The 71,767-nt window shown below is 44.3% G+C and overlaps 4 long non-coding RNA genes across 7 annotated transcripts; 1 reads left to right on the top strand and 3 right to left on the bottom strand.

The window, feature by feature from the left end:
• Window positions 1–14,654: 14,654 nt before the first annotated feature.
• On the bottom strand, window positions 14,655–20,088 carry LOC134479559 (uncharacterized). Its single transcript, XR_015626179.1, has 3 exons — window positions 19,904–20,088; window positions 15,872–16,159; window positions 14,655–14,835 (listed from the first exon to the last, which is right to left on the bottom strand). It is a non-coding gene; the product is annotated as an uncharacterized LOC134479559 (long non-coding RNA).
• Window positions 20,089–30,640: 10,552 nt separating this feature from the next.
• LOC102549313 (uncharacterized) lies at window positions 30,641–42,826 on the bottom strand. Of its 3 annotated transcripts, none has more exons than XR_015625930.1 (2): window positions 42,710–42,826; window positions 30,641–31,936 (listed from the first exon to the last, which is right to left on the bottom strand). It is a non-coding gene; the product is annotated as an uncharacterized LOC102549313 (long non-coding RNA). The 3 variants fall into 3 exon arrangements; XR_015625928.1 differs by lacking the exon at window positions 30,641–31,936 and adding an exon at window positions 35,779–37,464 and having other exon boundaries at window positions 42,710–42,798; XR_015625929.1 differs by lacking the exon at window positions 30,641–31,936 and adding an exon at window positions 35,779–36,239 and having other exon boundaries at window positions 42,710–42,798.
• Window positions 39,657–44,290, top strand: LOC102549406 (uncharacterized). 2 transcript variants are annotated; one of them, XR_015625932.1, is made up of 5 exons: window positions 39,657–39,788; window positions 39,872–39,983; window positions 42,074–42,146; window positions 42,600–42,829; window positions 44,053–44,290. It is a non-coding gene; the product is annotated as an uncharacterized LOC102549406 (long non-coding RNA). The 2 variants fall into 2 exon arrangements; XR_015625931.1 differs by having other exon boundaries at window positions 39,786–39,983.
• Window positions 44,291–67,059: 22,769 nt separating this feature from the next.
• On the bottom strand, window positions 67,060–70,922 carry LOC148004952 (uncharacterized). Its single transcript, XR_015625926.1, has 4 exons — window positions 70,719–70,922; window positions 69,764–70,496; window positions 68,973–69,099; window positions 67,060–68,192 (listed from the first exon to the last, which is right to left on the bottom strand). It is a non-coding gene; the product is annotated as an uncharacterized LOC148004952 (long non-coding RNA).
• Between the last annotated feature and the right edge of the window lie 845 nt (window positions 70,923–71,767).

The following is a 71,767-nucleotide window of genomic DNA, read 5'->3' as shown; positions in this document are numbered from 1 at the left end:
CTAGAGAGGCGAGAGCTAATTGCAAGGCTATTTATTTGAAAACGCTGCTTGTTGAACAGGACTGTTCTTTGAGCCACAGAACTGCCATCTTGGAGTATAGCTGTGCCCATCCAGAAAAACTACTATACCAGCTGGACTTGTTGACTGGTTAGGGGAGGGACACCCTCTGCCCTGTAAGCCCTCACTTATGCTTTCTAAGGAAACTCAATAAACTCATTGGTTCCTCAGAGAGATCTTTGGCAGAATCAAGCCTCAGTTTGTCATTAGGCCTTAGGCTAATGTTCCCCAGGAAAGAATTTTAGCAGCTCTTCTACATGGGTAGAAGAAGGAAATACTTTGCTTTGCTTATTACCATAAAGACTTATCACAGTCATTTGCTTAACTCATTTGCCTGAGAGGAGTGGCAGGTGCTCCTGTGAGTGCTCCCTATTTCCTCCTCTTCCTCCTCCTCCTCCTCCCCTCCCCTTTTATCTTTCATGGCACTCCAATGGCTGCTCATAGAGTATTAATGGCTGAAAGGAAATTTGTGTTTTGTGATTTTTTTTTCTATTTTAAAGTCTGAACTTACTTCAAACACTGGCTTGTCAACAATATGGTGATCATAACAGGTGGTATTTATTGGGCATTATATATTATTCTAAGTGATAGATGTATGTTAAATCATTTCATACTGCAGCAATTCCTGGAGGTGTCATTACTATGACTTACAGATGAGGGCTGTATGCTGCAGAAAGAAAGTACCCAAAACTTCTCAGCTATGAGCCCGGCGGTTGTTTCTAGTCTTGCCTCTCTTGAAGAAGCCTTTACAGGGGTTGGGGATTTAGCTCAGCGGTAGAGCGCTTGCCTAGCGAGCGCAAGGCCCTGGGTTCGGTCCCCAGCTCCGAAAAAAAGAAAAAAGAAAAAAAAAAAAAAGAAGCCTTTACACCTGTGGTTCAAGTTGACATTTTTATATGCCAAATACAGAGAAAAGAGTGTGTACTGTGAAGACTGTAGAAACAATTTCTATCATACACATACTATTTTTAAGGTTTTAAACAATTAGGGTTTTAGAGGGCAAACAGACACCGGAAAGCACAAATGAGACCTTGTGTCTGGAAGGCTGTCTACAGCATTTATGGTTGAAGTAGTAAGAGGCTAGACTCGAACCAACCACAAGACAGTCTTACGAGGCTACAGTATGAAGAATTAGCCATTCCAGGAGTCTGGGTTAAGATCCATTAAAAGAAGACAATTATGCATGCACTGGGCAAAGGAAACCCTCTTCCCTGTTGACAGTATACTCATTTATGCCATATGATTAGCAGGATTTGTCAGCAGTGAATTACAAATTTTCCTGTGTAAAGGCTGTTTCCTCCCTCATTTATATATAGGCCAGAGCCACATCTAGCACAGAAAACAAAATAAAAATAACTGCATGTATTTATAAGCAGCCCTGTTTATAAGTCAGTACGTTTCCCCTTTTGAGAAAGCATCGTAGAATCCGAGTGTGGGTGGTAGTTTGAATATGGAGATCTGCCACGTGCTTTCAGAAGCGTTTGGAGAAAAGCGCTGAGCTAATTAAGTCTATTATTCGCCTTCTTCCTTCGAAGAAAAGCACACGCATGTTCCCCGGGGCAGGTCACTTCCAGAAGGAGAAGAAAGCCCCACGCCGAGGGTACTGTCACCGCTCTCAGTCCTTGCTTGGTGGTAGAAATCTCTGATGCAGGCTAGGTGCAAGGATGAAATAAGATGGCTGGTAAACCAGCCATCTGTTAAGGACTCACTCACCAGGCAAGCTGGCAGGCAGCATTCGCCTCACAAGGAACGCTGGTTGCAGAGTTCTGCCAGGGTCTTATTTGTCTTCTGGATGCTACCCTGTCCTCTGGGGCCTGGCTAATGATCTACAGAACATATGGTTGGGCTCCTTCCTCTTCTACTGGCATTCGATCTCAGTGACTGCAGGCGGAGTTGAGCACCACGTGTTACCTTGTAGCACCTGGAATTTGGCTGTGCTCAGTCTTGGATGGTTCAGGAATAGTTTTACGGAACAGCGATAGTCCCAACACCCACCCGTCATTTTAAGGGGTCTGCGGATGACAGGAACACTAGCTTTTGTTAAGGTCTACTGCTATTTAAAAAATACTAACATTAGGTGTCTCTTAAACTGTCTTTCAGTTTTAGGTCAGGCAAAGCGTGGTTACAAATAAAGTCAAATGTATCTTTGTGGTGAAATGTTGCAACACTGAGTATTCTGAGAGCACGTTGAATGTGTCATACCTCAAATCCTTTCTGTAATAATCACTAGAGTGCAGAGAGACCCATACATATGTGATCAATTAAATAAATGGGGAAAAGACCAGATTGACTAGGACCACACATAATCTTTGTTTTCACCCTGCACTCATTCATTACAGTTGAGGTTTGGGTCCCTCCTTCCTCCCTGCTGCCCCACCCCAGCCTTTCTCTCACTCTTTCTTCCTTTCTTCCTTTCTTTCTTCCTTCCTTCCTTTCTTTCTTTCTTTCTTTCTTTCTTTCTTTCTTTCTTTCTTTCTTTCTTTCTTTCTTTCTTTCTTTCTTTCTGTGTGGTGTATATGTTGTATGCACTTGGAGTTGGAACATACATGCCCTTACAGAGGCTGAAGAAGACACATGATGCCTTCCTCTATCCATCTTTACCTAAGCTTTGATTGAGATTGGGTCTTTTACTGAATCAGAAGCTCTTGGTTAACAGCTAGGGCTGGCCTGCCAGTGAGCTCTTGGGACCAGCCCATGTGACCTTTGCCCAGGTGACCATTTCTGGCTTTTATATGAGTGCTGTGAATTTGATGTCACCAAGCTCCCTTGCTCCAATCTGCCCCGTCTGTTATCCCAACCCTGAGGTTTGAGTTTTAATAAACACATTTCAGTGTTTCTAAGCGTGTTCTTTCTACCAAGAACTGTGTTTGTATCTGCCCTTGAAAGGAAATTTATTGGGAGTATGTGTCCCCAAAAGATGAAGTGGCCTAGCACAAAGACGTTGAATTAGATACTTTTCCCCCTGAGTGCACCGAGCCTTTGGAGCCTAGAAGAGGTATTCTACCCTCTGAAGCCACTGGAGCTTTATCTGAGAAATGCTGTCAATCTTCTGCCATTCACGGGGATCGGAGGAGCAGCGTAAGGCACACACAATCTACAATGCACCGTGCACGCAGCCAATGAAACATCAAGAAAACAACAGCGGCAGAGATCTCGCCAGGTCGCAACACCAACTGAGGTTTATAATACACGGCTGGAGAACCTAAGCCTCGGGTCAGTCCACAAGCCCCTTCACTCTCCCCTCAAGCTTTCCTATGCACTTAAGAGCAGTTTACATTCACTAACGCTCCCCTATTCCTGAAGCTAGGGTAAGAAACTTCAGTCACCAGTGAGATTCCACTTACTCGTTTCTTTGTTCCTGCCATTCTCCCAACCGGGTCATTTAGCAATACGTTTTGAGCTTTGTTCATGAAAATATAAATGTTGTACCCAAAAAATGGGAGAGCCACATGCAGCCCAGAGACCATCCTATCAGGGGTGAGTTGCTTCATTGGGACCTGCCTTTGGGGCATGCGAGGTAACCTCAAACCTTCTACCAATGTTTTAATCTGAAAATAGGAATCACCTCTTGTCTATCTAAAAGGGTCATCATAGTGATACATAGATGGGGGTGTGTGTGGGGGGTATGGGATGTTAGGATCCAATAGGGAGGGAAGAGGAAGGCAAGAGAGGGGCAATGGGAGGGACAGCTACCAAGGGCCATTTGAGGGTCGTATGGAAACCTATTACAGCAGAAGCTTCCTGTACTATGTACAAATGTGAAAGCAAGCTAAGTGAAACGGACGAATAGTTGGAGCCCCAACTGGACATCTCTCGCCATCAAATGAAGCTTCCAGTGGTGGGAATGGGCTACATCTAATTGACTTGTTGAGTAAAGGGACCCCATGGAAACCCCCAAGCAACCTAGGCTATAGCCAATGCTGTGTGTGACTCTCTAGAGGCCAGTGGTGAGGCCCTGTTGCTGGAGAAGACACCTACATAACTCACTGTGCACGGACACATTGAGCTGGTGCCTGCCTAGAGCCTTCCCCTTTACGGGCTCGAGTCTCTGGTACTGGAAGGTACTCTGCGTGCTACCAAAGGAGAAAGGTAAAGAAGTACAAACCCAGCCCCAAACGCTTTCATCTACCTTGTAGATTGCTCGTAAGACACATTGGGACAACCGTGGCCCAGAGCCTCTCTACCTTGCATTCGTAAGATTGTGCAGACAAGAATGTGACTGTCACTAAGTGCCCAGCCAGTTCAGGGTTAAAGCTCGTTGGGATTCTTGACTCCACACAAGCACATTTTTGGTAAATGGAGAAATTATTGCTTACATGTGTGCCGCACACAGTGGATTAGCTCTGTGCTTCGAAAAACCTCTTAAATTTCCCTTCACACAGGAATTAAGAAGAAACGCCAGTTGCTTCATACTTGGCTTGAAAAGTGTGTGTGTGTGTGTATTCCATAGTGACATCTATATATTCCCAAACATCCCAATGTCTAAACTCTCTGAAGGCAGATGGTTCCAAGCAGTTCTGGTTCCTAAGACATTTCTGACGTGACCCCCATGGAACCCTCCATACATAGATGGTCATTGGACCAGTGACAGATTCGGCCTTTCTGGTACCATAGCATAGAATTTTCTTCTATCAAAAATCTCAGCACTTGCTTTTGTAGCACATTTCATGGATGACACTTTGGTCACATGGGCCTTGTGGGACATTTGCAGCACGCAGGGCTGGGTGTTAGTATAGTAAGATGAGGAGCTGCTTAGAGGATGTGTTATGGGGACATTAGTTACTCACTCTCAAATATCGACTCATTCAGGTATAACCAACCTTGAAATGCCAGCAGTAGGAGAGAGTGCACAGTGGTTCTTTAGGGGAGTTCCTTTCAGGCTGTTTGAGCTAACAGTTCCTTCTCAAGGAAATAATCGCTAGAAAATGCATCAGTACCCAGACTAAACAGCCTATATGACCATAGTTTATAGACTGTAGTCTTTAGTCAGTTAGAACGAGCCCTTTCTCTTCTCGGCATCCCATGTACCTCAGGGGAATTGTCCACCCCCAGCTCTGGTTTTGAAACCCAGAGTTGTTGAGAGGGGCTGGACCTAGAACTTGACCACAGCCTGCCATTGTGTGGTTTAACAGGACCAGCGCTGGATGCTCAGTCAGAAGGGGTCCTGGAAGTGGAACAGATAGTTTAGATTTCTTTTTTTTATTATTTAACTGTATTTTAAAACACATTTATTTGCTCTTAAGGATGTGTGCACGTGCTACCGTACACCATGTGGGGGCCAGAGAACAACTTTCAGGAGTCTCTCTTTCCATCATGTGGGTCCTGGGGACTGAATTTAGGTTGTCAGGCCTGGTGGCAGGCATTGTTACCCCTCTGAGCCAACTTGTCGGCCCCAGATAGATTTCTATTCCATAGTTGCAAGGTATGACTTTGCTCTCAATTGTTTGATGTCCCAGAGACAATCGGCCACCCCCAATGTCACCCGCATCTGTCACCCCCAATGTTTCTGTCCCACCAACTGCCTCAGCCGGTAACCTGAATGAGGGCAGGACCAAATGAGCATAGGAAACAGAGTTAAAGTCTCATGTCTGTAAGTCAGACATCTTGTTAAACTAGAAAGACGTTCTTCTTATTGTTTAAATGATTTTCGTTGTTTTTTTTCTATACATCTCCCCAAAGCCGGCTAATAATAATAATAATAATAATTATTATTATTATTATTATTGGATATTTACTAAGTACTTTGTTAATTCGAAGAATCAAAGAAAGGTTAATGGGCAGGACATCAGAGAAGCTAGGAAGACAGTGCCTTTAGAGGGATTTAATTCACATATTGTATAGTCCCCCCGCCCCACACACAGGTTTTGTTGTTGTTGCTGTTGTTGTTTGTTTGCTTGTTTGTTTGTTTTGTTTGAGCTTTTGTTAGCCCAGAGGAGTCTCCACCTCCAGATCTTCCCACCTCAGGCTCCAAGTGCTAGAACCCTAACCCTAACCCTAAGGGACAGATTGATGTCACATGGCTGGTAAAATTCACACATTTAAAATGTACAGGTCAGTGTTTTTCAGTAGGGTCAGAGGTATGCAAATATTTCCACTGATTCCAGAAAGTTACCAGATTTCATTCTCTTCTTCCTTTCACCACCACTTCAGTCTCTACGGATTTGTCCCTTTCTTGACATCTACATCAGGGTTTCTTTCCCACCTTCGAGCCAACTCACAGTACGTATCATGGTTCCAGTAATTTTTAGCTGGTGTGTACCTCTGTACTGATGTCATAGCTTTTTACTTAACAATGGATGGGTATTGGGTATCTCTAGTTTGGGGCCATGACAGACAGTGCCATAAATAAACATTTATTTGCATGTTTGTGGGGATACGCTTCTTAGCTTTCTTTATATACATCTAGAAGTAGAATGGGTTTAGCTCTTTGAGTGACTGCTAGCTGTTTTCCAGAGTGTCTGCGTTATTTTTTCTCTCCTTCAAAAATGTATACAGAATCCAGTTGTTAGTCCTCAGATTCCCCAGAAAAAGACCAATTACACCATTTTCTGGCCAAATTTAAAGCAAACTTTATTAAATATTAAATACTGACCAAAACATGGACTTTGGTCAGGACCATTCCCTGGAATTTCCCAGCTGGAATGGCCCCCCAGGCACGCCTGACAAGACTGTGGGTCACCATGTTTTCCCACGAGGCTTTGTTATTTTGCAAGAACTACAATTCCCAGCATTCCAGGAAATTACCTGGTCCCTGGGCAGGTGGGGCTTACAGGTTAATGTAGGGCATCACACAATCTTTCTACATTATTGTCAACCTTTTACAGTATAACTATTTGTCACTGTGATGTGGTATTGCATCTTTTTTTTTCTTTACATATTTTTTGAGAAAGCCAACGAATTTGAGTCAAGCACCTCTTTGACACAGGTCAAAGGTTTGCTCTGCCACTCTGTAGCTGCCCTCCGAGGATTCCTGTCTCCTAGAGACCATCTGAAAGATCAAAAATACCCCCGGGACCCCTGAAGGCCAGCCGGGGTTTGCCTGACTTGTAGAGGTGTCCATGGTGTCTCTTTGACACTCCCTAAAATGGCGGCGCATGGCTACTTTATCTCTAACCACTTTTGGATCTGTTCAAGAAGCCCGATGATGCTTCTCCAGTCACCGAGTCTATTAGGAGTAACTGTGAGACGCCTAACAGAAGTGACACTTGATATCATCCTCAGGCTATGCCAGCATTAAGTGCCACTGTGGACGAAGGTTGAATCAGTGTGAATGTAGCTCACTTCTGTTTATCACGGACTCCGATTGGCCATCCAATATGCCGTTACTGTTTATCATGGACTCTGATTGGCCATCCAATATGCCGTTACTGTTTATCATGGACTCTGATTGGCCATCCAATATGCCGTTACTGTTTATCATGGACTCTGATTGGCCATCCAATATGCCGTTACTCAGTGTGTGTGATCCAGTTAGTAGCAAACATCTTTAGTAAGATGGACTGGGGATAATATAAATGATTAGACTTTTTAAAATTCCATTTTTGCCTATGGTGTTAGGAGTTCAGAAGACCATGTCAGTAGTTGGCTCTCTCTTCTGACTCACTGGTAAAGGCTTGGCAGAAGGTGACTTTACCAGATAAAAGATCCAAAAAAAATTTTTTTTCCCTAACCAAACAGTATTGCATGCTATTAAGGACAGCATCCTCTCTGTGTGACAGCCGGTGTAACTTAACCTTTCTGTGACCACATCTGCACAGCCTGTAAAATAAGGAAACATGTCGTCTTATCAGTATTGTTGTAAGGATGAAACCAGCTGCTCACCTCACAAGCTCACAGGCTGTGGGACAGTAAATGCCATCAAGTGCAGCAGCAGTTCACACTTAATGCTACATTGCCAGGACACAGTCCCTCAACTAAGAAATGAAGTCCCAAAGAGCAGAGAGTGGGAACCCTTGGCGAACTCACTAGGTTTAACTCCCCAGCTTCCAAAGCTCGCCCCTCACCCCACTCCCCTGCATTCTCTAGGTGTTCTCCTGTGCCTTCCCTCCCTGCACTCTATTTCCATGCTCAGATTCACGGATAGAGGGAGAGCCTCAGCTAAGAGAGACTCAGTCCTCTTTAAATGGTGGGGAACAGCACCGATTCCCTGGACTTGCCTCAGGGATGGGGGCTGGGTCAGTAGACTCCCATTTCGCTCCTTCTGAGGTGGAAAGGAAAGAGCTGGAAGCAGGAGCTATTTCCAGAGGCTGCCAAGCTTCCCTGCTGTGGCTGCGCTCTTATAATTGAAATAATAAGGATGCCTAATGACTAAGATGGATTTCTACCGGGTTTCAGTCAGAGGCAAGGCAAAGCCATGTTGCAAAACTCGTAAGGTTGGAGTTAAACCTATCTTCCCGTAATCAAGACAGAAAGAGAATGTGACATCGCACTTGCCGTAATGAGCTGAGGTGAAGACTTTGGGAGGAATGTGTTCTTAAGACAGCAAGGAACGCATAGACATCTCTCCCGTTTTGAGAACATTTACACAGGCTTCTACCTCGTTAGAAGACAAAGGCTAGATTAGATGAGTAACTTTTAATTCCGTGTCCACAATCCATGTAGCAAGGGGTGTATTGCACAGCCCCATGTATGCACACATGTACGCACGCACTGAAATCTATGAAACTTTATTTTTGCCTTTACTAAATGGAATGCATTCTGACATTTTATATTTTAATCTCATTTTAAAAAAACCCCACCATATGTACTGTAATTGATTACATTGGTCTTGAAACCATTTTTCACTTGAGACCTGCAGTTGTTGTTTTGCTTTTTTTTTAAATACACCACATTCCGTATATCCCTTCCTTGATTCTTTAATAATCTTTAATAGGTGATAACTTTTAATAATTAGGATTTGAGGGTACAAAGGTGACAGTCTCTTCCTCTCAACTTCCTCTTTTTCATGTCCCAAGCTGACGATGGTCCTTCTGCCTCCATATTCTAAGTCCTGGGACAATGCCAGGCATCTAACATGTCACCGTCAAAGTATAGAAGGATCATGCATTCAGGATAGTCATAGAGAAATGCATTTTAGCACACTTTTCTGGGGGTTGCTGCATTCCTCAAATTGAAAAAAAAGCCTCTGTGTACCCTAAGGCGAACCTCCTCAGGTATGCTGATTTATACATGAGTCATGGTAATAGCCTTTAGTTTTGTTAGGAGAGAGCTGAATTCTAGTGTTAACTATATATTAAAAACCTTCACTGCTTGTGGGTTTATTGCCTTGAAATATATTTTTCTAAGTATAAAAGGGGTTTACCAAGTGACCTTCCTGTGGCTAATATCTTAGAAAACTCGTATGAATGTGTGCTTGCAGAATGCTTTTAGGATAAGAGGCAGTGACAGCGTCTATTTGATGAGAGAATAACTGGGCACCGGGACCCTATTTTGGAAGTTTCACTTCCATCTCATATACTTTTGCTCAGTTTGTGAGGAAAATGCCATAGGACCTTTGAGACAGTGTTACAACACATAGTCAACACTTTTAAGAAGAAATGGATTTAAACGAATATGATTTCCGAGCTTCCATTTGCTCAGTCCAGGAATATAAATCTTGTGTTATGTACTCAGGTAACCAAGCTATAACCAAAGCAAGTTGATCAACGTTGGTCTCTTTCACTGAGAAATTTATTTGCTCAAGAGAAGTCAGCGTTGCTTGGATCTGATGGTGGGCCTTACCCAGGGGCCTGGGGCAGGAATGCTGTAAATTTAAAGCTTATCTGGCTTCCAAAGGAATTCAGTGCTAGCCTGGGTAACTTGAGGGAATGCTCAGAGGTGGGGGGTAGTCAGATAGACACAGACAGAGACAGAGACAGAAAGACAGAGAGATAAAGAGACAGAGAGATGGAGAGAGACAGAGACAGAGAGACAGAGAAAGAGACAGAGTGATAGTGAAATAAAGAGTCAGAGAGACAGGGAGGTAAAGAGACAGAGAGATGGAGAGACAGAGACAGAGAACTCTAGACCAATGGGGTTGCTTGCCTAGCATGCTGGTTTCATCCCCAGCAGAGAAGGGGCATTGAGTATTTACACCAGAGAGAACATGGGAAGAAGTTGGCATTCACAGATACGTTTGCTTGGCTTTTGCAAAAGTAGTCGTTCTACAGAATAGCCTTTAAAAATTAATTAATTTAGCTAGTATAGGAGTGCTTTCAGATGGAGACCCATCTAAAATAAACGATTTGCTTCCCCAGTTGACCGGGAAATGGCAGAGACACAATGGAGCGATCATCATTATGAACCACAGGCCCCAGCTGGACAATGCTGTGTAACAGGGTCATGCGTGTGAGATCAGTGACATCACCTTACAGATTCTAGAAGTTTTATTTTTTCTGGAGTCCTTGTTGACACCTGTCAGAATTCTCACCTGGGTAAAGCATTTGAATAGGTTAGGCTTTCAAATCATCCAAAGCACATTGAGAACGGTTTGCAAAACATTGCTGGGCTCTGAGTTTGGGCTCACCTCCCAGCCCCACATGTGCATGTGAATGGAGAGACTTTGTAACAATATCTGCTTCACCAGCTCACTTCTGTCCTTTTCATTAGGTCTTGGTCCTTGCTGTGTCCCTAACTGGTATGATTGCCCTGCATTACCCTGTTGGAGCATACCCCAGAAATAACTAAAATAATGTGCAAACCTGTCAAGAAGTGAGAACACTTAGGTGGCAGACACGAAGCGAAAAGCACAAACATGAGGAAGCTTAGGAGAACAGAGACAGGAGGCTATGGGGAGGTGAATATGACAGAAGGCTAGCCACAGAAGCCTGAGGATCCCCAGAGCCTGCATAAATGGCTGAATGTGGTGGCCAGCACTGCAGTGCCCCACAGTAGGCAAGCGGAAACTGGAGAATTCTTCCTAATCTCATGGACTGTCCAACCTGGAGTATAGAGTGTCGAAACAGAAACAAAGGGGTGTGTGTGTGTGTGTGTGTGTGTGTGTGTGTGTGTGTGTGTGTGACAACACACTACTCAAAGTTGTTCTCTGACCTCTACACACATTATACACCAACATCTACACACGCACACATGGACATGCGTGCACACACATGCATGGAACTCATATATATATATATATGTGTGTATATATATATGTATATATATATATATAATAGACAGAGTGTTTTGTTTTAGGAAAGATAAAATTTTGTTCACATAACACATTTCTTTTTAAGACGGAAGCGAGAAAGCCACGTTCTATTTTTAAAACCTTACACTAATGGTTTACACTTGTACCAATTATGCCACCTGTTCCTCATAATTTAACTGGTTATACTTAACAGCACTTGACCCAGGTGCATACTCCCAGGACGCCTGGGATGAGGCACCACAGTGTGGTGGTGCCGTGTGGAGTCTCCTGATGATGGGACTTGGTCTGATGGGGGAAGGGGGATGACGGGTGGTGGTCTGTTTCAAAGCTCTCTTTCTTTCTTTACTGAATTGCTTACATCAAACACATGGGGGTAAAAGGCCATAAATAACCCCTGGGAGTTGAGTCAGTAGGACAGCAGAAAGGATAGCTACAAAGTTACCCACCCAGACAGCTCTGAAGACACGCCAGCGGGAGGAGATTCTCACTGAAAGACGGTTGACACTTTGTTACTTACTTCTCTCCTTGCTGTAACAAGAAGAAACTTAAGGAAGAGTTCATTCCCATTACTGTTCAAGAGCATAGTTCATCCTGGTGGAGGAGCTGAAGCAGCACGAGCTTGGGGCAGCGGGTCACATTGTACTTGCAATCAGAAGGCAGAGAGCAGTGAATGCTGGGACACAGCATAAATTCTCCTTTTTATTCAGTCTAGGACCCCAGCCCACTAAATGGTGCCACCCACAATTAAGGTGGGTCTTCCCACCTCATATTAACCTAATCTGGACGCTTCACAAACATTCCCAGAGGCTTGTCTCCAAGGTACTTCTAGATTGTGTTGCTGTGACAGTATTAACTATCACAGCTGTCACCAGGACATTCACTAGATGTGTCCACTGTAGAATGAGTTTGGACTGTTTATGCATAATACACTATATACCTTATCTTGTGATTCATTTCGCATTGCCAAATGTACCACATCACGGATAAAGTCTTCTGAGGAAAGGATGCCGAAGTCTCCAATAACATAAAATACAAATTGAAACTTACTCTCAGCTCACAATGCCCCATGAAGCAGGGCCACCTTCTGCTGAGGCTCAGCTGTGCAGGAGAGAGGAGCCTACCACAAGAATAGTAGGGATTTGCATTCCATTCAGTCTGGAGCAAAACATTTGATTTGGCATTTGGCGTAGTTTTCCTGGATGCATCATTTCCAAGTAGCCCCGGTAACCCCCCCACCCCACCCCCAACTGAAGGAAGCTGAATGTGCCTGCAAGAGGTAAGGGAGGGACACAGTGTGCCACTCTGACAGCCTGCCTCATAGCAGGCGACACTCTGTGCCGCTCTGACAGCCTGCCTCATAGCAGGCTCTGTGGTTCACGCTTTATGAATTTATTAATCATCCGAAAGAGAATGAGCAAACGCTCATCACAGTCCCGGGGAAGACTGAATCAGGAGGTGTTACAAGCTTTGATAAATGGCCAGGAGATGAACAGCAGTGTGGTTCACAGAGACCGGAAACAAATCAGAAATCGGGGATGGAAAAACATGAAATTGCTCTCTGAAAGCCCAAACAAATATCTGGCAAAAATCACATCAGATGTGATCTCTAGAGAAGAGAGTTCTCTCTCTCTCTCTCTCTCCCTCTCTCTCTCTCTCCCTCTCTCTCTCTCTCTCTCTCTCTCTCTGTGTGTGTGTGTGAGTGTGTGTGTGTGTGTGTGTAGATGGTGGGGAGTTTAGACAAATGAAAATGTGCAAAAAAAGTGAGGTTGGCATTGATTGTGGTGGAGCCTGAACATTAAGGGGAAGGGGATTGGGGTGCCTCATATGAGTGTTTGAAATCACCCGGAGACAACTGTATTCCAGTTTCCACACCCAAATAAACAGGCGATGCTGACAGTCTTGGAAGGCATCCAGGGGAAAGTAATGGAAATGATTAATGGAAGGAGGGATTGATTTATGAAGATTTATGGAGTGTATCATCTGGGTTAAGCGACAGCAGAAAATATCACGATACATTCTGGAAATGACGGCGATACTTATATTTCAGATCGGAGGGTAGGGAAGTAAAAAAAGAAAAACAAACCAGGATTAAATAGGGTAGAATTAATCTGCATAAAGGAAAACAGCATTGCTTTTTTTTTAAAGCAGTTCTTCCTGAATAAGTCTTAAGATCACTAAATACTTCAGTTGACAACTACTCAATATTACGTCAACTTTTAAGGTACCCGTTGAAGTACCCTCAGCTGTGACGTTAGGTTCAGGAACTTCACTGAAAGAATGATGCTGTTCTGGTGGGAGTATGCACAGAACAAACCACTGTGTTATCTCCTGAGAGAATTCATGTGAGTGGGAGGGGCTAGCGGAAGGATTCATGTGAGTGGGAGGGACTAGCGGAAAGATTCATATGAGTGGGAGGGGCTAGCGGAAGGATTCATATGAGTGGGAGGGGCTAGCGGAAGGACTTAAGGAACCTATGTTGTTTTAAGGGATGTCTGCCTGCTTACCTTTCTTTCATTTAGTGGTCAGGATAGTTTTACATTTTTAGAAATACCCACCGATTGAACAGACTCCGGGTTGGCCCCATGGCCTTTGTGAGTGAGCATTTCCACACGATCTTTTATTTACATTTCTTTTTTTTTTCTTTTTTCTTTCTTTCTTTTTTTTCAGAGCTGGGGACTGAACCCAGGGCCTTGCACTCGCTAGGCAAGCGCTCTACCGCTGAGCTAAATCCCCAACCCCTCCACACGATCTTTTAAGACTGAGTGTGTAAAGTAGCCTTGTTTTGTTCCCATCACACAGTACCACATTAGCAGTAAAGACTTTTTACTGAAGGGAAACAAGACCGTCAGGGCAGAATCAAGTCCCAAGAAAGAGCCTTGCCCAGGGGTTTCAGTTGGGTGCGATTCTTTGGGGGAAGATTACGCTGCTTCAGAACTTAGCATATTACGGGCAAAAATCATACCAGTGAGCCAAGATTTAGGGGGATCTGGTTGAGTTATCAAGTGGATCCTAAAGGAAATTCTTGAGCCTAAAGGAAAATCAGTGCCCTTTGTTAGTGGTAAGATTAGTGAAAGTGGAAAACTTTAAATGTTCTGTTGTCTAGCTTGAGGTTAAACTTACAGCTCAGCTCTGACTCTATGTTGGCATAGGTAATGAAATCACTACAAATTACAGTGGTCCCGTGTTTCCTGCCATCACTAGGTGATACATATTCATTACTTATGGAGTAGGTAATGACTACCTAGAATACAACTGGCCCTCAATAGGCATTTGTTAAATAAGTCAATGAATGAATTTACAAGGGGAAGTAAAGGCTCTGATGAGAGTAGGAGATCATTCCCTAGGGGATCCTATAAATCCCCCCTGTTGAATCTACCTATACCAATTCTCATTCCTCCAGCATCAATCAGACCTGACTGAATTGTCCCTCCCACACCCCTATGCCCCTTTTATTCATACAGGTTACATGTCATTGTTTACAATGTCACCTTTAATCCACCGGCATTTACAGAGCCATTCCTTGGTCCTAAGGGCTGGGCTCACCTCTGGGAAGCAGGAAGAATGAGATCAGTTGTCTTCTAAGGGAGTTTGCAGCCGTGCTAGAAAGACGAGCCAACAGACTATATACATGGTAACCATAACTGTATCTAAGTCTGTGAAACAAATAGACAAGGTCATTGAGGTGAGTCCTGTAGGACGTAGTTGTATCAGGAGCTAACAAAGCACTAAATAGAGAGCATCAAAACCCAGGACAGAAGCACCATAGGAACAAAATGGAGAGCTCTCTTTTCCTCTCCAAGGACCCCCTGACCTTCACTGCGCCAGCGTCTGCATACACATAGACTTTTAGAGGAAAGGAAGATGCAGCCTGAACCTCACTCTTCCCTGGCCCTCTGCATTCTCAAATACACAAAGGCATCTCTTTTGATGGGGAAGCTTGGCCTTTAATGCTCTTAATTGCCTGACAGTAACGAGAAAAGGTTTGCCTAGAATTGATGGGTGACTTCTGTACGCGGCATCAACGTGCCTGTGCCGACTGTTTTCGATGACGTTCCGAAGAAATTATTTCAGATGCAAGCAGTTGGCAGGGATGTGTCAAATAAAAAGACCCACTAAAAACTATTTATCCACAGCAGGATGGAGGCATGTAAGATTGCTGGTTTGCAGAATTTATCGTAGCGTATTGTTTTCAGTCAGCCTATTTTGTTAGAGGCAAGCGGAGGTGCATGGGGTGGCCACCGCACAGCCTGTAGCCCATAATATTTAAATTAAAAAAAAAATCTACTAAGCAGTAGATTAGGCGTGCTTTATTCTGTCCACATAACACTGAGGTTTTTAAATTTAATTTATGTTTCTGTTGACTGAATGTGAATAAATAAAAAGTAGGAAGTTCCTTGCGCCGGCACTCCCTCACGGGAAGGCCAAATAGAGACGGCGCACACTTGGGTCGTTTTATTTTACAATCAGGATCTGGGGTGGCAGATTTAAGAGAGGTTCTGTAGATTGCTGCTTGGCTTTGATTATGAAGGCCTGATGTGAACAGGATATACACCACGATATAATATTACTATCCATCTTCTGCTTCCCCCAGATTTCAGTGCCCGGTCGTAAATCACCTGTAGTCAAATACTAATGCCTGTGTAAATCCCCTCCCTGGCCTCTGTATGAGTCTAAATGGAAGCGTATTACCTTGTTGAAGTACAGTGTGGATTACCATCTCCTCCATTATCCACTTCAAATTCCAAAATAAGGACAGTCAGGTGGGAGAGAAAAGCACACGTCCGTCCTCTCCTTTTGAAATCCGTCAGCCATACTGGACTTCAGCCATGGACGTGAAGGCGCTGCCTGCCAGTGGTCCCCACAGGAGGAAACAAAGTGTGCAGAGCAGTGGTGGTCGAACTGTCAGGCATGGGACAATCACCTTACGACAGAGCGTTCCGCAGGGGCCGTGCCATGTGGGGGCTTTTAGTGTAGACTCTGGAAAACATTTCAGTTATGACCCTTAGACCCTTTTTCCTGCTTATGAACAGTGTCTTGTACTTCTCACAGGACTAACGGTTGGGTATTTTTGGAGTTATGACCCTTTGTTAGATGGGCTAATAAGCGGAAAGCACATATAACACCCCTGGCATCCCGTACTGAGTAAGTCCAGGCAGTGGTAATGAGGATGAGGAGAAAATCACATTTTAATCAGGCTGCAGGTTGGGAGAGACAAGTGGTACATTGTGGGGCCTGAGGAAGAGGCCTTCTTGGATTTACAACTAGAATCCCTCATTTGCACCTCCGCACACCTGGCCTTGATTTTAATGGTACCAATATTAGTAAGCCGACATGAAAATCTCACTGCTGTACAATTACAAATCATATGATTTATACCTGTAGGCTCCGCTGACAGTCATTGGGGACTAATTGGAAATAGATTCTTATTACAATATGTATTTGACATGCGAGCAAGAGATACATTTTAAAAATATACTTGTCTTAGTTACTGTTCTGTTGCTGGGAAGAGGTAGTGTGACTAAGACAACTTATAAAAGAAAACATTTGACTGGGGCTTGCTGGCAATTTCAGAGGATTGTCTGAACTGTCATGACAGAGAGCAGGGCAGCAGGCAGGGATGGCGTGGAGGAGAGAGAGAGAGAGACAGAGACAGAGACAGACAGAGACAGACAGAGAGACAGAGACAGACTGGGCTTGGTATGGGCTTTTGAAACCTCAAAGTCCACCCACAATGACACACCTTCTCAAACAAGTTCATACCTCCTAATCCTTCCCAAACATTTCCATGAACTGAGAACCCAAGCATTCAAATATGGCCTATGGGGGCCATTATCATTCAAACCACCACACTGTGGTCATAAATACAGGCATCAAGAGATGTTTGAAATGTATATTTTGTGTAAAACCATCTTAAAACTGTGCACATACATAAACAATGTGTGCGTGTATCTATCACACTATGTCGTGTGACATTCTTTAGTATAAAACAGCCTAACAATTACATGTTGGACACACATTGCAAGTGTACTGCTCACGAGGGTACATGTTCTGCACCAGGACTTGGCAGTTTGAAAGTTTCCCTTGTGGGGAGAATGGTTGTGCATCTCACTCTCTTATCGGTTTCATCTGTGCCTCAGAGTTAGCCTATCAGCCAGCAGCTCAAGGCAGTTCGAGGAGGAACATCAGTCAGACCTCAGATCTCCAACATTCCCCTGATGGAAGGGAAAACTGTCAGTCTGGTCACTTCTTTTACTCACTCCAGTCTGATATGGTTGTGATTCAAGGTAGATAAAGGAGGGGAAATATGTCTCCAGGAGAAGTGGAGAAAGACACAGGCGAGCTGCAGAACCCTGGCCATGGGTGTCAGGCTAGGCAGACTCTGTGTGCCCACAGATATAAGTGAGGTCAGTGAGAAGTACGCAAATGGCCCTCTGTCTTCCTTTCTGTAACACTGAAGAAGAGAAAGACATGGCTGGTGTCTAGATCGATCTGTGTGGGGTTTAGACTTTTTTTTTTTTAAGTTGATAATCTAGGGGAAGGACTGAAGGAGCTGAAGGGGGTTGCAACCCCTTAGGAAGAACAACAATACTAACCAAGCTCCCAGGGACTAATCTGCCAATCAAAGAGGACACATGGAGGGACCCGTGGCTCTAGCTTCATAAGAAGAAGAGGATGGCCTTATCTGGCATCAATGGGAAGGGAGGCCCTTGGATCTGTGAAGGCTCGATGCCCTAGTGTAGGGGAATGTTAGGGTGCTGAGGTGGGAGTGGGTGAGGGAGAACCCTCACAGAAACATGGAGAAGGGGGCATGGGAGAGGGGGTTTGCAAAGGGGAAACTGGGAAGGGAAATAACATTTGAAATGTAAATAAATAAAGGAATAAATAAGGAAAAAACTAAAAACCAACCAAACAAAAAGTTGACAATAGAGTCTCTCCCTGAAAGAAAGAAATACCTTGCAATTGGATACCCAGAAAACCTACCGGGAAGCAGAGCATTAATTGTTTAAGATCATTAATTAATTAATTAATTAATTAGTGTGTGTGTGTGTGTGTGTGTGAATTTATGTGTACCACCTGCATGCAACTACCTTCAGAGGCCAGAGGGTGTTGGATCCCTGGAACTGGAGTTACAGGAAACTGAGGTAGCTAATACAGGAAGTAGAAACCAAACCCAGCTCATCTACAGGAGCACTGCGCACACAGTCACTGTGCTCTCACTTCAGCTCCTGTAGCTTACATTTGTAAGTATTTAACTCTATAAGGACTCCTTCTCCAGGGAAACATCTGAAATAAATAGTAAGTAAGTATTATATTCCTTCAAACAGCTGCCTCCTTCCTGCCTATCTCCTTTCCTGTTCCCCCCAGAAGAGCTTCCTCTACAAAGTAGCAGAGCATATTTGAATCTAGACAAGTGGTTCCCATGTCTGAGATGTGTCAGGTATTTACACTATGATTCATAACAGTAGCAACATCACAGTTACAAAGTAGCAACAAAAGTAATTTTCTGGTTGAGGAACACTATTAAAGGGTTGCAGCATTAAGGTTGAGAATCACTAATCTACACTAAGGGTATTGTACTCTTGTGGGTGTATTTCTAGTTTCATAGGAATGACACACTCTGGATAAAGTGTTCAGGAACTTTTCCTGCCACCAAATTCCCCAAGTCCGGAATGTTTTTATATAAATACACATTTTGTGGTCTTTAGTTTAACAATGTATTCTACAGTGCGTTAATACAGATGTTTATTAACCACACCCCTATTAAATACAAATAATAAAAACTTGGTATTTCTTCAATAGGTATCTGTTGGATATATGAATAAATGCATTTCCCTAGCTTGCCAGCAGTAGAGTGGCTCTTTAGGAGTGGTCACCCCTTGACGTACAGTCGAAACTGACTGTGTGCTTTGTCATGGACGATTTGCTCGCATGATGCTGGTAATAACAAACCATTAGACGCTCCCTGTATAAAAGATGCTATGTAAGCACCTCTCATTCATTTCCACATCTGTGATAATATTATCTTCATTTTACTAATGAGGGAATTAAGGCTTAATGAGCTTCTGTAACGCGCCTGAGCCTCACTTCTAATAAAGGGTGGAATTTGCTTTAAACCTACACCCAAGGCTATAATGACTCTGTCCTCCAGCAGTACCTGACTTTTGCAATTTAGAGAGAGAAAACTGGAGGGAGGCTACTCTGTGCCCTCTGCTTCTATTTTTGACTCTTATTTTTGCACAATGTTAAAAATCTGACTTAGAGAGTGGGGGTTATAGGACGGAGATGGGAAGCAATATGGAGGAGGAAGTGTGAAAGTTAAGTGTGGGCAAGGGCATGGAATCAAGGTGACAAGCCTACTGATTTTGGAATAGACTACCTCAATGCATAAAAAAACCCTGCAAGTTTGTGAGCAGATAAAATATATAATGTTTGTGTTTGTGAATAGATATGGTACATAATGTTTATGTTTGTAGATAGATATGATATGTTGTGTGTGGTTTTTGCTACCCTGCTTTAAGCTCCGGAAAGACTCCACCACCAGCCCCAACTCAGGTTCCCTCAGATCCACGGATGAAACACACACACACACACACACACACACACACACACACACACACACACACGTTAATCTTAAAATGCTTTTGCTAACTCAGTGACTGGGCACTCCTAAACCTCCCCTGCTACCTGAGGCATAATTGGCCACTCTATCTGAAAACTCACATGACTGGTTGACATTATCTTCTGCAGCTCTGGCCTCCTTCTTTCTTCCCTAGTTCTCCTGATTCCCTGCATCCTTCCGAGGAACTCTAAGTGTCCTGTCCCATCCTCATTCATTGGCCACTGGCATCTCTATTGATGGATCAAGAACCAATTGGGGAACAGGACCTTAGCATTGGAACCACCTCCTACAATGATACATAATGTTTATGTCTGTGAGTAGATAGGATACATAATGTTTACATTGCTATACTTTGAAAGGTGTTAGTGGAGAAGCCATCAGTGTCTTGACAAATGGTATGATGGGCTGAATGAGAAATGCCCCCCAACCCTCATTGTTTGCCTGATCCAGATGTAGAACTCTCCCTGTCCAGCACCATCTCTGCCTGCATACCACCATGTTTCCTGGATGATGATAATGGATTGAACCTCTGAACTGTAAGCCAGCCCCAATTCAATGTTTTCCTTTGTTGCCATGGCCATGGTGTCTCTTCAGAGCAATAGAAACCTTAAGTAAGACACTGGGTCAGTGATTTAAGCTTTTTCTTGTGTGAGATTTTAAATTAGTGCTTCACTATCAGCAGCAGAATTTGAGGACCTGTCCCACAGACCGTCGTGCCTCTTCCCTCACCATCTTCTCCTGACTCAGGGGCCTTTGGTTTCCAGCGTGCTGCTGTGCCCTGGAATGCTGCCTGCTCCTGTGTGTGTTTGAGCCCTTCACGTCTGAAGCAACATTCATTCTCCAAATTCCATGTTCTCTTTTCCTCAGCTCTTTACCCCCAGCGGATTTCTGGTTTTATGTTACCCTATAATGTTATTTTAATATAAATGTATATAGTAAATTACTATGGCAGCTGTTTTTCTTTATCCTATATTGTTCCTCAATAATGATACAGAGAGACCAAGATTTATTTTCAATTTAAGGCACAATAACTAGGCATTATCTTTCTATTCTAATCCCCTAAGATCAGCTGTCTATCTCCTAGCCAAAATCTCGGAAGGACTTGCATTTTAGTATTGGTCAGGCTCTCTGAGCTTCAGAGGTGTTTTCCCATGATGTTGCCTCACCCTCATGGTGGAATCTGCCTTATTCTTCTCTCTCTCCTTCTCCCCTGGCTGGTGGAAGTTCAGCTCTGTTCTCTCTTCTGCCCTGCCATTGGGTGATTGACTTTTATTGACAAGGCAAAGCATAAATGGTAAGCGCTGTCTACACAAACTTGAGATAGGAGATTCTTGACATAAGCATTACAATGCTCTGTCCAGATTGAAACAAGCTGTGAAGGCAGAGAAGTCAGCATTTGAATAATGCAAGGGTAAATTTACACAGCACACAATAGCACGATGCCTACACCTCCCCATTCGCACACTTTATTATGACTCGCATTTCACAAATACTCACATGACTTTCCATATTATAGTTCTCTTTTTTCTCACCACATAGCAAACTCTACGTGGGCAGGAGCCATCAAATTATCTTGATTAATCCTAGCATCAATTGTGTCACCATGGACACTCAGAAGTAATCAGGTTAATAAGTAAACACTACAGCTCAAATTTTCTTCAAGTGTTCAGAACAAAGTCGGTTCGAACTCTCAAGAACTGAGTAACTTAGTGCCCTTGCTGCTGTTGCCCCAGTGGTTTCTTACTGGTATTTTGGTATTATAAATCATAAAGGGCCTTATTTGGTGATCATAAATTGTATTGATTGGGGCAGTAAAGAAGTGAGTCACTAGATAGGAAAGGTTAGCTGATTAGTAAGTAAATAATAACTATTTAGGAGAGGTGGACAAGGAAGCCTGATGTTTAGCTGTTCGTGTATCCATGACTTCACCAACACTTGTTCTTGCTAGTTCTTCCCGCGTGCTCTGATGCCATCTAACATTGTGCTCTATGGTGTATAAGCAGATTCACTCTTTGATTTATTGTTTGCTTCATTCATGCCTTCCTCTGTTGCTCAGAAGTTCCAGTGCAAAAGCAATGGTGACCTTTGTGAGAATTCTTTCCTTTCCTTTCCTTTCCTTTCCTTTCCTTTCCTTTCCTTTCCTTTCCTTTCCTTTCCTTTCCTTTTCCCATCCCGTCCCGTCCCCGTCCCCCAACGTGTCCCATCCCTCCATCCCTCCCTCCCTCTTTCTTCCTTCCTTCCTTCCTTCCTTCCTTCCTTCCTTCCTTTCCTTCTGTCTGTCTTCTTTTTCTTTTTTCCCTTTTCTTCTTTTTTGTTGTTGTCATTTGAAGTGAGGTCTTGTAGCCATTACAGGGCTTGAACTAGTTAGTCATCTTCCTGCCTCCCTCAACTCAGTGCAGGCCCTCCTGGAGGCATGCACCATCCCGTGTGCCGTGTTTAAACAGGAGTATCTCCATTAGCTGTTGATGTTGGCTGGGTGAACATTTCTAAAGATCATATTTAGAAAGTATTTTTCTATTTCTGAATGGTATTTAATTGTAGTACCAATGGGAAATATATGAAAAGGCACTATTTTATTTGTTGTTGAATCTGCCAGGCTGGTCTATCCTCACACATCAAATTTGCTGTAGAACTTGATGATTCTTTCATATCTGTCTTGTTTCCTGTTGGGTCTTTCTCTGAGCCTCTTCCTCCTGGACTAAGGTTGCAGGGATGAGGAAATGAACTTGCTAGGTGATTCATATGGTTGTATCGTTCTGGAAGAGTGACCGCAGAATATAGGCCTGTCATTAGCTGCTGCTATACCACTGCTGTGTCCATGAGTTATGCATCTGATTTATACGTTCAGGTATACTGTATGTGGCTACCATTTAAGGAAGACATTTGGGGACAGACAGCCTTAGGCAAGTTTGTTTATATGCCAGATCTCCTTTAATCCTTTTACTATCGTACAAGATGGATACTATTCCCTCCACCCCCCCCATTTTACAGATGATAAAATTGAGGCTAGAGGGAGTTTATTAACATGGAATGGCAAGCAGTGGTTTGGGCCATGGCGGTCAACTTAGGGTCCTGTGCTGTTACTACCTTCCAAGTGACTGATAAGCCACATTTAAGTTTGAAATCTACTGGAAACTAATTACATTGATTGCAAGACTCCACAGGAAGAAGTCAGTAGGTTGGAACCAAGCTCAAAATGAAATGAGAATAAATATTCATAACTGTATGCGAGAGGGTATTGCCGTCTTAAAGCGTCTTACCAAGTGAATGACACATCTTAATGAGAGGCTTTCGTGACGGGTTCTCCTTTGTGTCAGCTTCTCTAACAGATGCTTGCTCCAAAAAGCCCCGTGTTGCTAGGAAGCTAATTATTATCAGAACCTTCTGAAGGGTGAGTTTGTGTGATGTTGGAAGTCTATAGCCACCCTGAGAAGATTATCTAGAATTTCTAACACAACGTTGTTTTCCTGCGTGGTGATAACCAGGTCGCAGTTGTCTGTTATCATTTGTCCTCACCGTAGTGCATTATCAAAATGAAGCCAGGCTGTTTGCATTCCCGTTAGAGCGCTAAGGTCTTCAGAAACATTTGGAGAATGACTCCCTACAAGCAACTGGAAACTGAAAACAGCACAGTCATTACCCAGACATAACTCCAGAGGGACAGAGTGATCTCATACAGAGAGCTACTTAAAACAGTGATAAAATTCCAGTCAGCACAGTGAATGACGGAATCTACTGAAATACAAGAGAGTCACAAAATGAAAACCTTCACCATTTCTTAATTAATAATTAATTAATTTTATTGACATGTGAATTAATATCTTGGATTGCGGCCTTAAGAAGCTGATTGTGAGGACTTTCGCTAGTGTTTCCTAAACCTTGTGGCTTAGGGCACTCTTGAGGCAAAAACATTCCCCACTAAACTTAGGTTTAAGCCAGCTCAGATCAATGCTTGATTGTTACCAGGCTGTTGCCAAGACTCTAGGTTGCTCTTCGCAAGGCCCCTGTGGTGGTTTGAATCCCCTGTGATGGTTCGAATAAAAATATCTCCCATAGGCCCATAGGGAGTGGCACTATTAGAAGGTGTGGCCTTTTCGGAGTAGGTGTGGTATTGTTGGAGAAAGCTTGTCACTGGGCTTTGAGGTCTCAGATGCTCAACCCCGATGTAGTGGCTCAGTCTTCCTTCTGTCTGCTGGTTTGTATGCAGAACTCTCAGCTACCTTCCCAGTCACACGTCTACCTGCCTGCTGCCATGCTTCCAGGCATTAATGACAATGGACTAAACCTCTGAACTGTAAGCCAGCCCCGATGGAATGTTTTCCTCTATAAGAGTTGCTGTGGTCACGGTGTCTCTTCACAGCAATAGAATAGAATAGGAGTTGCCATGGTCACGGTGTCTCTTCACAGCAATAGAATAGAATAGGAGTTGCCATGGTCACGGTGTCTCTTCACAGCAATAGAATAGAATAGGAGTTGCCATGGTCACGGTGTCTCTTCACAGCAATAGAATCCCTAACTGAGACAGCCCCATTGCTGGAGACAACACCTGCACAACTCATTGAAGATAGAGAAGTTGAGCTGGCACCTATGTAGAGCCTCTACCCCTGCATTCTAGCACAGTTGGTTCAGGAAGGTGTTCTCATGCTATCAAAGGAGTAACATTAACACCGAGCCATGCACACCTTTGATCCATAAAGGTGTTCTGCCTACAAGATAAGCTAGGACAACGGTGGCACAAACTTTGTGGGAGTGACCAACCAACCTCTGATTTGACTTAAGTCTCACTATACTATATGGAACCCATATTGACACTGAGTGACCAAGAACCTGAGTATAGATAGCTCAGAGACTGTGGTGGTTTGAATAGGCTTGGTCTAGGGAGTAACACTATTTGGAGTAACACTTATGGGAGTAGGCATGGCTTTGTTGGAATGGGTGTGGCCTTGTTGGAGTGGGTGTGGCCTTGTTGGTTGAGGTGTGGCCTTGCTGGAGGAAATGTGTCACTATGGGTATGGGCTTTAAGACCTTCCTCCTAATCATGTGGGAACCAGTCTTCTCCTAGCAGACTTCTGATCAAGATGTAGACCCCTCAGCTCCTCCTGCACCATGCCTGCCTGGATGCTGCCATGTTCCTGCTTTGATGATAATGGACTGAACCTCTGAACCTGTAAGTCAGCCCCAACGAAATGCTGTCCTTATAAGAGTTGCCTTGGTCATGGTGTCTGTTCACAGTACTAAAACCTCAACTAAGACAGACATCTAGGGTAAAACCAAATAAAACAGTTATTAAAAAAAAATAGCAATGAAATGACTTCTACTGACGTTCTGCTATACTCCTAGATCAGTTCAACCATCATCAGAGAAGCTTCCTCCTGTAAAAGGAAGAGTGCAGTGACGGTGGGGGGTACCAGGTCCCAGTGGAAGGAAGGTTGGGAGGAGAGAGATGGAGCACGTCGGAGGAGTCATCTAGAAATCTATGTACCACTCCCTACTACCTCTCTGCTATGCGTGGTCTTGGAAGTTGCTAGTGTGTACAGATTAACTGGAGGTGCAGCTTCTTTGATGGGGTGGCCTTCCCATGATGCAGTTGTGTTTTAGTTAACCATGCTCCTGGAAGTAAGACCGACAGGCGCAGTGGTTCACCAAGCTAGACTTGGGAGGAACTGTTTCTTTGGTCTGTTGTTGGTGCTCTTTCTGGGGCAAATACTCACTTATTCCTGACCCCTCCCCCCCAAAAAAAATTTGTAACACATTTCTGATAAAGCTGCCTGAATCTAGGTTACCTTTTGAAAGTGCATATTTACCCAGAAACTGTTAAGAGAATTCATTTTAGTGAAATCAACTCAGTTCCTGAAGCTAAGATTAGAGAGTCTCAATTCACCAGTGCCTCTGGCTCCCCAGTTAATCCTATTAGTTGGAAATGAAATGTCCTTGACACAAAGTAGTTCTCTGAGTATTAGTGAACACAGCATGTAGCACAAAATAAAAGATAACCAGTACACAAAGATGATTAAGCCCTTAAACCAAACCCCTGTATTAAACAAGACAGAAAAAGATCCACAGTGGGTCCAGATGGCAGAGTGACCAGCCACAAACTTTAAACTATCCATACTTGTTCTGTGTCAGGATAACAAGGTGAAGAATTATAAATGGTCTAATAAAAAAATTAAAAAACTAAGCTTTCAATAAATGTGTTGGGTTATAGATATAGATAAAGACAGGATTGAAAGATGGGACTGAGGACAATATCTGGAATTATCTTTGAGGAAAATAAGAGCAAATACACATAATATAGTTAGAAAAGCATATATATATACATATATATATATAAAATGATTAATGAGCAAATAGAGATCATGTCTTACTGAAGGTTTCTGTTGTTGTGAGGAAACACCATCACCAAAAAGACAAAAAAAATCCCCAAAAAACAAAACAAAAACAAACAAACAAAAACTCTTAGGGAAGAAAGGGTTTATAGGTTTATTTTATCTTACAACTTGTGGTCCATCACCTAAGAAAATCAGGGCAGGAGCTCAAGGCAGGAGCCTGGAGGCAGGAGCTGATGCAGAGGCTGTGGAAGGGTGCTCCTTAATGTCTTGGTTCTCATAACTTATTCAGCCGCTTTCTTAATCCAGCCAGGACACCTACCAACCCAGGGACGGCCCCACCCACAATGGTCTGGACCCTCCTGCATTACTAACTAATTGAGAAAATGTACCACAGGCTTGGCCACAGGCCTAGCGATGGGGACATTTCTCAGTGTGTCCTCTCTCTTCTATACGTGCCAACTTGACAAAACACTAGCTAGGAGTATGAGCCAAAAATAATATTTGAAGACAAAATGGCTGGTGAGTGTACGAAACCGTTAACGTAAGCCAGGCAACAATTCTGAGGAGAACTGGAGCCAAGGACAGAGGAGGTGGAGCAGGAGAGTCAAACATAAGACATTTGTCAAACGTGGATCCCTCCCACACATTGCAAAGGTGAAAATCCTCTTAGTGGTCCAGCTGTGGCTGCTACTTACAGCTCTCCACTTCTTTCGTGATTTTGAATTTGGGGTTTATTATCGTCTTTGAATTTTGTAGGTGAACGTCTTTGCTCTTACCAAAAGAAAGTAGCTTTTTCTTTTTTCTAGTAGGAATTGGCAGAGTTGTTCAAAGATCAGGGAGTGATTCCAACGCTGGAGGGAAAATGCTGAAAAAGGCCTAGTGGGAGTTCCTGAGGAAGGTTGGGGGCCAGCCTGGACTACATGATGAGACCCATCTCAAAATAAACACGTGTACAAGTAAACCAAACTAGCCCCACTTTGAGCGAAGTCAAGGGTGAAAGCTGCCCTCCGCTCCAGCCTGACTGCCCACAGTAATCATCCACCCCCAATTTCAGGAATTTTGAGAGAGAAGTTTTAATAAAAAATGCTGTCCCAATATTTATAAAGAGTATACAGCTAAGTGTAGCCAAGAACATCGGTTTTAAGAATGAAAACCTAATTTATACTGATCTTTTGCAAGAATCCATAGTGAATTTAAAAGTCAGTTCCTTGTTGGCCTGAGAAAGCGGCAAACACTAGCACCCATAGGTGGGTAGAGGCTACCATAGGTAGCTTACCATACATAGCCTGTTTGGTTATAACTTACTGAACGGGCAGGCTGGGGGAATGCACTATGACTGGAGCAAAGCGGCTGCCAGGTCTTCTGGGTATTATGGAAGACAAGGCTTTAAGAAGGTCTAGAAGGGGGGTTGGGGATTTAGCTCAGTGGTAGAGCGCTTGCCTAGCAAGCACAAGGCCCTGGTTTCGGTCCCCAGCTCCGGGGGAAAAAAAAAAAAAAAGAAGGTCTAGAAGGTCGATTCACAGTGGGATAATGGTCAGTATCTCAGGGTCTACTGATTAGTGGTTATTAGTAGGCAAAACGCTTAGATACATTTAGCTGCTGCTTCAGTGACAGCTTGAGGTGCGTGAGACGGCTTTAGTGGGTGAAGGGCTTGTGGCTCAAGCATGCCAACCTGAGTTCAGTTTCCAGAAACTACATAAGGTAGAAAAGAGAGACCACTTCGTAAAATTTCCTAGTTCTTACACACACACACACACACACACACACACACACACACACACACACCATACACACACACACACACACACACACACACACGGCATTCATGACCTCTGTGGGCACTGCACACACATGGTACAGCCATACATGCAAGCAAGACACGCATACACATTAAATTGAACTAATTCAACTATATATTATGGTGGGGAGTCAGTTGAATGTAAGTTTATATGGAAAAAGAAAGGAAGGCCTAGAAATTTTAGTGGAAAGTAACGAGGCCATGATCGAGCTACAGGGTTTGTCCCCCAGATACCCTCAACCAAACAAAAGAACCTAGGAAGAAAAGAAAAAGACCTCATGTCCTTAGGCAAGACTGAGAAAATGTGTTCCTTGTCTTCATAGGGGATGTGTTTGTAGAAGGTACACAGTTTTATGTTATAGGGGAGAAACACTGTGCAGACTATCAGAATCCACAAACATCACCACTCTTGGTGAATATTTGTTTAGTGAATTAAGCACCTAAGAGGAACATAATTGTGGTCGTTGCCATTCTGCAAGGACTTGAAATTCACTGGAGTTGGGGGTGGCAGAATGGTCGTTCCCTTCCTGACATCAGAGAAGAATTTCCCTCATTATTTAGAGGCCTCCAGGTGTGTGTGTGCATGTGTGTGTATGTGTGTGCATGTATGTGTGTATGTGTGTATATGGGTATGTGTATGTGTGAGTGTATGTGTGTGCATGCATGTGTATGTATGTGTGTGCATGTATGTATGTGTGTGCATGTGTGCATGTATTATGTGCATGCGTGTGCATGTATGCATGTGCATGTGTGTATGTGTGTGCATGTATGTGTATATGTGTGTATACGTATGTGTATGTGTATGTGTGAGTGTATGTGAGTATGTGTGCATGTGTGTATGTGTGTTCATGTATGTGTGTGCATGTGTGTGTATGTGTGTGCATGTGTGTATGTGTGTGCATGTGTGTATGTGTGTATATGTGTGCATGTGTGTGTGCATGTGTGTGCATGTGTGTATGTGTGTTCATGCATGTGTGTGCATGTGTGTGTATGTGTGTGCATGTGTGTATGTGTGTGCATGTGTGTATGTGTGTATATGTGTGTATGTGTGTATGTGTGTGTATGTCCGTGTATGTGTATGTGTGACTGTATGTGAGTGTGTGTATGTGTGAAGGGGTGGGGTGTGATTAATCGATCTACCATTTTCTTGCTCAGGGAATTAGTCTTGCCAGGAGATAAGGGAGCACAGGTGCGGTTCTGAAGCGAGGCGTGCCTTGGCACACCCTGAACGCATCTGCCTTCACTGATTTCTGCAAACCCGACAATGCTCTAAGTAGTAAGAGTTAAACAGAAACCTCTTTGTCCTCCTCCTTGTGCATTTTGCAAGGCAGTAGGCACCATTATTGGTGATTGACGAGTTTGAGAGCAAGTGTTCCTCCTCCTGTGGACCTGGCCAGCAGCTTGCTTTCCTCAGAGGGCCCTTTAACACCGCCCACTAACAGTGGGGCTAGTATTGTTTACTCAGGACGTTAGGTCATGATGGAGGCCGCTTGTAAACTCAGCTCTATGGCCTGCCTGTAACCAGTCACACAGCTTTCCGGAGACAAGATCAGTTAGGATATCAAACATTTAAAGTGAAAATACCTATGTGTGCCCGTGCCAGTTTTTCTTAAGGCCACTGATCGTGAGATCACAGATACAGCTCTCGACGTGAAGGAACTTCAGAGATGATTGTTTCCCGTGGCTCCGTTAAAAGAAAAGCAGTTTGTACACGGCTGAAGGGATTCATCGCCAGCCTCAGACCATAGTCTTTATCCATTTTTACAGTGTATAGGAACGGGCACTACTCGTTTTGATTTTCTTTTTCCCTTTGTAACAAAATTTACTTTACTTTAATATTAGATTTTCCATCACAATGCTTCATGGTGGAATCTCATTCATACACATTATTACACTTTATTCTAAAATCTCCTCTGCCTTCTTGCTCCTCCCCGCCCCTGTCGGGTCTCTTCCTTCCGCTAAATAGCGCCTCCTCTGATTCCGTGGCGCGTGTATCGCCTTCTCCCTGTCCCCTAACAGCTCACTCTCCTTTCTCACGGTCCCCAGTCTAACTTTTGTATGCGAGTGAATTTAAATGCAGAGAGAAATTAAATAGAAGAGAAAACACGCAATGTTTGTCTTTCTGACTCTGGCTCGTCTCTTTCAACATAATTATCCCCTGATTCATTTATCTCCCTGAAAATGCTACAATTTCATTTTCTATGCAGCCGAATAAAATCCCATCATATACGTACCCCGGAGTTTTTATCTATTCATCTGTCCGTCGATACCTAAGCTGGCTCCTACTTCCTGATTCCTAGGCTGGTATCCTAGTTATTGTGAATAAAGCACCAACACACATGGTTACACAGGTACCCGTGTTAGAGTCCTTCAGACATAGCCCAGGAATTGTACACTTAGGTGACATGCTATGTGTGTTTTTTTTTTTTTTTTTTTTTAGAAAACTTCTTATTGCTTTTCCTAGTGGCTATACCAGTTTATACGTCTGTCAGCAGCGAATACAGTTTCCTCTCTACCCACAACTCCCTCAGTCTCCAGCAGTTTATTTTCGCGATGACGGCCATTCCGACTGGGGTGAGATAGAATCTCAGTACCATTTTAATTTGCATTTCCCCGATAGCTAAGGACGGGGAACAGTTTTTCAAATATTCGCTGCTTATCTGTATTTCTTCTGGAAGCCTGTCTATTAAGTTTGTTCAAAGACACATTGATTGGTGGCTCTTGATATTTAATTTCTTCAGTTCTTTATCCTAGATATTAAATTCTAGACATTTTGCAATTAGTATTCTAGATATCAATCCCCTGTCGGGAATGTAGTTGGCGAAGATTCTTTCCCCATAGTCTACGTTGAGGTTTCCATTGCTGGTGAAGAGACGCCATGACTCTTATAAAGGATAGCATTTAGTTGGGGCTAGCTTACAGTTCAGAGGCTTATCCTATTATCATCATGGAAGGAAACATGGCAACGTGCAGGAAGACATGGTACTGGAGAGGTAGTTGTGAGTTCTACATCTGGATCTGCAGACACCGGGAAGAAAATGAGACACTGGGCGTGGATTGAGTGTGAGATGTCAAAGTCAGCTCCCAGTCACGTACTTCCTCCATCTAGGCCACACCCACCCCAACAAGGCCATGCCCTCTCTACCTAGACCACACCCTCTCTAACAGGGACACACCCATTCCAACAAGGCCACACCTCCTAATAGTCTCATTCGCTATGAGCCTCTTTTCCTCTAGAAGCCTCAAAGCTTCAGGTTCCACATGAAGGTCTATTGACGTATTGGACATTACTTCCTGCCTCAGCAATGGACTGTCAGATCATTATTATAACTAATCATCAGAATGTTCTGGATGGCCTTAAGGCATCGAAGGCTTCCTGACCTTCACGTTTTGGGCAGGTGTGTAAGGACACGCGTTTACGAATAGAAATGTTCTTTATCCAAGGTGAGAAATACAAATCTGTCTTCATTCTGTCACATGTGGAAGTTTTTCCTCCACACCCTAGGTTGAAGATGCTGTCTTTCCTCCCGGCTCGTTTTGATACCTTTGTATTAGGCAGCTTTCGCTGTGGGTTGGCTCTCGGTCTTCTGTTGTATTCCATTGATCTACATGTCTTGTTTTGTGCCAGCACTCCATTAATTTTCTTCTTCAGTATAATTTGACCTCACGTAGAGTTTTGAGGGTCCAGTCCATTGTTAATTAGAACTTCCTGTTTATTCTTTTGGTTAATCAGGATAGGGGCCTTGCAGTTTTGATTACTTCTTTTCGAAGAACCAACTCCTTGATTGATTGATTGATACTTAAATCTCCATTTCATTAATAACTGCTATGGTTGTTTTAATTTTCTGTTTTACTTTCTTTTTCCTCTGTTTTGCGGCTGGTTTGTACTCGTTTGTCTGAGATTTTGAAGTACATCATTAGGTTATTTGTTTAACATCACTCTGACTTTTTTTTTGCTCCCTTTTTGTCTTTCTTCTGCTTTCTTTTTGGTGATCCTCTTCCATGACCTGTGTGAGAGAGACTCACGTAAGAAATGCAGATGAAGCACCAATACCAGCACATAAACCACACCTACAGAGCACACGGCCCCTCGACTGTTGGGCATTGGAACACAAACACCAGAAACGCCTCACATGGGCATATTCCCCATCAGGTCCTGTCACAGGACACTGTCCTACTCACCCACTGACCAACAGTCACATGACCAACAGTACCAGCCACACAGGCTGGGGCCACTTATAAGCAGAATCAAAAATAAGGTTTAGGGCTGGAGAGACGGCTCAGAGGTTAAGAGCACTGATCACTCTTCCAGAGGTTCTGAACTCAATTCCCTGCAACCACATGGTGGCTCACAACCATCTATAGTGAGATCTGATGCCCTCTTCTGGTGTGTCTGAAGACAGCTACAGTGTACTTATATATGATAAATAAATATATATTTTAAAAAAGGTTTAGACATATCAGAGTCTCCTTAGAGAACTGAGATATTGTTAGAGACCCCACAGGATGCTGGGGAAACGGGAACAGGATGTGGATGTGACATGTCACTCAGGACTAGGTCACCCTGTTAAGGGGTCACCAAGGCAACCAGTCACTCTCTGTTGTATTGTTTCTTCAAAGTTTCTGCTTGCTTTCAGTTTCCTTCCCCTTTTCCCCCCTTGGTTTTTTCTTCGCCTTGTTTCAAACATTCACTGAGGGTTACTTCTTCAACCTGTGTCTTAACAGTGAGCAATGCATGCACAGAGGAATCCTTTTTTTTTTTTTTCTTTGCTTTTTGTGGTGTTTGCATTGGGCTACCAGCTTTCCAGCTTCTTGAAACAGAAAAATCACTGGACCAAACCAGGCTTATTCTAGGGAGGGCGGCAGATGAGCCCGGCCTCCGTTGTCTGCTCTGTGAGCAGGTGCAGTCCTCCGGGAATGCAGGTATGCCGTAGCCTCGGAGATGAAGCTGCCAGGCCTGTGCCATCATTGCCAAGCATGTGATTCGAATCTCACAGGCAGACGCATGCTCTGGAGCATGCAGAGAATGCCTTGCCCACCTAACCTTGCCTGAGGCCTTCTGGGGCTGTTTGTTAACTCTAAGAACTGTTGCAATGCATTCTCCTCTTAGACGAGCCGGAGCTCTCTCCCCAAGATGCTAGTAAATCATGCTTTCATTTTCATTTCTTTTAGGAAGTTTAAACTTCCTCCCCGACTGCTTCCACAGCCAGTGGTCATGATTGTATGGTTTCTCTTGTGGTGGACTTTTAGTTTCACTTTAGTACAATCTGATAAGACGGAATAAATTATTTTTAGCTTTTTTTTTTTTTTTTTTTTTTTGTTAGGAGTCCCTTTCTGGCCTAGAACGAGGTGTATTTTAGGGACGATTCTATGGAGCGCTTGGAAGAATGTGCATGTTGTAGCTATTGCCTGTCTTATGCGTTACATATTTGTTAAGCCCGTTTTGAGCTACGGTGTAGTTTAATTTGAAGCTTCTTGTTGTTATCGTTGTTGTTGTTGTTATATTTTAGTTGGGTGATCTGCCTAAGGTGAGAGTGAAGTATTAAAATTACAATTACTAAATCAGGACTTAATCTGGCTTTTCATATTCGTTAAATGATGGTTCTATGAAATTGGGACTCCCAACATTTGATGGCTATTATTTATAATTGTATCTTTTGACTGATTGTTCCTTTCTTTTTTTTTTTTAATTCATCTGTGGTTGCCGTCTTTATTTCTTCTGACAGTTTTGTTTATAATATACTTTGTCAGATGTTAGAAAAGCTCGATGAGCTCATCTCGGGCTCCTGTTCATTTATAAATTATTTTATAGTCTCTGACTCTCAGCTTACTGGTGTCTTAGCCACTGAGGAATGTCTCTTGAAGAGAGCAGGTGACTGGATCTAGGTTTTTAATCTGGTCAGTCAGATTTTTGTTGGTTTGTTTGTTTGTTTTTTGTAAGTTGAAGTCATTTACGTTTTAGGGTGTTTTTGAGATAGATTTACTAATTCCTGTTATTTTCTTGGTTGAATTTCTACTTGGTCGGAATATTTGTCTCCTTTACTTTCCCCTCTATTAATATTAGAAGTTTTCTGGTTTATAATATCGGTCATGATAGATTTTCTTCTTTCTCTCCTTTATACATCTTTTCCCTTCATGAAGTTTTACTCTTCTCTATTCTCTGGCGACTAAGAGTATCTTCCATTGCACCCTGGGTATAGCATTGGAGTATTAGTTTCAGATTCTCTGCCGTCTAGGCATGGTGGCCATGAAACGCCTTGGTTTGAGTTTGCCCATTTTTCCCTTAATTTAGAAGTTAGCATCGCTATACACAGCAATATCTATTGGCAGGTCTTTGCCTACGGGTCTTGAAGTTTTTCCCTCTGTGTCCTTCAATGAGTTGAATTCATCTGCTTGTTTGTGTCTTCCCTGAGGTCGCAGATAGTTTTTACTACGACTTATTGAAGTCTTATTTAACTGTTTCCCTCTTTTGGCATCTTGGAGTCGGTACCACGATGACTTGGATTTGGTACCACGATGACTCGGAGTCAGAACCACGATGACTCCGAGTTGGTATCACGATGATTTGGAGTCGGTATCACGATGACTCGGAGCGTTCCTGTTGGCTTGCTTTCCTTGTTTCCTATGTTTGTATGCCTGTGATTTGAGTGACTGCTGCCGTGGATGTCCTTCTGGCTTCACTTGGGGATTTTCCTATGAGCAGCCATCTGTTGAGGGCACAGTTACCTGGTACTGCTCAGAGAGATGAAACAAGCTACTGTTACCAGGGAAACCTCAAGCTGTAAAAGACATAGGAATACAGTTAAATCAATCAAGGCCCACTAATACACAAGCAATCAGCATAAAATAAAAAATGACAAAGGAAGTGTAGGATGTCCTATAAAGTTAAAAATTATGAGGCTGGCGATAGGTCAGCAGTTAAGAGCATGCACTGCTTTTGCAGAGGACCTGAGTTCAGTCAGTCCCCAGGTCCTGTATTGGATGACTCAAAACCACCAGCTCTAAGGAGATCTGATGCCTCTGGCTTCAGTGGGCACCTGCACTCATGTGCATATGCCCCTCCCCCAATATCCTCTGTACTGGCTGGTTTTGTGTGTCAACTTGACACAAGCTGGAGTTCTCACAGAGAAAGGAGCCTCAGTTGAGGAAATGCCTCCATGAGATCCAGCTGTAAGGCATGTTCTCACTTAGTGATCAAGCAGGGAGGGCCCAGCCCATTGTGAGTGGGGCCATCCCTGGGCTGGTGGTCTTGGATTCTATAAGAGAGCAAGCTGAGCAAGCCAGGGGAAGCAAGCCAGTAAGAATCATTCCTCCATGACCTCTGCATCAGCTCCTGCTTCCTGACCTGCTTGAGTTCCAGTCCTGACTTCCTTTGGTGATGAACAGCAATGTGGAAGTGTAAGCTGAATAAACCCTTTCCTCCCCGACTTGTTTCTTGGTCATGAAGTTTTGCAGGAATAGAAACCCTGACTAAGACACCCCCAAAGTACGCCCCTCCCTCAATACCCATAAGGCAAGGTAAAGTATTTTTAAAAGGTTAAAAATTATGGTAAAGGTGGGGAAAGGAAGTGGAAGAGATAAACAGAATGTGTTACAGGAGATCAAGGTTAAATAAATGAAAAGAAGGGGGTCTCTATCACATTCCTCTAATGTGATAGAGTAAGATAAAAAAACAAGAGAGTCAGCGGTGGTGATGTGCACAGCTCGATCCTAGTACTCGAGAAGCAGAGGCAGGTAGATCTCTGTGAGATCCAGGCCAGCCTCGGCTAACAAAACAAGTTCCAAGCCAGTCAGGAACTAGTGTCTGGTTTCCAGTGTCTCGGAAAAAAAAATAAAAGAAACCAAATAATTAAATCTCGAAAACAAGCTTTATAACAAAACAATCAGATAAATTTAAAGAAAATACATAATACAAACATGAGGGTTTTGTCAATGTTAATTTTAATATGAATGTATGTGTTTAATTAATGCAGTGGCTGTTTTTCTTTATCCTAGCTAGCTTAGCTAGCTCTCCAAAAATGACACAGAGAGACCGAAAATTACGTCAGGCTTTGGCAGGATACCTGGGCAGTATTGATCTATCTTAAATCTCTAATCTAATATTGCTACCTCCCACCAGTCAAAATCCCCATCATAGAAAGGACCTATTCAGGGTCTTCCATGGTCCTGCTGAACTCTCATGATGTCTCCTCAGAGGCTGTCCTCGTGGTGTGGCTCTGCCTTTCTTCCTCTTCTCGTTCCAACTCCCACGGCTGGTGGAAGTTCTGCCCTATTCTCTCTTCTGCCCAGCCATCGGCTGATCGGCTTTTACTGACAACACAGAATAAATGGTGAGCGTTGTTTATATGAACTCAAGACAGGAGATTCTGGACGTAGGCGTTACAACGCTGTGTCCAGATGGAAACAAGATACGAGGTTGGAGAAATCAGCATTTGATTAGCACAAGGGCTATCTTAACCACCGATCACAAAAACATTATTCGTACAAGATTGTTTTCTTAAATAAGGCAATCAGTAGCTAGAAGGCTCACCCCTGCTGACACATGTCCGTGGTGCTAGAATACACTCTGCGTGCTACCAGAGAAGAAAGGTGACCCTCACTATTGCCCAGCTACAAACCCTGGAAGCTACCACAGTGACCGGCCTGAGAGGAATACCAGTGCAGCAGCGTCACAAACATCATGGAAGCAACCAACCACTTTCTGGTTGGCTTCAAGGCTCACTCCATGACACGAGACTCCTATTTGACACTGCTAAAGTGTCCAAGGACCTGAGACTAGATAAGTCTTGGACTTTGGAGAAAACGGAATACTATTTTTCTGCTAAAGTGATGAAATGACTCCTAACAGAATACCTCGCTATTCCTATCAGAGAAGCTTCTGTCTGCAGCAGACAGAAATCAACACAGAGACCCTGTTGTGAATGGAAATGGCCCCCGTAGGCTCACAGATGTGAATGCTTGGTTACCAGTATTGAAAGGATGAAAAAGTGTGCCCTTGTTGGAGGAAGTGTGTCACTGTGGGAGCGGGAGGGGTTTCAAAAAACCCATTCCAAGTCCAGGGGCTCTCCCTTCCTGCTGCCTGTGGATCTGGATGCTGAGAAATCTCTGATGCTTCTCCAGCACCGTGTCTACATGTTGTCTACCATGTTGACAATAGCCTAAACCTCTAAAACTGTGAGAAAACCCCAAACCAAGTATTTATTTCCTTCATAGGAGTTTCTTTGGTCATGGTTTCTCTTCATAGCAATAGAACAGTAGACTAAGAAAGAACCACAGTTGAACAATGTACGCAGAGGGAGGGACTTTGGAACACTGGGTCCTAAAAGACTCAATGCTCAGGGTCTGCGTAGACGAGGAGACAGACAGCTCGCAAGAGCCAGAGGTGATGGATGACTCCGAGGAAATGGTGGCTTCTAGCAGGACGGATGCACATACAAACTCACAGAGACCATGGCAGCGAACACAAAACCTTCTCAGTTTCAAGATGTGCGTGGCTCCAGCAGTGAGTAGGGAGAGTGGACATGGAGTCCCGCCCCTAAACAAGAAGTTATTTGCAACTGATAACTGAGAGACTGGATCTTGGGTTTAGACTCCGTCTTAAAGAACTTGACCTAAGGTTGAACTCGAGTTAACTGACAAGCCGGCGCTTAGCACCAGTTTCCAGGCTACTCCACAACAAACGTGTGTCTAGCACCAGTTTCCAGGTTACAGGCCCGCCCCCCCCCCCCCGCACGTCACTTCCTAGCAACCACCAACCAGGAGGAAAGCAGAAGTTAAGTTTATGATCTGTCTTCCATCCCCAGCCAATGATGCTAAAGGGCAACAAAATTCTGTAATTGTGCTCCTCCGTCAGATGTGTGCCAGGCTGGGGACCCCCTCATTTACTTGCCATATCCTATAAAACCTCGTCCCGCCGAGAGCTTGGGGCTTCATCCCCGTGTTTGGCTGTGTCAGAGATGGCAGAGTGGCCTAAGCTGGGAGCTTGCAAAAAAGACCCTGGTGTGACTGCATCGGAATCAGCTCCTTGGTGGTCTTTTGGGGTTCATGAAACAGGCCCAGCAGTGACCTCTGGCGAAGGGAAAATCAGCTGTGGTGGCTGTTACCGCCTGTCAACTTGACTGCATCTGGAATTAATTAAAACCCAAGCATCTGGGTACACCGTCGAGGGATTTTTTTTTTTCTTAATTAAATCATTTGAATGGGAAGATCCACCTTAAATTCTGGTCTTTTGAGGCAGGAAGATCCACCTTAAATCTGGGCCACACCTTAAGCTGGCAGAAGCTGGCAGCCTATGTAAAGAACAGAAGAAGAAAGCTCCTATTGTTTGCTTGTTTGCTGTGGCTGACCAACCAGCCCATTCCTTCACTGGCTAAGGCTCCAGTTCTCCAGCATTCTGAAGTCAGTAGACCGAAGACCGGCTGAGGCATCCAGCCTTTCGGACCGAACAACCACTGGATTTTGGGCTTCCTATTGGACCACATGCATATATACATATACACATACACATACACATACACATACACATACACATACACATACACATACACATACACATACACATACACATACACATACATATACATCATGTACATATACATATACATAGCATATACATATATGTGTGTGTATGTATATATATATATGACTATATTACTAGTTCTCTTCCTCTGGAGAACTCTGCTTCATATGTCAGCTTTCTCCAATGGAATCTATCTGGGCATATCGGTCACACTCCAGGACAGACCCCAAGCCTCAGAGTAGTTGGCCCACACAACATGAACTCAAGGATATTTTTGTGGACGCTTAGTTTCATTTTGCTGTGCTTTGCTTCGCAGTTTTTTTCCATCTTTTAGTTCTTTGCTTGCTTGTTTTGATTTTCTGTTTTTGTGTCTTTGTGGATTCTTTTTGTGTGTCTCTTGATTTTTATTTGTTGGAAGAGAAAGAGCATAAAGTTAGGTGGGAAGGGACCTGGGGAGCCGCTTTAAGGAGGTGGGGGACGGGAAACAGTAAAAAAATTAATAAAAAAATAAGGCCACCAAAATACTACTAAAAGTATCGTGGAATAAAAAGGGGGAAAGGGGGGTTGGGGATTTAGCTCAGCGGTAGAGCGCTTGCCTAGAGAGTGCAAGGCCCTGGGTTCGGTCCCCAGCTCCGGAAAAAAAAAAAAGAAAAAAAGAAAAATGTTGTAATTAATTAATTAATTTGGGGCTGGGGATTTAGCTCAGTGGTAGAGCGCTTACCTAGAAGCGCAAGGCCCTGGGTTCGGTCCCCAGCTCCGAAAAAAAAAGAACCAAAAAAAAAAAGGGGGGGGGAAGGAACGGTAGTAAAAAAAAAAGGAATAAAATAGGTAGAAGAAGAAATAAAAGGAAGTAAAGATTGCCCTATCATGTAAACAAAGTAATCAGATCAATGAACTAAGAGATAAAAACATAATTTTAAAAATATGCTAAACTAAGCATGTTTGTAAAATACAGGAGAGAGAGAGAGAGAAAGAGAGAGAGAGAGAGAGAGAGAGAGAGAGAGAGAGAGAGAGAGAGAGAGAGAGAGAGAGAGGAGATGAAGAAGCACACAGGGTCTAACGGGAGAAATAAAGATTAAATGCTGGGACAGAGTTTTCTGCATCTCCTAATACTGGAGGCTGACAGCCAATGTACTGGGGAAGAGGGGTATCACGTGACCTGCCTGACTCCCGCCTCTTCTATGGTTTAGCCTGGTGTCCAGCGTATTGGACAAGTATCTGGTGACACCCTGAGTTGTCCTCTCGCAGATATCTTCCTGTATTTGGGTAACAAGTTCCTCATCTTTGCCGTCTGTGGGCAGGGCAGCTTCTGTCTTCCTCCCAGGGTTGTTCCGCACAGAGTGAGTGGCATAGCTGGGCCCGTTCCCGTGCACACGCCTTGGGGAATATCGAGTAGAAATCACAACACAACGCTCTGTTGCAGGCAGAGGAGCTATATTTGTACTGAGGAGATGTGCTAACCTCCGCGCTGGAGGGATGAGGCAGTGGATGTCAAGGACTCAGCCAACACTTCTTCTAACAGCAGTGAGCCGCAGGTTGGTCCACACACTGACCTCAGACCCAGGGCTATCCAGATTGTTTCCGATGGATAACCCAGCCACCGAACATGAGACTATCTTTCCCTGCCTAAGGTTCCGGCTTCCTCCGCCCTTTGAATGGTCAGCCTGTGGTCCTCCCGCTTTCCACAGTTTCCTCCTGGGACAGCTCCCACTCTGTAGCTGTGGTCTGTTGGGTTCTGGCTTGTTTACTTGTGTTACTCTCTGTTCTCTGGATGCCGGTAAATTTAACAAAACAAAACAGGTTCCCTCTCAACACGGTGCTGCCTTCTGAGTCTTCTTGAGTTCTCTGAGTTGATCTGTTTCCCATCGCTGACCTGTCCTCTAGAAAAATATCACTGTCTCACCATAACCTGTATCTGGAGTTGAGCCTTATGCAGGCTCTGGCTTGTTGGGTGGGTAGGGCTGCTAATCTGTTTGTGCCAGAGCCCCGTCTGGCTTGCCTTAGAGAGAGAACATCTTGGTGCATCTTTTTGTCTCCTTTTTTTGGGCTTCGCCACGGTTGTGAATTTCTGAAGAGCCCTTTTCTTCCTGTCTTTGGAGTGGCTGCTATGTTTCTTTTGTTCTGAGTCACACGGAGAGGAAGCATCAAGCCTAATAAGGAAGCCTGTTTATTTTCTTTAAAACCGCTTACCCGTCTTATAAGAAACACGACCTGGAAACAGTAATTGTTTTTAAACATAAATCCTATTCTCAAAGAGCTTTCGAGACTCATAAACCTGGAGGTTTTATGGGGTGTCTGATGTCAGAAAACAGAGCTATGTGAGACACTCAGCTACCAGTGAAATGTGTTTTTCCCACTTGTAAGCAGAGTTGTGAAAGGTATCTAAAAATGTAGTCACACGCCTTAGAAGTAAGCAGTTCTGAATAGGGTTAACATCTAGACTTAAAAGTTATGCTTGGATGATGGAGAGACGGCTCAGTGGTTAAGAGCACTCCAGGTTCTGTTCCCAGCACCCACAACCTGTAACCCCAGTTCCAGAGAATCTGACGCCCTCTCTTCTGGCTTCTATGGACATTTCACATATGTGGTACACAGACATACACCTCCAGGCAAAACAACCATACATATAAAAAATACTTAAGAAATGTTTAAGAATTTAAATTTTAAAGATTATTTTAAGAATATCTAAGAATTCAATTATTTAAGAAATTAAACATTTTAAAGCAGTTAAGGAAATGTTTTGTTTAGAATTTATAACAATAAAAAAAAGTTGCCCATGTTGTCCAGGAGTAGTAAAAGCACCATTTCTTTTCTTCCTTAAACTCACTCTCAAGTTCAGAAAGTTCACCAGATAGGAAAGAATTAAATAGAACAAGAAAGCATCAAGTTATAAACAAACAAACAAACAAACAAACAAGCAAACAACAAACAAAAAAGGAGGCAGGGCTGGGGGCAGAGGGTTTGGAAAAAAGTAATAATAGTTTACACTAGAAACCAGGACAGTGGGAGAGACAGGGTGCTTCTCAGGGCGAAACAGAATTTGATGTCTAATGTTTCTTGACTGTGATCTGAACAGATTGTCTTTGATTGTAACTAAAAGGGTTGGTCTTTTATTTTTTGGTTTTGTTTTTATATTAAAATACCAGGTCCTGTCCTGGAGACAGGAAAGTGAACATTCTTTGGGATGTGAGAAATTCAGGGAGACCTCACGGAAGCATTAGATACCTAGCATTCCAGGTCCCCCTTCCCCTCCCCCTCCCCTTCTTCCCTCTCCCTCCCTCTCCTTCTGTCCCTCTTTCTCCTTTCTCCCTTCTTCCCCCTCTTTCTCTGAAAATCCCATAGTACTCACTATTTCATAGGACAAATACAACCAATGTTTGCGTAGGATTATCTCCAGGTACTATGGATCATGATATACATAAAAGAAACAACTTTTGAGTATGCATTTGGGTCTCATCCAAAATATATCATTAGACACTATGCTAATAACTCCAAATCTAAATTTAAAAAAATCTAAACCCAAAACACTTCTCTCTCGAACATCTTAGATAAGGGGATTTTTTTTTTTAACCTGTATGCTCTGCCTGCACATTTTAATACTGACTTTCAATTATTTATCTTTCAGTGTTTTCTTATTCCTGTTTGCACTGAACAGCCCGGCCTCCTGCATTTTCCTACCAGGGATTATTGCCAGGCAGGTAGGTGTGGGAAGGGCCTGGCTGGAAGCTACTGGAAGACAGGTTGCTTCTCTTCTATCTCGTTTTAGAAATCGTGCTGGTCTTGGCTACTGATAAGAGAGAAGGGATGCCTTGGAGGGAAGAAAGGAAAGAAAGAAAGAAAGAAAGAAAGAAAGAAAGAAAGAGAGAGAGAGAGAGAAAGAAAAGACAAGACAGAAAGAAAGAGAAAGGCAGGCAGGCAGGCAGGAAGGAAGAAAGGAAGGAAGGGAGATGGAAAGACCAGAAAGAGTGTGGGTCTCCAGGTTGAAGAGTAAGGAAGAAACACCATTTTGAATGTGTTGCCTCCACATACCATTAAGTACAAAACGAGCCATTGAGAGATATCACATAAAATGTCACAGGATGAAAAGAAAGTAGACAACTGCAGTAACGTTAGCATAAAAGGGATGACTAAAGTCTGCTTTCTTCTTCTAGAGGAGATCATCAAAAGACATGGCCAGTTTCCACCACAGAGCCAGGGCAAGCCAGAGACACCAGAAAGGAGGTGAAGCACAGGCCTGAACTAGGTCTGATGGAATGCTTACCTCAGAAGTAACCACCCAGGGTTCCTTTATCCAACTGGTGCAGCTGGCTGATTCAGTCTTCTCCCTCAAGAAACCGACCTACTGAAGATAGCAGGGAAGCATTGCAAGGAAATTATCAGGGTAGGGGAGGGAGACCGGTGGAGAAGGGGAAGGGAGGGGTGGGGGAGGGGTGAGGGCGGGGGAAGGAGAGAGGTTGGAGGCGGGGGAGGAGTAGGAGGAGGGAGAAGTAGTGGGGAGGCAGCAGGATGGAGAGGTCTGGAGGAGGGGTGGTTGGTCCAGCCCCAGCAACTGAGTTGACCTGAGGAAACAGTTTGAAACCCTCAGAGCAGGTAGGGACAGGTAAAGAAAGCCTGTTCTGAGAAAACACTGGGCAAGAGTAACCCTGGGAGAATCTGATAAGGACTAGGAACCTTTGAGCTGCCGAAGAACAGAGAAAGCATTTCCAAGGGCCCGGTGAGATCTGTGAGCTCTCGAATTCAGCTGTATACCCATAACCAGGTTTGAGAAAAGCTATGGCCTTCCTGTGGGGACAGCGCACACATGGAGAAAGGCAGCTGCCAGACAGACACGTGAAAAAATGTTCAGACGCACACATACTCCAAAGGAGATGCTCATGTGAACAATGGGATGCTTGTTTCAACTGAAATTAACTGAGAGAAAAAGAGGAGCCTTGCACTGGCTCGGGGTGTGTTGAAAGAAGCCCTGTGTGGGGCTGGAAGGCACAGAAACAGCCGGTTATGTGAAGCCTTGAGCAGACAGTGTGTGTCAGCAACTTTGCATTTGCTCATTCCCTTTGGCCCACGCGTTCCAAGCACCTCACCCAAAGAAATAGCTAGTGATGTAGAGAGCCGTGAATGCTAACATGGTGTTTACAGTGCTGTCCTTCGTAATGCCGGATAAGGTCAATGTCTGACAGTAATGACCAAAGGAATTGCTCCTTCCTGCAGTTTAGTCACCTGCAGCCGCTACAACTTCAATCTACAGAGTTTATAAACCGGAAACACTGATGTAGCCATGTTTAGCAGCATAAACATTTGTATCAATTACATGGAAAAAATGCAAAAAAAAAAAAAAGCTTGAAGCTACTGTATCAATATGTAACAGAGTTGTACAGTCTTGGGTTATAGGCATTTTTGCTTTTTTTTTTTTTCAAAAAAAATCTTTTTCTTAGTGTTCTTTTTAAGTTATCCAAATAAATTTAAAAATATATAAATGAGTGTTCTTGAAGTTTTTTTTTTAAAAAATTACTGTCTTTATTCATCAACTTCAGAGTCACCAGAGAAATCAGATGTAATTGACTTTTTACTTTATTCATTCATTTATTTGTTTGTTTATTTATTTAGGGTATGTGGGGTACACTCGGCATAGAATGTTCGTGGAAGTCAGAGGAACACTTGGGGAGTCAATGCCCTCCTTCTACCACATGACTACCAGGGACAGAATTCCAGCCCTCTGGCTTGGTGGTGAGGCCTTCATCTGCTGAATCATCTCCCCAGGGCCCTGATACAATGAGCTTTGTAGATACAATATTTTAAAATTCGAATTTGTTAGAAATTAGTAAATAAAGCTTGCTAAGAAGAATGTTGGCCTGTCCGAGAAGCTCGTGCCTCAGTCCCCAGAGCTTGTGACTATGCTAAGTCTCACAGCAAAGGGACGATGTTTCAGATGGAATTGGTGTTCCTAGCTGGGTTTTTATGCTGGTGCCAGTCCAATCCCGAAGATCCTGCTATATTAGAATGTGACGTGCCCCTCTTTTGATAGATTAGTGATGACTAGCACTTGGCCTGCAGCTGGTCACGCTGTTTTGGAAAGTGTGGATCCACTGACACATGGTGACTCGCTGGCTTATGTAGGTCACCAAGGGTCAGCCTGGATGGATATCTGGTTCCAGTCGGGGTCTCTGCTTGCTTTTGGTGCCCCGTGAGTGAGAAACCACGAATGAAGACAGAACCACCGCAGGTTGGCTTACTTTAGTGGCTGGACCTTCTTCACCGTAAAGGATTGCATACACTAAACCATACCTAAACAAGCCCCTCCTCCCTCAGAATAATCAGCATGGGGCCCAAGTAGAGAATGAAAACTAAAGAGAAAACCAGAGAGACACAGTGAGGTGAAAAAAAGGTGTGGTCCAGTATTGTTGGTTTTGAAGACGGAGTATATAGCCAGTAGCCAAGGACCGTGGGTGCCCGTGGATGCTAAAACTGACAGGAGACCGACGCCTTCCTTTTGACCTATCGAGGACCATTTTGGACTTTTGACCCTTAGCACTATATAAGGTTTGTGGGTTTTAACTCCCTTCATGTGGTGTATGTGTGTGTGTGTGTGTGTGTGTGTGTGTGTGTGTGTGTGCGTGTGCGCGCGCGCACACATGCACACATATAAGGGTTTACACACATGCCACAGTACACATGGAGGTCATAGGAGAACCTTGGGTGTCATCCTCACAGAATGCCTCATTTTACACAGGGTCATTTGTCACCACTGTGTAAACCAGGCTACCTGGCCCTTGAGCTTCCCATTTTGCCATAGGAGGCTGGGATCCCAGATGAGCACCACCTTATCTACCCTTATATGAGTTCTACCAATCCAAACTCAGATTCTCACGCCTCAGCAACAACTGCTTTACCCAGTGGTTCATCTCCCCAGGCGCATTTTTTTAACTACTACATTCTTTTTTTTTTTAAATATTTACTTTTCCATTTTATACTCTTGCTTTTTTTTTCTTTTTGTCTGCATGTAGGGTGTGTGTGTGTGTGTGTGTGTGTGTATGTGTGTGTGTGTGTGTGTGTGTAACATGTGTGTGTCTGCTACCATGGAGGCCAGAAGAGAGCATTATATTCCCTAGAAGCGGCATGAGGGACTATTGTGCCTGGAAAGGTTAATAACGCTGGGATTCTAGCTAACATCCAGAGTCCCAGGGAGGACTTGAGCCATCCCAACATCTACACTTGGCCCCCCCTTTATCACATGGGTCCTCTTCTGCCCTCGAAAAGACTTATCAATGCCGGCCCCTGCTCTTTGTGCTCAGGGGGTCGTCACAATTTCTGGGCCTTGTGCCAGCCTTTCCCTGAAGTAAGACATCCCTCCTTAAGTTATTCCTGTCAGATCAAAGCTGTGGTCCTCAGGGCTGTCCTGCCTCTAGTACAGTGTTGGAGCCACGCCCTTAGCCTTCCTCTGCTGGCCTGTGTTTCTGCAAGCTTAGAGCTAAGCTTAGAATTGCTGTACATAGACACCACAAACACTGTAGTATATCAGGAAAAAAAATGTATCCTTCAAAGGAATTGGACCCCAATAGCATTATGTGTCCTATTTAGTACTTTTGTGGCGGGCCAAGAGTTTGTCACTCCTGGAAAGGGATTTTAAAGGCTTCTGTGAAGAATGACCGGGTTGTGTGAAAGCAGCATGCACTGTCCGAGCAGACAGTGTCTGTACAACACAGCCACGCTCACTGTATTTCTACAGTGGAAGAATGCAAGACCTGGGAAGATCCACAAACCGGAATGCACAAGAGCCAGAGTTCAAGCCGAGCTCCGCCCTGCGTAGGGAAGTATTCTGACTCGGATGCTTAAAAGAGCAAGAACAAACGGAAGAGCACAGTCTCTGCCCGCAAGCGCTCAGGGCTGTTGATGGTGTCGAAAGCCTGCCTGTGAGTCCTCTATCTTCAGACCCAGGTTCCTTGTGTGACCATAGAAGTTGGCATATTGAACATCTTCCCTGATGAAACACACACACACACACACACACACACACATACACACACACACACACGCACACACACACGTTCCAGACACCTCGGGAGGCTTTCACAGTAACACGAGACAAAGCATAGAGTACCCCAGTGGGTTAGTTTTATGCCAAGCTTGCCTACCTACCCTGATAAGGCTTAAGAGATGACAGAAATGTGTCATCTACTCATTCTTAACAGGGGAAGGGGAGTCTTGGTAAACTTGTGCAACCTTACTGTGGGATGCAGCAGGGAGTCCTGAATTGTCAGGGTGACTTCCTCTCTGCCAGCTGCTGCCTCAGTTAGGCTGTCCTGGCCGCTGATCTGGGGCTGGTGTTCTTCTAGGGTAGGAAGGCCTCAGTGCCTCTTTGTAACAGATGGGTGTTTTTTTTTTTGTAACAGCCTAGGGAGGCTGGTTTTTTTTTGTAACAGCCTAGGGAGGCTGGTCTTATCATTGAAAAATGTCTACTCTGAACCAGAGAAGGCAACTGTCTGTCTGTCCATCTGTCACCCTCCCACTCCCTACCCTTTTGCCTTCCCTTGGGACGACAAGGCCTTCCATTGACTTAGGTGAGGGAGAAAGTTGGGAATAAAGGTTTCTACTGAGCCTGTCCCTTCTGGCTGAAAACCTTTCTTGAATTTCTCATTCCTTCAGTGTCTAAACAAAGCCTTGAGGCTTTGGGAGATTCAGGAGGCTGTTAGGTTTCAAATCTGGGACAAATGGTTGAGGTCACTAGTTAACATATCAAAGTGGACCTGGCCACCAGGTTCTCCCAGAATCTCTCAGTCCCTACCCTCCAGGCTGGTACACCCTGCCTCCTAGCCTGAACTCTCCAGCCCAGGGGACTGGGCTCCTGATCCCTATATAAGCCATCTGTTTTGGACACCTGCTCTCTTTGTCCTGTGGGCCTCCTGGCTGCTGCACCTGGTTTCTCCATCTTCCCTCTCCCTCCCCCTCTCCATCCCCAGAAGGCACAGCTCCACTTTTATGGCAAGAAGCCTTCTCCTCCACCATTTCTAGAAAGAGTCATTCCTCTCTCTCTGTTCTCTCTCTCTCTCTCTCTCTCTCTCTCTCTTTCTTCTTCTTCTTCTTCTTCTTCTTCTTCTTCTTCTTCTTCTTCTTCTTCTTCTTCTTCTTCTTCTTCTTCTTCTTCTTCTTCTTCTTCTTCATTCAGAGGCTGCCTTCAGGGTTCCCTATGGTACCTGCCTGTTTTCCAGTCACTTACCAGGACACAGTGCCTGGATGAGTTTTATACATCTTATAGAATGCCATACTTATTTTGTGCTCATCAAAATAAAATCTGCTAAGTTAAGGGTTTCTTGCCTAAAAATTCCCTAATTTAAAGGAACGCCATTAAATACTCACACAGCAATTTAGGCTCATTCTGTAAGTTTTATAAAAAAGATAAAGAGAGAAGGAATATGTTTTGCGGATGTGTAGTGAGGTGTGGGGGAAGGGGGTGCCTCCGAGGGCCCATGCTGAGTCATCCCTTCCCCTGAGGGACCAGCCACAAGATGGTATAATAGAATAGTTTATTCAGGGCATGGGGAGGGGAGGAGAGGGGGGGGAGGGAGGGAGGGAGGGAGAGAGAGAGAGAGAGAGAGAGAGAGAGAGAGAGAGAGAGAGAGAGAGAGAACACGAGCATGAGCCATAAACATGTGGAAAGGGAGGGGGGGAAAGGAATGGGAAGAGAGAGAGGAAATGGTGAGAGGACAGAGCCCGGAGCAAGAGAGAGAGGAGGGGTCAAGCAGCTCCTTTTATAGCGAGTCAGGCACACCGGGCTGTTGTCAGGTAACTGTGGGCGGAGCTTAGGCAAAACGGTAACACTTTGCAAGTGTCTGTCCCCCCCCCCCCCACCTCTCCGCCTTGTTTTTACCATTCGCACATCCAGCAAGCTTCTACTCTTGGCCTAGAGAGTAACCTGGTGGGAGGGGAGGAGAGAGGTATGTATATCAGAATCATCCGGAGGAAATTTTTTTTTTAATTATGTCTCTCTCATCTCTTGTTCTCTACCTACAACAATGTTCCCAAAGTCATTGGTGTTTGGGGTGCCTGGCAGAAAACTTCCTAACAATCTGGGCCCTCTGTTCATAAAAAACCAAGACGGGGTAGCTGATTTGGTGAAGTCACAGGAATCCGAGAATGTCAGAGTTGGAGCGAAAAAGACAATGTAAACATTTTAATTCCAACTGGTAGAAAACAAAACAAAGCAGAAAAACCAACAATCCTTATTTCCCATGCTCATTTAAAGCATGCACAGTGGGAAGGTCAGAATGCGCGAAGCCATCTTATATTGAATTCTGACTTTTCTGTTCTTTGGGGGCCGTAATTGGAGAAACAATAGTGAAGGCTAAATTTCCCCCTTTAAATTCTTGGCATTCCCAGAGGAGGAGTCTGAGGACTGCTCCAACTCCTCTGCGAGTGCATGCGTGAGTGCGTGTGTGTGTGTGTGTGTGTGTGTGTGTGTGTGTGTGTGTGTGTGTGTGTGTAGGAGGGGAGTGAGGGTGGAGAGGGTGGGGGTGGTGAAGGTAAGCAAATGGTACTGTGCTAAGCAGGGAACCAGGGAGGGGCCCCGATCCTAGTAGGTCCAGTGTGAAGGCCTTAGTGCATGGAAACATGGAAAATTTTGCACCTCCAACCTTTTTTATGTGACAAATTTCAATCCCAAATTAGGTGATTTGATCAAATTGGGCTGTTTGGGGTCTGGAGAGATGGTTCAGGGGTTAAGAGCACTGACTGCTCTTCCAGAGGTCCTGAGTTCAATTCCCACCAACCACATGGTGGCTCACAACCATCTGTAATGAGATCTGATGCCCTCTTCTGGTGTCTGAAGACAGCGACAGTGTACTCACATACATCAAATAAGTAGATACATCTTTTTAAAAAATTGAGCTGTTAGTGACTGCGGACTTCTGAGATTGGTTTTTATGTCATCATTTATTTTAATTTTAATTACTACGAACAGGCATTTGGTCAAAAACTTAGATTGCTTAAAAGAACTTGTGAGGTAAATCGATGGCCTTCTTCCTTATCCCACCCGGCTTTGGACTTTCTTGGATGATTTTGCAACTAGGTTTGTGCTTACCCCTCTTCCCAGTCCACTGCTGGTGAAAACCCCATTAGCTCGCCACCGTGAGGAGCAAGGGCTACCTCACGCATTTCACTCTCAGCTACTGAGCCATTGTGTGCCTCTTTCTCCCTCCATCCAGGTGGGACAGCTGGTTTGGCTTTTTCAGCTCTGCGACTGGTTAGTTGTTCTTTTAAATAAAGACATAGATGAGAAATCTTCAACTCCTTCTCTTTCCTATTCCACAGCTTTTTCTATTACTTTGATGCTTTTTCTATTACTTTGATCAGCTCTGAAAACAACTCCACTACTGAAAAAGTATAGTTAACAGTAGGGTTGAATTAGTATTTTTAGTTGAATTAATTGACTTCTTTTTCTGTTACTTCTACCAGCTCTGTAAACAGCCCCGCTGCTGAAGAAGTGTAATTAACAGTAGGGTTGAATTAGTATGGTGTGCTTTTCACAAAAAAATGAGGAGAACTTTACCCTGGGCTATAAGAAAGATAAAGTCTAGGGGTTGGGGATTTAGCTCAGTGGTAGAGCGCTTGCCTAGGAAGCAGATTCGTGCTGTACAATGGACAAGATTACCGTCTGAATTCTAGGAACAGACGCCAAATGTTCAGTGTGTGCCTGGCCTCTGTGACTCCTGACCTTATGCCTTCTATTTGCCAACAAAGAGTAGAAGTCAGACTACCAAATGAAAAGTTGGTGTGCCAGATTTGGGCTCCCAGTATAAGAAAAGTTTCCCCAAGATGGATGCGGGATTCCACTGAGATGCTAGGCTCTGCAAGTGTCTAGTAGGGAGAGCAAGTCACTCATCCATGTAACCACAGAAAAGTAAACACCCTTTAAATTATTTACCTTGAAGGTTTTAGATTCTGTTAAATCAAGGCTACATCTCACAGGTAAATGGAGTATCCTAGACCATGTATTCTCAAGTAGGGTAACATTGTTTCCAATGAGGTGAAAGTTGACTGAGAGGTGCTCACACACAGGGTAGCATTGTTTCCAGTGAGGTCAGAATTGACAGTGAGGTGTGCTCCTGTGAATATGATTTGTGTATCTCCATAGGGCCAGAGCTCATAAGCAAATCTGTAGTGTGTTACTAAGAGTTCTCTGTGGGTAGGAATAGTGAAAGGCATCTGAACAGGCTAAGGAAAGAAAGGTCCTGGAGGCCCAGTTAAAGAACACTTTGCTAAATTCTACATAAAGATACAAGGTCCTCATATTGCTCAAAACCTTCTCTGTTGACAAGTCTTCTCTGGCCCTCTTTCCCTTTCATACCAGTGAGCTATGAGATGCTCTTCTGTTCCTTGCTCTGCAATGGTGTCAAGCCTGGCAAGGATGGAGGGTGGTGGTAAGTTTGTATCTGTAGCCATTCCTAGCATTTCCAACACTGTGTAGCCAGTAAGTTAAAGATCCCCAGAGACAGGCTCAGTGGTTAAGAGCACTGACTGTTCTTCTATAGGTCCTGAGTTCAATTCCCAGCAACCACATGGTGGCTCACAACCATCTGTAATGAGATCTGATGCCCTCTTCTGGTGTGTTTGAGGACAGCTACAGTGCACTCATATATAATAAATAAATCTTTTTTAAAAAAAATCCCAGAGACAAAGACCGTGTAGGATTTATGGCTCATACAACTCTGCAGCCTGAGAAATTGCAGAATATGCTGTTTGCAAACTGCAAAACTGGGAATAAAGTTTATTCTGAGGCCAGAGGCCTAAGAACTGGGTCGGGGCTCGCTGGACATAAGAACCTGGAGCTCTGCTGTGTTAGGCAGAAAAGACAGGTGATCTGGCTCTAGAAGACAGACTGAAGAGAGTTCTTCCTCTGCCTTTCGATTTGGTAAGCATGGTGACAGCCATCTGTGTTGGTGGAGGCGATCTTTACTGAAAACGCTGGTCTATTCTAGACACACCCACACAGATACCGTTCGTGTTTCATAACTACCCTGAGCCCTGTCAAGCTGAAACATAGCCCTAAGTCCACCTCCATCAACCTGTCATAAATAAGCATTTTAAAAATCGTACTTAATCTTCAAATATGGCAGCGGGTCATAACCTGACCCAAAATGGTAAAATTGACCTGGGGATGTTCAATAACACATTTCTTACCCTAGAAGATGAAATAAAATTTTGGCTACCATTGCTCTTTCTCCTTAATACCCCATAATTCAATACTATGATATAAAAATAATACTACTTTAGTACCATATAAATATATCTATGTTGCATGACAAAGGAATGAGAGGAGAAGAAACATTTGCTTTTATTTTGATATAGTGTAAGTGTGTATACACTTATATCCACACGCACACCGAGTGTTTATCACAAAAGAGGGAGGAAATATTCACGACTGCTACAGTCCTGACTCATATAACTGGTCATGTGGTATAGCTGACATTTGTAGTGTCTTCTTCAACTATCCCTTCAGTGTTTGCCCTTTGCCTTTAACTGGTTATGACTCTTTACCTGGTAGTGACCCAGACCTTGGTACTGGAAAGGTTTGGGTCATTCGTTGCCCTTCCTAGATTGGGTGATTGTAGTTTTCCTCTGATCTGGGTCACAACACTGAGAGAATCTCTGAGGAACTCTCATGGGGCATACCTTTTCTTACATCCCTAGTGGACAGGATCAACCCCCTCCTCCAGCCGGTAAGCTCTGAGGTAGGAGGAGCTCCGGTGGCTGGGTACCAACTTTGACCTCCAGCTGAGTGGAGTCATGGTTGTATCTTGTTGCGTGTAGTTTAAAAAGCCGGCTACTGCCCAGGAGCTGCTGCGCTAACCTGCCCACTTCTGGCTCCCTTTTGTTTCACCTCCAGATCGATCGCAATCAGCTCCAACCAGAGGTACTAGAATCCGCGGATAAAGAACACAGACAGCTTTCTTATTTTACAACTTGCCAGCTGGGCACAATTGCTGGCCACAGAGTCTCCTGCCTGGAAAGGCGTGCCCTCATCAATTATCTCCGTTTCTCCTCTTGCCCTAAACTTAGTGGCTTGTATCAGCTAGCACACTCTCCCACCCTAAACTCCTCGGCCTCTGCCCACAGCAGAGACTGCAGGCCCTAGCGCCCCCCAGATATACTTCAAGTTGCATAGCCTGGCAGAAGATGCCCCTCTCTTTTTCCCGGGGTCTCTTCTTTCTCTTGGGACCCGGAAGTCCCGCCTATACCTTCCACCCAACAATTGGTTCCCGGCCTTCTTTATTAACAAATCAAGAACCAATTAGGGAACTAGACCTTAGTGTCAGCACCTCCCCTTCCTTACAGCATCTCTTGGGAGAAACATGTCTCTTTCTCTTTTTGGAGCTATGGCTGCTAGGCCACCAGAGCATAAATTGTTGGGAATAGGAAGCAAAGGCCTTGCCGGAAGGTCACCAAGGGTGATGGAGAGTGGTGCCAGTTCTTTTTCTATCTCTTAAGGTCATTAAGTCTGGACTGGAGAGATGGCTCAGTGGTTAAGAGCACCGACTGCTCTTCCCGAGGTCCTGAGTTCAATTCCCAGCAACCACATGGTAGCTCACAACCATCTGTAACGAGATCTGATGCCCTCTTCTGGTGTGTCTGAAGACAGCTACAGTGTGCTCATATATACTACATAAATAAAATATTAGGGAAAAAAAAAGGTCAATAAGTCCTGGGTATGAGCGAAACAATTCCATGTATTAGACACTTTCCACTGTAGATTGCTATGCAAAGCGTCTAGGGAACCATACCCCATCCTTGAAAGGTACTGCCCCTTGCTGAGATTGTGACAGTCTCTAAAAGGTCACTTGTCAGGGCTGGAGAGATGGCTCAGTGGTTAAGAGCACCGACTGCTTCCAGAGGTCCTGAGTTCAAATCCCAGCAACCACATGGTGGCTCACAACCATCTGTCATGAGATCTGATGCCCTCTTCTGGTGTGTCTGAAGACAGCGACAGTGTACACATATACATAAAATAAATCTTAAAAATTTTTTTAAAAAAGGTGGCTTGTCTATCCCAGATGCTTTGGGACTGTGGGGAACACAAGGCTAGTGAATTCCATGATCATGGACAGATTGCTGTTCTTTGCCTGTGCCACTGTGTGGAATACTGTTGCCGTAGATAGTAAAGTTTCTCTAAGTCTACAGATGGTACTCTCATCCGAAGCATTGCATTCAGAGAAGGCAAATCTAGATCCACGGTAAATATCAGTTCTAGCAGTGACACGATGCTGCCTTTCCCACACTGGAACCAGAATTCACATGCTAGACTCAACTTGTAGCTAGGAACTGTTGTGTTACCCCAGAGAATGACTCAGAGTCAGTCTCCGATACTGGCTGACTGGGACCTCACACTGCCCATAGTGTGGTTGACCTGGTAAGTTGAAGTCCATGCTGTTGAGTCCATCCATGCATGAACTCCTTTCCTGACACTGTAGCTACTTCGTTCATGAGCTCATGGGGTGAGCTTGGGTTGGTTTGGGGGAGAGGATACACGATGTCTGCAGACCAGAGCATCCTACCCTCAATTAATTTAATTCCTAACTGTTAAAGTCTCCGCTAAAGTCACCTTTCGGTATATATTGTGAGACACTATCATCTTCCTATTTTTTTCCGTCATTCAGAAAGGCCAGTTCCCCTATCTTTTCCCTCAAATTCTTTGTCAACAACTTCCAACATTCTCCTTTTGTATCCATTACCCCAGCCGAACCATTGGGCATAGCTCATGAATCAGTACAGAACGGCACGTTTGGTCAGTTGTCTGCACATCTAGCAGAACCATCTAAAAGCCCAGCCTGAGACTTCTCCCTGTCAACTGCTCACCGGGGATGAAGTTACAGGTGCAGGCTTGGAGTAGCAGGAGTGGAGCCTACGGACAGTTTGGCCCCACCATAGTCCCCACCTGTGCCTCAGGACCTGTTCAGGTGTCATCCCGTGCTTGTCATTGTGTTTGAGGGGGTGAAGCGTTGTAAACACGCTCAGCTCTAATGCCTCGTGGGTCAGCTACCACCCGGCTCCTATGTAAGAGTAGAGCCCTGTAATCGCCTCCAGCCCTAGAATCTTCTCCTTCAGTGCAGATAAAGCTAGCTCCTTCTGTTACCTTACCGTTGAGGGTGTCTTCATTGGATTCCTTTTCTCTGCCACTTAAACAATTAAAAGGCAGGGGGAAAACGTGTACACAACAGGTAGCAATTGGGGAATTCTCAAATGCAGTGAACAGAATCTGCCGGTTAGGGGTGAGGGAATAGACACACATTGCCAGGTACGTACGGAGAGGGGCCCTCTCTCTGTAAAGCAGAAGGGGAAATAGGGTCTCTCCTGGAGGACTGGAAGTTTTAAGGGCCTTTGAGAGAGAGGGGTCTTCTTTTCTCAGCTTAGGATTGTTCAGTTTGCACAAAGCTAGAGAGGCTGATAGGTCTACAGATTTGGGATAAAAATGTCCTGGTCTGGCCTTGAGTTTTTCGGACTGGTCCATAGGCAAGGGAAGCCGACTGATGAGAGAGAAAGCCTGTCGGGCCTCTGTAGCTGGACTTCTATCTCAGGTCAGGAGGGCAAGGAAGAAGCCAGCCATCTTAGAATTTTGCCACAATTATTATCATGGCCCCTTTCATTCTCAGTCTGCCTATCAGGGAATCTGCCTACCTCCTCTCCCCTTGCTTCCAACACAGGATTGCTGGAATAGTTAATTCTCAATAGAGTGAAGTTCTAGAACCAACCACATAGCATCACTTGGGATCTTCTCAGAAATGCAAAATCCCTCACTACACCCCATCACTGAGTCATTACCTACATTTTAAAGTGTCCCAGATGAACTGAGTGTGGCTGCACATGCCTTCAATCCTAGCTCTTAGGAGGCAGAGGTAGGCAGATCTCCAAGAGTTCTGGACCAGCCTGATATATGAAGCAAGTTTTGGGCCAACCAGGGATCAGGGATACATAGTCAATCAATCTCTCTCTCTCTCTCTCTCTCTCTCTCTCTCTCTCTCTCACACACACACACACACACACACACACACACACACACATACACACACCCCTGATGACTTAAAGGTATGTTAAAATGTAGGAAGAATGACATAATGCTGGTAACAGAGCTTATCACACGCAGTCAAAAGTTAATGTAATCAATGACTTTCTCTCGCACTTCACTCAATAGCAGTTCCAGGTCGGAACCTTGTCTTGTGCATCTCTATGTCCCCAGAATCCAAAGGGAGCCTGGGAGATGGCAGCCACTTAGATTTATGTGGTAACTGAAAGTCTGTTAGAGGAATAAGTGGATGAGAAGGAAAGAGACATAAAGACAGACAGACAGACAGACAGACAGACAGACAGACAGAAGATGCTTCCCTCTTTCCTCCATTTTCAAATAGAGGTCTTTCGATCATGTACAGCAATAGCCTCAAAGCCAGACAGCTGCCGTCTTCAGGAGTTCAGCTCTGTCTGGTTGCAAACGACCACGGCTGGCTGTGTTGATTGTCTGTAGATAAGCACCCCTAGGAGGAAGGGGGTGGGAGCAAAATGCCTCCCCCTCACCTGAGTATCCAGCCACTCCTGCCAACCAGTTGTGTGCAATCCTGCCCTGACTGCTTACAGTTCTGGGGTCTGGAAGGAGGGCTAGAGTACATAGGCTAGGGAAAATGAAGGGAGTCTGGTCTCAGTTGGGTGGCTGTGGAAGGCCATCCTCCTCCTAGAGTGACAACTTCAGCGTAGCTGCTTTGGAGGTCCTCGCACTGCTGTCTCTTACTACTCACCATGCTCTGTACGGAATCCCTACAAACTCGTGAAGAACATTGGTGGACTGCAACCTTTAGTTTGTCGTTGGAATCTTAGAAGGCGTGAGTACACATTGCCCATGCCCCATACCCCATGCCCCATGCCCAAGGAGAAAGTTCTTGTAACACAGACGTATACACATTCCATAGGGAAGCCTTTTTAGTGGCCTCGTGTGTGGACCGGTGTCATCTGAGGTAAGAATACAAATCCAAGCAAGGGCCTGTTCCCTCCGTCTGCCAGTGTGTGTCTGTGTGTGTCTTATAGTGAAGCTCTTGCGGCACACTCATTTCAACCTTATCTTGGCTTAAAAGATAACAGAAGAACCAAAACATATGGGGTTTGTTGGCACATGGGGGCTGAGTTATGAATACTGTCACAGACACAGGAACTGAAGGGTTCAGGCAAGGAAAACAAGCATTAAAAAAAGGCTCCAGAATGTCGGCACCTTCTCCTGCCCAACACTGCCATCTTCTAACTTCCCTCCTTCCTCTGAGGTTTTCCTGCTGACAAGAGCCTCCGGGTCTAAGAATATACTCTCGTCCTTTGTCAGGGTGGAGGCTCCAACCCAGCAGCTGCATTCATGTCTGCCCTGGAGCAGGCCACTCTCTCTTAGAATGGGTGAACTATTTGACAAGCTCTCCTCAGTCCTCTGTGCAAGCTGTTCATCTCCTTCACAACGTCCCAAAGAATGGGAAAAGGCAAGCCTTCTTGACCTTCCACACCACTTTGTTTAGAGTCTGAACTAGAGTCTCCTCTCCTCCCCCTTTTCCTCCCCCTCCCCCTCATCTCTGTATTCCCCTCCCTCTTCTCCTCCCCCTCCTCCCTTCCCCCTTCTCTCCCTCCTCCCTTCCCCCTCCTCCCCCTCTTCTCTGTCCTCCTCCTCCTTCTTTCCCTCCTCTTCCCCCTTTCCTCTCCCTCCCCCTTCTCTTCCCCCTCCTCTTCCCCCTTTCCTCCCCCTCCCCCTTCTCCTTCCCCTCCTCTCCCTCCTCCTCCTTCTTCTCTCCCTCGTTCTCCTCTTCTTCCCCCCCTCCACTTTTTCTGACAAAGGACTTCCTTTTATTGACTAATCTACTTGAACTGATCCCTACCCCATACCCCCCGTACATATTTATATCAAATTCTTTTCATTAAGCAGGCTCAGTTTCCATTCTGAGGATATTTCCGATCTCGTTTGGAATGCAGGGAGGGACCAGGTTGGCTCTCAGAGCGGATCATGGAGACATTTAACCCACATTCCCCTGCTATGGCCCTGGTGATGTGTGCTATCAGCCGCCTCCTGAGTCAGTACCATTAGCTTCCAGAGTGTAGAGTCTTAGAGGGGGTGGCATAGATGATGTCTTGTCTGCTACTGACTGTAAAGAGAGGCTTTCCTGATTAAAGCAGGATTCGACTATAGGTATAAACACAAGCATTTACATCACAGCTTGGTGTCATGAGAATCTAGCTTAAAAAAGCAAAGCGAACAAAAGAACAACAGTGTTAAGTTCACCTCAAGGGTCTTAGACCTCTCTCGGCCATGAATTTGGGGCTGTGCTTATGAGAAGAGGCATGGACTTCCTCTTGTGGAGTGAGCCTCACGTCCAGTCAGAGAGCAGCAGGTTCCTCCCACAACAGTTTGTCACTGTGCATCATGCCTGATTTAGGTTTTAGGGCTGAGCAGCACCGTTAGTGTGACTTCCCCCCTAGCACCCTGTATGGACCCTTTCCTGTGATGTAGAAGCCAGCCAGCAAGGAGGAAACTCGAGGCTCAGTTTTAGCCTCATTTCTCTATATTTTGCAACCAAGGTGTATGGAATCTTCAGCAATCCGATCTTATCAACTAGTACTGGTGGGCAAACAAGAAGAGCGAAAGGGCCTCCGGAGCCTCCTGACCAACTCATAAGGAAATATACCATGTCTGATACTGGGGTTTAGTAGACTCAGGCTTTCCAGATCAGTATCACCTATCCAGACATTCAAAGTATCCCAGTGCCTCCCCCACCAACCCACATATCTAATTGGATTACAAACTAGTAAGTTTCCATATGGTGTTTCATATGCCCTTGGTTTGGGTTATCTTTCTCTCCACTTCTCCTCTCCCATCCATCCATTCTTTTTTTTTTTTCTTTTTTTTCGGAGCTGGGGACCAAACCCAGGGCCTTGCGTTTGATAGGCAAGCGCTCTACCACTGAGCTAAATCCCCAACCCCCATCCATCCATTCTTAAACTTTCTAGCCCCCCAAATTCCACATTTCTGTTTTCATATTGCCTGTGTTACACAATTTCCCCTTCCTTAAGCCACCCCCCAGTCCCAGTGAGCCTTTACCTTTTATTCTATAAGTGCTTCCAGTTAAACACGTAGATCCAGACTAAGATCTACATAGCAAAGAGGCCATGTGGCGTTTACCTGTCTGAGCTCAGGTTACATCTTTCAGTATGATTTTTTTCCTAATTCTATCCATTTATCTATAAATTACACAGTTTTTCTTTCTGGCTGAATAAGATTCCACTGTACATACATACAATGTTTTCGGTGCTGCAGTGTTGATGAACAGGAGCTGATCCCATTTCCTAGCGATTGTGTTGGTAGAACATCCATGAACATAGATGAGAAAATATCTCTGAAGTAGGGTACAGCCTCAGAAGGGCTGTAGCTGAGTCAAATGGTAGCTCTAGTTCTAGGCTTTTTGGGGAAGCTTTCCCCCCTGATTTCCAACGTGACTGAGTCAGTTTACATTCCTGCCAACAGTGAATGAGGGTTCGATTCTCCCCACTGTCTTGTCAGCATTTACTGAACATGGCTTCTTGATGGCTGGCTTGCTGTTTTGAGGGTACAAACGGGTAGGTTGGAAAGGCAGGGTGGGAATTTACATAGAAGCAGAGGCCATTTTGGGGCACTTGAAAGTGATGTCCCCGTTGTGCCGCCAGGTAGTAGCAAGTGATATGGGAAAGAGTGGGCCTGCTCTAGATGTCCTTTGAAGACAAAGTCCATGGAACACATTGCCAGGTTGAACATGGACCTTGGTAAGAAAGGGATAGGAGTCAAAGAGAATGCCCAGGCTTCCAGTCTGAGCAGCTAGAAGGACAGGTGGCCACCAAGTCAAATAAAAGACTGTGGACGAGATGATTACTATGGAAGCTTACCAATTTTACTTTGAAAACGGTCTTCGTAGTCGCCAATCACCCCTGGCTCTTAAGCTCTTTTTGTCCCCTCTGCTTACAACAATCCCTGAACCTTGGGAGGAGGGAGTGAGAGAGAGAAAGATGGCCCACTTCAAGACAAACATTCCGTAGTCACATATTTATTCCCTGCACCCTGAGCAGTTGTCTCTGTGTTAATCATTATATAGAGCCCAAGGAAGCTTCTCTCATGAGGGCGAGGAGATATACGAACCTGTGGGTATAGTGAAATGTCACGAGGAGTCAGCTTAATGGTATGTCCCAGTGGTAGAGTAATAGTAGTAAGACAGGAGACACAAGGTCTTGGACCCTATAACCGTCCCAGGTATGACGTGTTCTACTTTGTGGAATAGGCTTTAAATAAATTCAGAGTCATTGGTTACCCCCGTGATATTCATGCCACTGTTGCACCGAAGGGGATATTTTGGTAGTCGAGTTGTTGTTTGCATCATTCATAGCTTGTTGGGGGGGAACTTTTGCACATCGTGTGAAGGCCGTCCTCGTGTTCTTCGATCATTGATCATGCTGTACCAGCAGAGAGCTGAGCACTGGCTGGGTTTTGTGATTGTTACTCTTACGGCTCAACGCCTGCCTCGGTATTGTAAACAAATACCTCCCTCACTCGCTGATTGGCTTGATAAAAATCTGACGGCCAATAGCTAGGCAGGAAAGGGAGAGTGGGACTTCCGGCCTGAGAGAGGAACTCAAAGAGAAGCAGAGGCCGGAAGGTTCGCCAGAGGGACGCTGGAAGGAACAGCTGTCCCGACTGAGTGACAGAGAGGTAATGGGCCACGTGTTGAGACGTAGGAATAGTCGAAGTTAATTTGTATGAGCCAGCTGAGAGCCTACCCAGCCATAGTGTCTAAGCTTTTATAAATAACAGTAAGTCTCCGCGTCTTTATTCATCCAGTGGCAGGTCCAAGAAATCCTGTCGGAACAGCTGAATAAGGTCAGTGATGACTTTCCTCCTTCAGCCGCGTATACAGCACCTCGCGGCTAAAACTATCCCATAGAGATCAGGCTTCCGCGGCTATCCCAGCTTGACGCCTCATGTTCTGTCACTAAAGTAAGCGATGTCTTCAGCGATAGGGTCTTACGGCCACGTTCTAATCAAGGGGACTGTGCTCACTAGACATCCAATCAAGGTGACAAGTGGATTCTTGGCAGAGCAATGCACAGTTCAGTCTGAGCGTTGGACTTCAGAATTCAACGTGATCAATACAAAGCCATGAAACCATAGCATAGCATGGTTGTCCGGAGGTCAAAAAGGCTGAGCCTAACATCCTCACATCTCAGTACTGTGGATATGAGGAAGACTAAGCAAAGACCACTGATAAGAAATATCTGGTAAAACAGGAGACACTGACCACATGCAAGCCGGGGGATGAAGGTATGACAAGGAGAGGTCAGCTATACCAGATGCCACCAGTGAAGGTAGACAAGACTGCCACTGCTTACACAGCACAGTGTGGTGTGATTCCCCTGCCCTCCCCCGCCCCCCCCCCCCGGGAGTAGTGAACAAACATCTACCCACTCAAGGCAGGTAACCTGTGACAGGTCAAAGAAATGATTGTATAAAGTCTAATTGGTGAGCCCAGGAGTTTATTGGGGTTAGTTACAGTAATGTAGATGAGGGATCCCTTACAGAAGCATGGATGAGTCAGAGACACTTGTATCCCTGAAAAGCCCACACCAGCACGGGTGACAATTCAGAAACGCTGTAATCCTGGAGCTCTCTGCACAACTTTTAGGCAGCTGAACAGGTTGCAGTGTCTTCTCAATAATACTCTCAGGAGACAGCTGAATCAGGCTCCTGTCAGCACGCACTTCTTGGTATCAGCAATAGTGTGTGGATTTGGTGGCTGTATATGGGTTGGATCCCCAGGTAGGGCAGGCTCTGGATGGCCTTTCCTTCAGTCTCTACTCCACTCTTTGTCCCTGTATTTGCTTTAGACAGGAACAATTCTGGGTGAAGGGTGGGTTGCCCCATCCCTTAACTGGGGGCCGTGCCTAACCTCTGGATATGGTCTCTACAGGTTCTCTCTCCCCTTTGTTGGGCGTTTCAGCTAATGTCATTCCAGTTGGATCCTGGGAGCCTCTTGCTTTTCTGGCATCTGGGACTTTCTGGTGGCTACCCCCACTTCCCCATCTCCCATTGCTACACACCTCTGTTCAATATATCTCTCCTCTCTCACCTAATTCTGCCCCCCTTTTCCCTCTCCCCCCACTTCTCTTCCTCCTAAGTCCCTCCTACCCCCAACCTTCTGTGATTATTTTGTTCCCCCTTCTAAATAGGACTATAGCACCCACACTTTGGTCATCCTTCTTGAGTTTCCTGTTGTCTGTGGATTGCATCTTGGGTAATTCGAGCTTTTTTCCTAATATCCACTTATCAGTGAGTGCATACCATGTGTGTTCTTTTGTGACTGTGTTACCTCACTCAGGATGATATTTTCTAGTTTCATCCATTTACTTGTGAATTTCATGAAGTCATTGTTTTTAATGGCTAAGTAGTACTCCATTGTGTAGATGTACCACATTTTCTGTATCCGTTCCTATGTTGAAGGGCATCTGGGTTCTTTCCAGCTTCTGGCTATTATAAATAAGGCTGCTATGAACATAGTGGAGCATATGTCTTTGTTATATGGTTGGAGCATCTCTTGGGTATATGCCCAAGAGTGGTATAGCTGGGTCCTCAGGTAGTACTATGTACATTTTTCTGAGGAATCTCCAGACTGATTTCCACAGTGGTTGTACCAGCTTGCAATCCCACCAACAATGGAGGAGTGTTCCTCTTTCTCCACATCCTCACCAGCATCTGCTGTCACCTGAGTTTTTTATCTTAGCCATTCTGACTGGTGTGAGGTGGAATCTCAGGGTTGTTTTGATTTGCATTTCCCTGATGACTAAGGATGCTGAACCTTTCCTTAAGTGCTTCTCAGCCATGCAAGATTCCTCAGTTGAGAATTCTCTGTTTAGCTCTGTACCCCATTTTTTAAATAGGGTTATTTGGTTCCCTGGAGTCTAATTTCTTGAGTTCTTTGTATATATTAGATTTTAGCCCTCTATTGGATGTACGGCTAGTCAAGATCTTTTCCCAATCTGTTGGTTGTTATTTTGCTCTATTGACAATGTCTTTTGCCTTAAAGAATCTTTTCAATTTTATGAAGTCCCATTTGTTAATTGTTGATCTTAAAGCATAAGCCATTGGTCTTCTGTTCAGGAAGTTTTCCCCTGTGCCCAAGTATTTGAGGCTCTTCCCCACTTTCTCTTCTATTAGATTCAGCATATCTGGTTTTATGTGGAGGTCCTTGATCCACTTGGACTTGAGCTTTGTACAAGGAGATAAGAGTGGATCAATTTGCATTTTCTTCTACATGCTGACTGCCAAGTGAACCAGCACCATTTATTGAAAATGCTTTTTCCCACTGGATGATTTTTGCTCCTTTGTCAAAGATCAAGTGACCATAGGTGTGTGGGTTCATTTCTGGGTCTTCAATTCTATTCCATTGATCTACCTGCCTGTCTCTGTACCAATACCATACAGTCCTTATCACTATTGCTCTATAATACAGCTTGATGTCAGGGATGGTGATTGCTCCAGAAATTCTTTTATTGTTGAGAATAGTTTTGGCTATCCTGCATTTTTTGTTATTCCAAATGAATTTCAGAATTGCACTTTTTAACTCTATGATGATTTGAGTTGGAATTTTGATGGGGATTGCATTGAATCTGTAGATTGCTTTCAGCAAGATGGCCATTTTTGCTATACTTATCTTGCCAATCCATGAGCATGGGAGACCTTTCCATCTTCTGAGATCTTCTTCAATTTCTTTCTTCAGAGACTTGAAGGTCTTGTAATACAGATCTTTCACTTGCATGGTTAGAGTCACCCCAAGGTATTTTATCTTATTTGTGACTATTGTGAAGGGTGTTGGTTCCCTAATTTCTTTCTCAGACCTTTTATCCTTTGAGTAGAGGAAAATTATTGATTTGTTTCAGTTAATTTTATATACAGACACTTTGCTGAAGTTATTTATCAACTGTAGGAGCTCCCTGGTAGAATTTTTGTGGTCGCTTATGTATGCTATCATATCATCTGCAAATAGTGATATCTTCACTTTCTCCCTCCCAATTTGTATCCCTTTTATCTCTTTTTGTTGTCTAATTGCTCTGGTAAGAACTTCTAGTACTATATTCAGTAGGTAGGGAGAGAGTGGGCGGCCTTGCCTAGTCCCTGATTTTTGTGGGATTGCTTCAAGTTTCTCTCCGTTTAGTTTGATGTTGGTTACTGGTTTGCTGTATTTTGCTTTTATTATGTTTCGGCATGAACCTTGAATTCCCGATCTCTCCAACACTGTGAACATGAATGGGTGTTAAATTTTGTCAAAGTCTTTTTCAGCATCTAGTGAGATGATCACATAGCTCCTGTTTCCATATCCAGTCTGTTAGCCTATGTCTTTTTATTGTTGAATTGAGTCCACTGATAATTGAGTGATATTAGGGACCAATGATTGTTGGTACCTGTTATTTTTGTTGTTAGAGGTGGAATTATGTTTGTGTGTTTCTTCTTTGGGGTTTGTTGTGAAAAGATTAATTTCTTGCTTTTTCTTGGGAGTAGTTCCCCCCCACCCTCCGGGGTTGGACTTTTCCTTCTATTATCCTTTGTAGGGCTTGATTAGTGGAAAGATATTGTGTAAATTTGGTTAAGTTATGGAATATCTTGGTTTCTCTATCTATGTTAACTGTGAGTTTTGCTGGGTATAGAAGCCTGGGCTGGCATTTTTGTTCCCTAAGGATCTGTATGACATCTGCCCAGGATCTCCTGGCTTTAAGAATCTCTGTTGAGAAGTCTGGTGTAATTCTCATAGGTCTGCCTTTATATGCTACTTGACCTTTCCCCCTTATTGCTTTCAATATTCTTTCTTTGTCCTGTGCATTTGGTGTTTTAATTATTATGTGATGAGAGGAATTTCTTTTCTGGTCCTGTCTTTTCTGTAGGCTTCTTGTATGTTTCTGAGCATCTCTTTCTTTAGGTTAGGGAAGTTTTGTTCTCTAATTTTCTTGAAGATATTTGCTGGCCCTTTAAGTTGGGAATCTTCACTCTCTTCTATACCTATGATTCTCAGACTTGGTCTTTTCATTGTGTCCTGGAGTTCTTGAATGTTTTGTGATAGGTGCCTTTTGCGTTTTACATGTTCCTTGACTGTGGCGTAGATGTCTTCTATGGTGTCTTCTGTCACTGAGATCCTCTCTTCTGTCTCTTGTGTTCTGTAGGTGATGCTTGCATCTATGACACCTGTTCTCTTTCCTAGGTTTTCCATCTCCAGGGCTGTCTCTCTTTGAGTTTTCTTTAATGATTCTATTTCCATTTTTAGATCCTAGACAAATTTGTTCAATTTCTTCACCTTTTTGATTGTGTTCTCCTGTATTTCTTTAAGGTATGTGTTTCCTCTTTAAGGGCTTCTACTTGTTTACTTGTGTTGTCCTGTATTTCTTTCAGAAGGACATTTATGTCCTTCTTAAAGTCCTCTATCTTCTTCATGAAATGAGAGTTTAGATCTGAATTTTGCTTTAAGGGTGTGTTGGGGTATCCAGGACTTGCTGTGGTAGGAGAGCTGTGATTTGCTGTTACCAAGTCAAATCGATTTCTGTTGCTTATGATCTTACGCTTGCCTCTCACCATCTGGTTATCTCTGGTGTTATCTGGCCTCCCTGTTTCTGACTGGAGCTTGTCCTTCCTGTGAGCCTGTGTTCCTGGGTGTGTCAGAATACCTTGGGAGTCTAGCTGTAACTGGGGTGTGGGCTGTGTGGGTTCAGATCCAGAGCTGAGACTCTGCATCCGGCACAGTTGGAACCCGGAAGGCGTGCAGGTCTCTGGCTGGGCCCAGTCTCAAGTCTTGATAAAATTTTTTAGCATAGAACTCAGGGCCTTCACAACTTGGATTTGACAAACGCACAGCCTTAGAGCCTAACAATCAACTTATCCTTCACCCCACTCACAAATCAATGGGCCTAGAGTTCTCATAAGCACCCGTAGCATCGTTTATCTTTCTTATGATTCTTCAGAAACAAACAAACAGACAAAACTCCAATCTGAGCCTTTTCAGGTCTGGTCATTGCTAAATTGTAATTCAGGGTCCTCCCCTGTGGGAAATCCTTCGTTTTCTTTGTTCCTTGGTCAAATCATTTGCTATTTTAGCAGTTGTCATCCCATCATGCTATAATTTGAACTCAACATGACTAGGGTCTAAGAGTCCTAAGGTCTGAGGTAGCTCATCAAGCTGATATTCAGGGAACGATTACTGTGGCACTGTGGGTAACCCTTTGCCTCTTTTAAGATAGTGCCACGAGGTCATCCTAACTGTGAATGAATGTGTCTTGCAAGCCAAGAAACCTGGTAATAGATTCTACTAACAAGTAATTTGCATCCAAGACTCAAACCTAGCTTTGCCTGATTTTCAAGTCCCTGCTTAAATTAAGTACTCCCACAGCTGCCTCTGAAATAGGCGCTAATGTTTATGTGTTTTTGCTCACGCTTGAGGAATCTATGAGTTAAAATCAGCACTGCACGCTCGGTTGCTCTAGAGAATTTTCTGTAACAAGGAAATTACATTATTCAGTCTGGTAACCAATAGCCAAACATGACCGCCGAGCTTCTGGAATTTGGCTGGTGCCACCGAAGAACCGATATTTTATTTTTTGACAAGTTACATCTGAATGTCATGTTGGCCTAATGGCTTCCATTGCGGGCGCTGTAGATCCAGGAAGGAGTTTTTACTCTACTGATTAGGAGAAAGTATTTGAAAAAAATCATGGAGATTCTTTGTGTGTGTGTGTGTGTGTGTGTGTGTGTGTGTGTGTGTGTACGCACGCACATGTGCATGGGTGGGCCTTTTAAACTCCATTAGTTTAAGAATATCCACAAGGAGCTGGGGAGATGGTTCAGTGGTTAAAAGTACTGGGCGCTCTTATAGAGGACCTGGGTTCGTTTCTCAGTACCCACATGGTCCCTCACAACTATCTATAACTCCATTTCCAGGGCATCTGGCACCCTCTATGGCTTCTGTGAGCACCTATAGGCACATATAGGGTGTGCATTTACACATGCAGGCAGACATTCATACACATCAATAAAATAAATGACATAAAAATTAAAATAAGAAACCCCTACCCATTAGTAGTAGCATGTCCAAAACCCTTGATTCAAGTATACACTATGCCTTGGGAAACCCCATGATCCCCCAAATACCATAGTTTACAGATTATGAAGAAAACTTCAGATGCATTATTATTTTATATACTGCTAAGAAAAGATACCATCAGTTATAATCATAAGGCAACCTAGATGATCGAAAATATCCCAGTTCCAGATATTTTTAAATCTTGGGTAAAATTAATCTTGGTGCAGTGAAAATAGGACCTTAGTTATTTTTATGATTTTCAGAATGATCTTAAACACACTTTTTTTTTTTTTTTTTTTTTTTTTTGTCGTTAGTGAAGCGTGCGATTTAGGTCACAGTTAGAGAGTTAACACTGGGCATTGTCATTTCCAGTTCAGCTTAATTTTTAAGGTCAATTTATCTGCAGTAAGAATCACCAGAACCCACCTCTTTAATAAGTTGTCTCCCGGATGATTAAGATTTGACACATTATAATAATATTACAAGTGAAGTGTTTATTTTTAATTTATTTTTTGCAAGTTTTTTTTTCATTTATCTTTGCAAGATTTCTTTCCTCATGTGCATTGCGCTAAGATGCGTGTGCTAAGGCGTGTGTGAGGCTTGGGCAGAATCAACTGACTTCAGAACTAATTGATTAGGCATAATTTTTCTTTTTGTGGTACCAGGGATTGCACTAAGGGCTTTGTACGTGCTGGGCAAGCTCTATCATTGAGCTAAACACACACACACACACACACACACACACACTGGCCCGCTCCTGTGTGGATAAAGCACACCAAACCAACACCAACATGGTTCCATGTGGAGAGATTTAATGGGAGAAGAAGACAAGGGGGGAGAGAAAGAAAAGAAAAGAGGAAGAGAGCAGAAATCTGCCTTTTATTTGGAATATGACGGAACTGCTCCCAGGTGGGGTTGCAAATTGAGCCTAAAGGTCTTCTGGGAATGTATGGCCGTTGCCATGGCAGCAGTGACCAAATGGTGTCACTGCTCAAGGCAATTCCTGATACCAACAACACCCACACATTCACACGCACTCTCCCTCTCTCTTGATATGATCTTGCTAAGTTGCCCTGACCGGTCTTGAACTTGCGATCTCCCTACCTCATCCCCCTTAAAGGCTGAATTACAAACTTGTACCACCCTGTCCAACTTGATACTGTATTCTGTATTTGGGTGACAAGAGTTGGGGAGTGGAGACTGGAAGGCACTTGGTAGCATCTGTGACCTCCGTCTTCGAGCTGCGGGCTGTTTGCACGGATGGTTATGAGCATCTAACATCGCTCCAGCCTGCACCGAGCCTGTGCTTCCTCCAGCTTCAAAGATACCTAAAGAAAACGGGACAGAAACCTGCCTGTTATCAGTAGAGTAGCTCCAGCTTTGGGGTGACATAAGCCTGTATGGTATGCCTTTTAATATTTAAGGCATTAAGCCCTTATCCATCTGTGTGGGGCCTTCTCTGTGTCCCTTTAGATGCTAAGAAAAATGTCCCATCCTCTATTCAGCTGCATCAAATTAATAAGTGATTCAGATCCATAAAATCATTTTGATCTCGAAATCCGCTCCACATGTTCCAATGCTTGGACTTCAGTAAAATGTGTATGAGACCTAAAAAAAAAAACAATACTTGAGCTTTTGAATTCAGATAACCCATGGCACACATATTCTGGTGGCATTTGAAAACTCCTGGTGTTAGGGTTTAGAATCTCGGCCTGTGCCCAGACAGAACACGCCAAGCCACCATGGTTCCATGTGGAGAGGTTTAAGGAGAGAAGAGTAGGGGAGAGGAAAGACCGGCCATGGGTACGTGGAGGGGGGGATTGGGAAGGGGGTGGCAAGAGCAGCAAAGAACAGAGAGCAAGAGTGGGTAAGAGGGGAGGAAGAGAGGGGTAAGAGAAAAAGAGGGGGCAAGCAGCCCCTTATATGGCACAGCTGGCTGTTGCTAGGCGACTGTGGGGCGGAGCATATCTGGCTGCTGCCAGGTAGCTGTGGGGGTGGAGCTTAGACGGAATACCAACACCTGGCTAATAAAAATCTTCTATCTAATAGATGGTTATATTTCAAAACAGCAAAGTATTGCCTGGACGTACTACCTAAGCCCAAGATCAGAGTGGAAATAATAACATTAGAATCACTGAATATGAGTCAGGGGGGCATTGAAAACAGAGCTGACAACACTCCGCATTGGGGAGAGTTCAGAATTCTTACCTACGAAGGCAAAGAGCCGGTCACTCGGCTCCAAGGCGTGGGCAACATGGAAACACAACCTAGGAACCTACAAACCGCTCCAGACACCCACGGTGCTTGTTTCTTTAAAAAAAAGTTTGGTGCGGCTAATAGTATCTGACGCCATGATCGCCATGACTGCCATGATCGGTCCACACTTGCCTAGCAACCTTGAGAGTCTCAGTGGTGCTCCTCCCTGCTAGCAGGTCGCTGGCAGCCTTCTCCTTGGTTGAGGAAACAGTGACCAGCGAAGGCTAAGTCGTCCCATTTTATCCCAAGAGGAAGAGACCTGCAGTCAACGTCACATTTGAGAACATCCGAAACAAAGGCCGTTTTGAAGCTGCCTCTCCTGGCATCTTTAGGTATTCTCTTATAAAGCAGTATGACTCTAGTTTGCCTTGCCCAACAACTAAGTGCTAATTGCACCCCTTGGGTAAGCCTTGGCTCCTGTGTTAAACACACCTAGAGTTGTTTTCCTATTACCATGAAAACTATTTGCCAAGAAAGGCTACCTGCGGAAGCACTAAGGGACGCTGTAATAAACTTTTCCTCATTTAAAGGGCTAGGAAGTACAGAACCCTGGAGAAGGCTCCCCGCCCAGAAAGAGATGCTGGAGAGTCCCCGTTGTGTGGGTTTGTTAAGTGAGGGATGGAGTTAATATTACGCAAAGAAAACAGCATTGCTGCTGTGTATGTGGTAGTGGTGGGGGCTGTGTATGTGCGGGTGAAGGTGGGCTCTATCTTTTGATCAGAATTTCTCTACCGCCGATGACCGGTTCTTCTTTGACATGTGTTACTCTGCTGAGGTAAGATATTCAGAGTAACTCCTCAGGAGTATGGAAAAGAAACTGTTCACCAGTTATGTAGGGCTGAACTAAAGTTTAATCTCGAGCAACTCTGCAAATTTCCCTAGGGGCCCTTTGGTGTGTGTCTGTGGTGGCCCCCGAGGCTTACTCCATGTTGGGTTCATCAGACGTCCTTGCAGGCTTCTAGGCAGATGTCGTTCCTCCTGCTGAACCTCACCGTGGGTTAGTGTGATCCTTTTGCAGTGTCTGCACTGTTCCTGGGCTCCCAGAGAGGTTCCCAGTCTGTCCAGGCTGCTCTTAGACATCTTGAGTGTTTCTTCTGTGCTGTGACCTGCTGGGCTTGGGTCCCCATCCCCTGGTTAGGGGTGGCAGGGGAGGGAACGTAGAAAAGACAGATACAGAGGCACACATACAATGCACAGTGAGACTGGGATCAGGTGGGGTTCTGCTGCTACTCCTGTCGGCCCAGAATCTCAGCGTGTTTATTACAGCACAGGGGAAGGGGTTAATTAGTCTCAGTAGGAGGAGGCCTCTGTAGGCTGACAGTCTCAGGCTGTAAACATCCAGGAGGAGAAAGATACAGTTGCTAGTCTCGGCTCCCAGTGATTAGGGAAGTTCACAAACACTCATACTGGACTCTCAAGGAGAGCTTTGCTACCTTTCTTCAGCCTGGCCCATATTGTTACAAACAGTTTCTGCCAATTTCCCATAGGTCAGAGACCTCGGAGTCTTCCACATGGACCCGCCCACTTCGCTTCCTCTACTCCTTACACGGAAGAAGTTCCTGGGAAAGGGTACACAGGACCCAGCTCACAGACTTCTTACAGCCTAGGCTCACAGCGCAGTACCATGCCTCAGTTTCTTCCCGGTGTACCTGGGCTCTGACAATGAAACGACACAAGTGTTTCCGGATGCTGCCATGCTTCTTAGGACTATCTTGAGTTCCCTGTGGCCTCTACAGCACTTCCTCAAGCCCCCTCCCCGCCTGTCTGTAAATCACCTCTCTCACACCCTGGCCTATATCACACAAAACCACAAAGCATTTGAAATCCAAAAGCCTTTTGATTGAATTGCTCAATCCCAAGGGCACACATGCTGCTCACCAAATGTGGTAGAAATAGCCAGAATGGTTTTCTAGAAAATGACGACGTGGATCTGAAGTAGGGAACTCACAGTAAAAACCCAAGAATATTACCTCATCACAATTTTCTTCCAAAAAATAATACCCCCATTGCCCTTCTACAGAGGTGCATTTATTGAAGCAAAAATCAGCACCCTGCAGTCTCGGTGCATCCTGCAAGCAGAAGGAAGCACTTTCTACGGCTCAGTAGGTAAATGTCTGGCCTTCTATTCAGTCCATTTATAGAAAGTTCCCTTTTCTCCAAGTAGATCACCAACCCCCTCTTGGTTCAAATTTCTGCCTGAGTCATATTCTCAGGAGTGCAAAGAATTTTTTACGAGGTAGGATCCCATTTCCCTCATGTCTCTAATTTCCATCAGATGGTATTCCACAAAAGCAGCGCTCCTTGTCCTCCGAGTCTCAGAGCATTTCAAGAGCTTCGAATGCAGCTCTGTGTCTCAACATCTTTCCATACCCGGCTCTGGCAAACACAAACCATGCTTCTGTCTTAGGACAACTGTCTTGAGGTCCCCACTGCCTGCCTGTGCAGTGCCCCGCCCCCAAGCCCAGCTGCTGATAATTAATTATTCCTTCTGAGGTAGGACAAGTGTTACCCAACATTCGATACCAGGTGGAGAACAGGCTAAGGCCATTTCTCACAATTCCATAGAACTGCAGGTGTCTCCGAGTTAACATAGTTGAACTTGTTAATTTCCTACTTTAATATGGTGCAAAAACAATGTGCATTCGGCTTAAACTGCACTTTTAACTTTGAATTTTGACCTTTCTTGCAGTCAGTGGCATACTATACAATACTCTCTCAAGATACCAGGCTATGGCCGCCTACCACAGCTCCCAGACAGATTCCTGATCATGATATCCCATGGTGTACTATATCGCCAGTTATTTTTGGCTACAAGCATTCAATAATAACACAAAACATTATGCCAAAATGGGTTTTGTATTAGATGACTCTGGCAAATTATAGATTGCAGCAAGAGCTCTGGGGTTGTTTAATATAGGTGAAGCCAA

Source organism: Rattus norvegicus, chromosome 7 (genome assembly GCF_021556685.1).
Source record: "Rattus norvegicus strain SHRSP/BbbUtx chromosome 7, alternate assembly SHRSP_T2T, whole genome shotgun sequence".
In the NCBI taxonomy this organism is placed as follows: Eukaryota; Metazoa; Chordata; class Mammalia; order Rodentia; family Muridae; genus Rattus; species Rattus norvegicus.
Note: the sequence above shows the minus strand (reverse complement) of the source record. Positions and strands in the feature narration are given on the sequence as shown.